Source organism: Oncorhynchus kisutch, linkage group LG8, assembly GCF_002021735.2.
Source record: "Oncorhynchus kisutch isolate 150728-3 linkage group LG8, Okis_V2, whole genome shotgun sequence".
In the NCBI taxonomy this organism is placed as follows: domain Eukaryota; kingdom Metazoa; phylum Chordata; class Actinopteri; order Salmoniformes; family Salmonidae; genus Oncorhynchus; species Oncorhynchus kisutch.
Window position 1 is genome coordinate 5,443,059 of NC_034181.2, and position 72,089 is coordinate 5,515,147.

Consider the following 72,089-nt stretch of genomic DNA (forward strand, 5'->3'; position numbering starts at 1 on the left):
TGTGTACCGGGCCAGCCGTGCTGCTCTGTTCTGGGCCAACTGTAATTTGCAGTAGTCCAGATGTGACAAAACTAGGGCCTGTAGGACCTGTTTTGTTGATGGCGATATCAAGGATGCAGAGCAGCACTTTATTACGGACAGACTTCTCCCCATCTTGGCTGCCGTTGCATCAATATGTTTGGATCATGACATACAATCCAGAGTTACAGCAAGCAGTTTAGCCTCCTTAACTTGCTCGATTTCCACATGATTTATTACTTGATTTAGTTGAGGCTTAGAGTTGATTTAATTATTTGTCCCAAATACATTGCTTTTAAATACTGTAACTAACTTATTTCTTGCCACTCATTCTAAAATGAACTGCAGCTATTTGTTAAGTGTTGCAGTGGTTTCCCTCGCTGTGGTAGCTGACGTATATCGTGTTGAGTCATCAGCATGTATAGACACACAGGCTTTATTCAGTGCCAGCGGCAGGTCATTAGTAAAGTTTTTTTTGAAAGTAAGGGGCCTAGACTGCTGCCCTGGGGAATTCCTGATTCTACCTGGATTATGTTGGAGAGGCTTCCATTAAAGAAAACCCTCTGTGTTCTGATAGACAGGTAACTCTTCGTCCACATTATAGCAGGGGATGTAAAGCCGTAACACATACGTTTTTTTCTAACAGCAGATTATGATCGATAATGTCAAAAGCTGCACTGAAGTCTAACACAATACAGATCTCACAAGGCCTCCCGAGTGGCACAGAGTCCCATACTGGTGCACAATTACACAAGTATCGTCCGGTTTATGGGAGGGTTTGGCCGTGGGCTTTACTTGGCTCATTGCGCTCTAGCGACTCCTTGTGGTGGGTCAGGTGCCTGCAAGCTGACTTCGGTCATCAGTTGAATGGTGTTTCCTCCGACTCATTGGTGCGGCTAGCTGGTGGGTGTTAAAGAAGCGTGGCTTGCCGGGTCATGTTTCGGAGGACGCATGACTCAACCTTGGCCTCTCCTGAGCCCGCTGGGGAGTTGCAACGATAAAACACAAGCTTCTAATTATGCATTTCTTTAAGCCAATCATCAGTCATTTGTGTAAGTGGTGTACATGTTGAGTACCGCTCCCTATAAGCGTGCTGAAAAGTCTGATGTTAATTTGTTTACTGTGAAATACCATTGTAGATGGTCAAACACCATTATTCCAGTTGTGAGTGTGTCCGTGTGTTTGTGTGTGTATGTAGTGTCTAGGCTATAAATGTACCGACCTGCAGGCAACCAGAGTTCAGCTCCAGTAGAAGGTAGTCTGTATGGTCGGCAGCGAGGAAGAGCAGGCCGTGGGGGCTGGAGGTACGGAAGCGAACACGCAGGGAGTTACGGTTCGACGACTCCACCGCCTTGAGCTGCACATAGCCATCACCATAGAACGAGGCTGGAGAGAGAGACAGAGAGAGAGAGAGAGAGAGAGAGACAGAGAGAGAGAGAGAGAGAGAGGGACAGAGAGAGACAGAGACAGAGACAGAGAGAGAGAGAGAGAGAGAGAGAGAGAGAGAGAGAGAGAGAGAGAGACAGACAGAGAGAGAGACAGAGACAGAGAGAGAGAGAGAGAGACAGAGAGAGAGAGAGAGACAGACAGACGGAGAGAGAGAGAGACAGAGACAGAGAGAGACAGAGAGAAAGAGGGAAATATGTCACATATGACTGAGTGAACATCGCACTGAACATTTGAAAAGGCAGTGTCTTGAGCTTTGATTGCATCCTCATTCTCAGATCAATGGGACTACAGTACAGCATCCTCATTCTCAGATCAATGGGACTACAGTAGAGCATCCTCATTCTCAGATCAATGGGACTACAGTACAGCATCCTCATTCTCAGATCAATGGGACTACAGTACAGCATCCTCATTCTCAGATCAATGGGACTACAGTAGAGCATCCTCATTCTCAGATCAATGGGACTACAGTACAGCATCCTCATTCTCAGATCAAATGGGACTACAGTACAGCATCCTCATTCTCAGATCAAATGGGACTACAGTACAGCATCCTCATTCTCAGATCAAATGGGACTACAGTACAGCATCCTCATTCTCAGATCAAATGGGACTACAGTACAGCATCCTCATTCTCAGATCAATGGGACTATAATACAGTACATCTATGTTTGATGTAGAGCTGGAATAAGAAGGAAGAAGAAAAAGAAGAACGAGACAAGCAGGAGACGGTGTTCTTCACAAACAGCAGGAAATATGTGACATTTAGAAAAACACATTTTTAGTATGCCTCGGGATCATCATTACTATCATTACAGTAGTCAGGTTCTTTTTAGTATGCCTCATGATATCGTTTCTATCATTACACAGTCATTAAACAGTCAGGATCTGATATCTGATATACAAGTACATGTGGGTAGTCCTGTCCTTAAGCTGTTCTTGTCTATTGGTGTTCTGTAGGCAGGGTAGCCTAGTGGTTAGAGCATTGGACTAGTAACCGAAAGGTTGCAAGCTGACAAGGTAAAAACCTGTAGTTTTGCCCCCTGAACAAGGCAGTCACCCCACTGTTCCTAGGCCATCATTGTAAATAAGAATTTGTTCTTAACTGACTTGCCTAGTTAAATAAAGGTGTGGACCTCAGGAAGAGTTGCTGCTGTTTCAGCTACAGCTGGTGGGGATCCTAATAAAATACAACAAAAGAAATGCATCTGTGTTGTAACTGCTAACATGAACAACAACAATACTCACACAGTATTGTAACAGAACCAGATAGTTACAGTATTGTAACAGAACCAGATAGTTACAGTATTGTAACAGAATCTGATAGTTACAGTATTGTAACAGAACCAGATAGTTACAGTATTGTAACAGAACCAGATAGTTACAGTATTGTGACAGAATCTGATAGTTACAGTATTGTGACAGAACCTGATAGTTACAGTATTGTAACAGAACCAGATAGTTACAGTATTGTGACAGAACCTGATAGTTACAGTATTGTGACAGAACCTGATAGTTACAGTATTGTGACAGAACCTGATAGTTACAGTATTGTGACAGAATCTGATAGTTACAGTATTGTGACAGAACCTGATAGTTACAGTATTGTGACAGAACCTGATAGTTACAGTATTGTGACAGAACCTGATAGTTACAGTATTGTGACAGAACCTGATAGTTACAGTATTGTGACAGAACCTGATAGTTACAGTATTGTGACAGAACCGGATAGTTACAGTATTGTGACAGAACCAGATAGTTACAGTATTGTGACAGAACCTGATAGTTACAGTATTGTGACAGAACCTGATAGTTACAGTATTGTGACAGAATCTGATAGTTACAGTATTGTGACAGAACCTGATAGTTACAGTATTGTGACAGAACCTGATAGTTACAGTATTGTGACAGAACCTGATAGTTACAGTATTGTGACAGAATCTGATAGTTACAGTATTGTGACAGAACCTGATAGTTACAGTATTGTGACAGAACCAGATAGTTACAGTATTGTAACAGAACCAGATAGTTACAGTATTGTGACAGAACCTGATAGGTACAGTATTGTGACAGAACCAGATAGTTACAGTATTGTGACAGAATCTGATAGTTACAGTATTGTGACAGAACCTGATAGTTACAGTATTGTGACAGAACCTGATAGTTACAGTATTGTGACAGAACCTGATAGTTACAGTATTGTGACAGAACCTGATAGTTACAGTATTGTGACAGAACCTGATAGTTACAGTATTGTGACAGAACCGGATAGTTACAGTATTGTGACAGAACCAGATAGTTACAGTATTGTGACAGAACCTGATAGTTACAGTATTGTGACAGAACCGGAACCTGATAGTTACAGTATTGTGACAGAACCAGATAGTTACAGTATTGTGACAGAACCAGAACCTGATAGTTACAGTATTGTGACAGAACCAGATAGTTACAGTGTTTTGACAGAACCGGAACCTGATAGTTACAGTATTGTGAAAGAACCGGAACCTGATAGTTACAGTATTGTGACAGAACCTGATAGTTACAGTATTGTGACAGAACCTGATAGTTACAGTATTGTGACAGAACCGGATAGTTACAGTATTGTGACATAACCTGATAGTTACAGTATTGTGACAGAACCAGATAGTTACAGTATTGTGACAGAACCAGATAGTTACAGTATTGTGACAGAACCTGATAGTTACAGTATTGTGACAGAACCAGATAGTTACAGTATTGTGACAGAACCAGATAGTTACAGTATTGTGACAGAACCAGAACCTGATAGTTACAGTATTGTGACAGAACCAGATAGTTACAGTGTTGTGACAGAACCGGAACCTGATAGTTACAGTATTGTGACAGAACGAGATAGTTACAGTATTGTGACAGAACCAGAGTTTCAGATCTGTTAAGGCTGTCTTGCCAAATCCTCTGGCATTGGCATGAAGCAGGAGTTGGCATGAGGCAGGAGTTGGCATGAAGCAGGAGTTGGCATGAGGCAGGAGTTGGCATGAGGCAGGAGTTGGCATGAGGCAGGAGTTGGCATGAGGCAGGAGTTGGCATGAAGCAGGAGTTGGCATGAGGCAGGAGTTGGCATGAGGCAGGAGTTGGCATGAGGCAGGAGTTGGCATGAGGCAGGAGTTGGCATGAGGCAGGAGTTGGCATGAGGCAGGAGTTGGCATGAAGCAGGAGTTGGCATGAGGCAGGAGTTGGCATGAAGCGGCATCATTTGGAGTAGCTCTGCAGTAGCTAATATTCCCCAAGAGCACCGTTCACACCAAGTCCTTCGTCAAGATGACACGTCTTGTCATGACATAACTTTTCTCACACTCTCAGTCCTTTCTTTACCCAGCCCTCTCTTTACCCCTCCTCCCCCAGTTCCCTCTCTTCACCCCTCCTCCCCCAGTTCCCTCTCTTCACCCCTCCTCCCCCAGTTCCCTCTCTTCACCCCTCCTCCCCCAGTTCCCCCTACTGTTCTGGCCCTCCTCCCCCAGTTCCCCCTACTGTTCTGGCCCTCCTCCCCCAGTTCCCCCTACTGTTCTGGCTCTCCTCCCCCAGTTCCCCCTACTGTTCTGGCCCTCCTCCCCCAGTTCCCTCTCTTCACCCCTCCTCCTCCAGTTCCCTCTCTTCACCCCTCCTCCCCCAGTTCCCTCTCTTCACCCCTCCTCCCCCAGTTCCCTCTCTTCACCCCTCCTCCCCCAGTTCCCTCTCTTCACCCCTCCTCCCCCAGTTCCCCCTACTGTTCTGGCCCTCCTCCCCCAGTTCCCCCTACTGTTCTGGCCCTCCTCCCCCAGTTCCCCCTACTGTTCTGGCCCTCCTCCCCCAGTTCCCTCTCTTCACCCCTCCTCCCCCAGTTCCCTCTCTTCACCCCTCCTCCCCCAGTTCCCCCTACTGTTCTGGCCCTCCCTTCCCTTTATTTTCAACTCTCCATTTCGCAGCTTTCCTCTTATTGAATAAAACCCTGACATTGACCTTTTTGCCTCCGTGGATTGACATTAAATTTGTCTGCCCATTCCCATAAGCTTTTGGCGATTGGTATGTAGGACATTTGGTGCAGGTAGTTAGGCCATAAGGTTTAGGCCTATGCACTATTGCCAGATAGCATAAAAGAATTAAAGACAAACCTCAACGTAGCCTCTACATGATGTCTTTTTTTACTGTATTTTATTGGCATTTATAAATGTTTTATTCAATGGAACTGGTTTGACCCGATAGGTTATCCAAGCTCGATTAGGCAACTTGTTGTCCGTGCACTTTCAGTGATCCTAAATGTGTCAACTCACAGCTTGTGTACTTAGTCAAACTCGCCGCTGTCCAAATAATTGATTCGTTCGTTACAAAACTACTGTTGTAGCACAATGTCGTATTAAACTCAGCAATTAGACCTATTAGACTAGCAGGCCATGTATAATTAGGCTGTGACCTTGGACAACCTCTTCACAGGATTGTTAGTTAGATAAATGGTCAAAAGTTAAACCATTAAATCATTAATAAAACCGGTCAATAATTTCTGAGTCATTTCTCAAGGGGTGGATAGAGTATATAGTTATTATTGCAGGCTGCACGGGATCAAACATACAGTATTTTGTAGCTAAATGTTAACAGCATGATGATACAGTATACTCAATTTGCAGTGTGGCCTTCCGGACCTATTCAAGACAAATGTGGCCTCCGGATCTAGTGAAGACTGAATGTTGTCTTTGGACCTAGAGAAGACTGAATGTTGTCTTTGGACCTAGTGAAGACTGAATGTTGTCTTTGGACCTAGTGAAGACTGAATGTTGTCTTTGGACCTAGTGAAGACTGAATGTTGTCTTTGGACCTAGTGAAGACTGAATGTTGTCTCTGTACCTAGTGAAGACTGAATGTTGTCTTTGGACCTAGTGAAGACTGAATGTTGTCTCTGGACCTAGTGAAGACTGAATGTTGTCTCCGGACCTAGTGAAGACTGAATGTTGTCTCCGGACCTAGTGAAGACTGAATGTTGTCTCTGTACCTAGTGAAGACTGAATGTTGTCTCTGGACCTAGTAAAGACTGAATGTTGTCTCTGTACCTAGTGAAGACTAAATGTTGTCTCTGTACCTAGTGAAGACTGAATGTTGTCTTTCGACCGGGCTGGGGCTAAATGCGTTTGACACCCCTTGACACCCCTTATATAATAACAACAACAACAACAACAGTAAAAGGACAAACACATGGCTTCCTCCAGACCACCTAGACCTATGACATTATCCCTCCCACCATAAGTCGGATTCTGCCTCAGACAACACATTTATAAACCTTATTCTGTTTTTCACAGTCATTTGATTGGTAACCCACGACATAAGGGCAGCGTTCCCGGAAACCGAACTCAAGAGAGTTTAGATGACTTGTTTGCCAACTATTTATAGGGTTGAGGATGTGCACTCAGTCAGCTTTTTAACATTGCACAGACTGGTGTCATCCATTACTTTATATAGGTATGGGATTTAGCAAATGCTTTTTTTTTCCAAAGCAAAGTCACATTTCTTTACTGTAGCTTGTAACAAGAAAGTGGGCCACTTCAATCTAACCTGGGAGTGTTTAGAAACATTACATGAATCTAATAACTTTGTTTATACAACTATACTGCCCACTAATGGGTTAAAACCAAGAGCAACACTTTTTTTATGGTTAGAGCGTTGGGCCAGTAACCGAAAAGGTTGCTGGATCGAATCCCCGAGCTGACGAAGGTAAAAATCTGTCGTTCTGTCCCCTGAACAAGGCTATTAACCCACTGTTCCCTGTGGCGCCGAAGACCTCTCTGATTCAGAGGGCTTGGGTTAAATGCGGAAGACACATTTCAGTTGAAGGCATTCAGTTGAAGGCATTCAGTTGTACAACTGACTGGGTATCCCCCATTTCCCTTTACTCTCAAAGTATTGCGTGTACTCCGGCACCATGTACTGTATTTGAAAAGCCATGTGTTTCGTGTATCTGTCTGGCTCTGGAGTTCTCTTGAACTTCCATCATTCACAGCTCCTCTTAAACCTATAGAGTCTTGTCATGGGATCACGACTGACCCAAATGGCGTGGCTCTGCGTTTCAGGCTACGTCTTTACTGAAAGTAGAGAATGACAACTTTTTCAATAAAAGAGATCTGTGGTTGGTTCTGAAGAACAGAAATGCCCGCATGTAGCCTACAAATGCCCAAAGAGATCATCTGTTGGACCAGACAATAGCCTGGGGTCGAGATTACCCAAGAGTTGACACGGCTAGTTATTTCTTCTTCACAAATTCTTGAACCTGAAAACCATGTTTTTATCTAAAAGCTAAGCGGGATGTCAAAGTGTATCTCATCAGAAACAGAAGCCAGCAGCCTAGCACCCTCGAATACAAGGGTTTTTAGAGGTAATATTAGACCTAAAGAGCCTGAGTTTGTTCCATAGTTCCTATTCATGTTCAGTACCTGATCTTTTATTTATTTTTACCCCTTTTTTATCTCCCCCATTTCATGGTATCCAATTGGTAGTTACAGTCTTGTCTCTTTGCTGCAACTCCCATACAGACCCGCGAGAGGCAAAGGTCGAGAGCCGCGCTTCCTCCGAAACACAACCCAACCAAGCCGCACTGCTTCTTGACACAATGCCGGCTTAACCCAGAAGCCAGACACACCAATGTGTCGGAGGAAACACTGTTACACCTGGCGATGGTGTCAGCGTGCATTGAGCCCGGTCCGCCACAGGAGTCGCTAGTGCATGATGGGACAAGGACATCCCTGCCGGCATCACTCTATGTCTGGGGAACTGGCCCATGACTGTCTGATCTACAAACAAACACTTGACTCCTTGAAGACAGGTGTCCATTTAAAGACGATCATTATGTTCATTTCCGGGGTTGTTTTTCCATTTTTGTTTGTTTTGTTCACTAACCCTTGACAAGGGGATATGATCTAGCTGGAACGAGCCGTTCTGAACAAGATGAGCCAGACTGTGCAATAGGCAGATAGATCTAAAAAATAAATAACCTCCTGTCATTTTTGTTTTTCTACAAAAGCCCATTTATGTACTTAAATGATGCTAATGATTTTTGACTCATGATAATGTATTCATTCATCACAATTATACCCCAGAACCCATATGTCACTCAAATGTAAATAAAGACGTCATTATATAGATGATTTCCATTCCATTTGCTAAATCGATTACACACAGCATAGTAAATGTTAGCTGTAATACATTTTACATAGTAGAATATTAGGGTATGGGTAATCATATGAAATGAATGATGTCACTAATTACTTTTCGGGTCCTCAATTCCAATTGGACCAGGGAGTGTGTAATCATAGGTCCTCAATTCCAATTGGACCAGGGAGTGTGTAATCATAGGTCCTCAATTCCAATTGGACCAAGGTGTATGTCCCTAAGGGTAGCACACCCTCACGCACACCCATATGCATACCCACACACATATCCACATGCATACCCACACACATATCCACACGCATACCCACACACATATCCACACGCATACCCACACACATATCCACACGCATACCCACACGCATACCCACATGCATACCCACACGCATACCCACACACATATCCACACGCATACCCACATGCATACCCACACGCATACCCACACACATAACCACACACATATCCACACTCATACCCACATGCATACCCACACGCATACCCACACACATATCCACAAGCATACCCACATGCATACCCACATGCATACCCACACGCATACCCACATGCATACCCACACACATATCCACATGCATACCCGCACGCATACCCATACACATATCCACACGCATACCCACATGCATACCCACACGCATACCCGCACGCATACCCATACATATATCCACACGCATACCCACATGCATACCCACACGCATACCCACACACATATCCACAAGCATACCCAAACGCATACCCACATGCATACCCACACGCATACCCACACACATATCCACAAGCATACCCACACGCATACCCACATGCATACCCACACGCATACCCACATGCATACCCACACACATATCCACAAGCATACCCACACGCATACCCACATGCATACCCACACGCATACCCACATGCATACCCACACACATATCCACACGCATACCCACACGCATACCCACACGCATACCCACACACATATCCACACGCATACCCACACGCATACCCATACACATATCCACACGCATACCCACACACATATCCACAAGCATACCCACACGCATACCCACATGCATACCCACATGCATACCCACACACATAACCACACACATATCCACACGCATACCCACATGCATACCCACACACATATCCACAAGCATACCCACACGCATACCCACATGCATACCCACACGCATACCCACATGCATACCCACACACAAATCCACATGCATACCCGCACGCATACCCATACACATATCCACACGCATACCCACATGTGCATCGCCATAGGGTGCATCTTGCCCAATTCTACACATTTCGACATATGGTGAAGAGAAATGTTTTAAGTTTTAAAAATGACATCTGAGTGTGACTGACTCACAAAATTAATGTGTACCCCCGGCTGGTAAATTCGACCATGATTACTACGTTTAGATAGCTGGCCACTAGAGTCATGTACCAAATGTTAGGTGACATGGGCTAATTTAGTGACTGACTATCAATGACTAACATATCAATATCAAAACCAGGGGCACAACTTTCACTGGGGACCCCCCACATTCTGAAATTGACCCAATCCCCCCCAGATGTATCATTGCATTGTAATACCAAAAATGTCAACGGCGTGCTTTAGGACCATGCGGACGCCTTCAAGTGGTCGGGTTGGCTATCTGGAGGTTTCAGACGGCTGGATTTAAGGCCGCGAGGACACCACAGAGCGCGGTGGACAGGCTGTGGGAAGGCAAAGCTTCTGAAAGGATAGCTGGACCAGCAGGGAGAGTTGAACAGAGGCAGCTGCTGTCAGATGTATATGTGTTATGCTCATTCTCCGAGTTATAAAAGCAAGCACATCAGAAACTGGCTACTCTTTAGTTGACTGATGTTGCTGGTAAGGTATTCTGCTGTTTAACATAACAGAAACAAATTCTAAACTAGCGTTTATTCCCAAGTGCTGAGCTAGTAGTGACACTGACATGTAACATTAGCTAATGTTCCATCCCCTCTCGACTGAGGTGAATGAATAAGCTAGACTAGCTATTAGCTACCACAGTCAGTTCAGCTCTAGCCTCTAGTTATCTGTCAGAAAATGATATGAGGTGGCTAGTATTACTATCTAACAGCTCGATGTATGGAAATGTTATGTAGCTTTTTTGTCCCATTTCAACAGAAGTAAATTAATTAGCTAGCTTTTGCCAGTTGATGTGCCGTTAGAGAGAGAGCTTTTATTTTTTTTATTTATTTATTTACCTTTATTTAACCAGGTAGGCCAGTTGAGAACACCTTTATTTAACCAGGTAGGCTAGTTGAGAACACCTTTATTTAACCAGGTAGGCTGGTTGAGAACACCTTTATTTAACCAGGTAGGCTAGTTGAGAACACCTTTATTTAACCAGGTAGGCCAGTTGAGAACACCTTTATTTAACCAGGTAGGCCAGTTGAGAACACCTTTATTTAACCAGGTAGGCTGGTTGAGAACACCTTTATTTAACCAGGTAGGCCAGTTGAGAACACCTTTATTTAACCAGGTAGGCCAGTTGAGAACACCTTTATTTAACCAGGTAGGCCAGTTGAGAACACCTTTATTTAACCAGGTAGGCAAGTTGAGAACACCTTTATTTAACCAGGTAGGCCAGTTGAGAACACCTTTATTTAACCAGGTAGGCCAGTTGAGAACACCTTTATTTAACCAGGTAGGCCAGTTGAGAACACCTTTATTTAACCAGGTAGGCCAGTTGAGAACACCTTTATTTAACCAGGTAGGCCAGTTGAGAACACCTTTATTTAACCAGGTAGGCCAGTTGAGAACACCTTTATTTAACCAGGTAGGCAAGTTGAGAACACCTTTATTTAACCAGGTAGGCAAGTTGAGAACACCTTTATTTAACCAGGTAGGCAAGTTGAGAACACCTTTATTTAACCAGGTAGGCCAGTTGAGAACACCTTTATTTAACCAGGTAGGCAAGTTGAGAACAAGTTCTCATTTACAATTGCGACCTGGCCAAGATAAAGCAAAGCAGTTCGACAGATAAAACGACACAGAGTTACACATGGAGTAAAAACAAACATACAGTCAATAATGCAGTATAAACAAGTCTATATACAATGTGAGCAAATGAGGTGAGAAGGGAGGTAAAGGCAAAAAAGGCCAAGATGGCAAAGTAAATACAATATAGCAAGTAAAATACTGGAATGGTAGTTTTGCAATGGAAGAATGTGCAAAGTAGAAATAAAAAAATTATGGGGTGCAAAGGAGCAAAATAAATAAATAAATTAAAATTAAATACAGTTGGGAAAGAGGTAGTTGTTTGGGCTAAATTATAGGTGGGCTATGTACAGGTGCAGTAATCTGTGAGCTGCTCTGACAGTTGGTGCTTAAAGCTAGTGAGGGAGATAAGTGTTTCCAGTTTCAGAGATTTTTGTAGTTCGTTCCAGTCATTGGCAGCAGAGAACTGGAAGGAGAGGCGGCCAAAGAAAGAATTGGTTTTGGGGGTGACTAGAGAGATATACCTGCTGGAGCGTGTGCTACAGGTGGGAGATGCTATGGTGACCAGCGAGCTGAGATAAGGGGGGACTTTACCTAGCAGTGTCTTGTAGATGACATGGAGCCAGTGGGTTTGGCGACGAGTATGAAGCGAGGGCCAGCCAACGAGAGCGTACAGGTCGCAATGGTGGGTAGTATATGGGGCTTTGGTGATAAAACGGATTGCACTGTGATAGACTGCATCCAATTTGTTGAGTAGGGTATTGGAGGCTATTTTGTAAATGACATCGCCAAAGTCGAGGATTGGTAGGATGGTCAGTTTTACAAGGGTATGTTTGGCAGCATGAGTGAAGGATGCTTTGTTGCGAAATAGGAAGCCAATTCTAGATTTAACTTTGGATTGGAGATGTTTGATATGGGTCTGGAAGGAGAGTTTACAATCTAACCAGACACCTAAGTATTTGTAGTTGTCCACGTATTCTAAGTCAGAGCCGTCCAGAGTAGTGATGTTGGACAGGCGGGTAGGTGCAGGCAGCGATCGGTTGAAGAGCATGCATTTAGTTTTACTTGCATTCAAGAGCAATTGGAGGCCACGGAAGGAGAGTTGTATGGCATTGAAGCTTGCCTGGAGGGTTGTTAACACAGTGTCCAGAGAAGGGCCGGAAGTATACAGAATGGTGTCGTCTGCGTAGAGGTGGATCAGGGACTCACCAGCAGCAAGAGCGACCTCATTGATGTATACAGAGAAGAGAGTCGGTCCAAGAATTGAACCCTGTGGCACCCCCATAGAGACTGCCAGAGGTCCGGACAGCAGACCCTCCGATTTGACACACTGAACTCTATCAGAGAAGTAGTTGGTGAACCAGGCGAGGCAATCATTTGAGAAACCAAGGCTGTCGAGTCTGCCGATGAGGATATGGTGATTGACCGAAAGTAGGTATTCTTTATAAGTCAGTATAACAATGTAATGTTATTGATTTGTCAGGTTCCCGATCTAATTCCCTACTTTTAACACTGACACAGTAAAAAAAAGACAGCTCTACAGACTTCACTGTCATGGTGCCCAGTCAGTACACAACACAATGCTCATTGTGTCCTAGCAGGATCAGATGGTGACAGGGGTCCCAGCAGAGTCAGACAGCCAGGGAAGACCAGTCTACGGAGCTCAGATGAATTCTGCAGTATATTAACAATATCAGTGAATGATACAAAGATCCTTCTTGAATTGATGGGTAGACCTACAGTAGCCACAGGACAGCAGCTAAAGCTTAAATCTACAGTCTGGGATTTGGGAATAATGGTTATTTCAATTATTGAACCATTGATTCCATACTTGGATAATATCTTGTAAAAATGAATTCTTTGTCATGCCTCATCTTATGAGGATCAGATGGTGACAGGGGTCTCAGCAGGGTCAGGCAGCCAGAGAAGACCAGTCTGTGATGGAGAGGAGGTGAATATTTGCAGATACAACACTTTATTCTCTCTGTGCAGCAAACACTGGACAAGCCAGATGCTTCAAAGATTTAAACTATTTTAAGGGAGTCTGACAAACCTCCAAAGTTGATTTCTAAACTGTATCAAGGGTTGATAGAGACTTTTCCTGATGACACAAAACATGTAAAACACAAATGTGAGGAAGACTAGGTAGAAGCTATTGATAATGATGAACGGATACAGACAGTGGCGACCAGTCCGAATGACGGGCAGAGCCCCACCTGTTTTGAGCCTCACATTTTTAGCAACAAAAAAATATATATAAATACAGATATATATAAATATTTTTGGGGGAGGTTGCCTGTTTTGCATGTTATTTTGGTATTTTGGTATTAATACTGTTACGGCTTTCTAGGTGTGGTGAAGGAGAGTCGGACCAAACTGCAGCGTGTAGATTTCGATCCATGTTTAATCAAACAAACGTAACATGAATAAACACAAAACACTACAAAACAATAAACGTAATGAAAACCCGAAACAGCCTATACTTGTGTCAACTAACAATGCGCCAGGAACAAAGACACTAAGGACAATCACCCACGACAAACTCAAAGAATATGGCTGCCTAAATATGGTTCCCAATCAGAGACAACGATAAGCACCTGCCTCTGATTGAGAACCACTCCAGACAGCCATAGACTTTGCTAGATAACCCCACTAGCTACAATCCTAAATACATACACACCAAAACCCCAAGACAAAACACACCACAAAACAAAAACTCCATGCCACACCCTGGCCTGACCCAATACATGAAGAAAAACACAAAATACTTAGACCAGGGCGTGACAAATACGTGTCACATATCATTTTGCAAACAATGTATAAAAAAAAAGATAATATAATTCAGTTAATGAAGCTGCATACACACTTGGTCTGTTTTTTGTTTTCTTGAGTAAAGCAGCTCCAAAATGCCAGTGTTTCAGCCTAGCTTAGTGCTCTCTGTGGTGGTGGGGCAAGCCAGCAGAAAATAGGAGCATTGCGCCGTGATTGACTCAGTGTTCTGTCACTCATGGGGACAGTACTTCATCAACAAGTTTAAGTCCTTAGTAAGGGAAGACATCCAATATGTCAGCCCTTTGCGTCTTGCCATAGCGTTATATTACAAGTGCCCTTCCATGAAGGCTCAAGGTCATTGGCCACAGATAAAATAACGTCAAATCGCATTATATGTACAGTAGTGTTGATTGGACTGATCATGTCAACATCTTACATTCAAAGTTAGCTAGCAAGCTAGCAGTCATCATCATGAATCAAGTCAACAATCTACTGGCAAATGCTTTTTTAATCCTTGTCATATGAAGAGAAATAATGAAGAGAAATGACAGATAAAAATGTATCGGTGTTTATCGTCCACTGGACATAAACATTACACAACAAGTTGGAAATAGCAAATTCATCAATGAGTCGGTTGGAAGGAATCAGTGGCTAACTGCAAGCATTGCAAAGCAATCACTAACTTTAGCCTGCTATTCAATGGAGTGGATGTGTGTTCCCCCCCCCCCCAGAGTTCCCACCATAAATCCAGAGAATTCCAGACTTTGATGACAAAATTTTCTCACAAAGGACCGCCGCGCCACCTTCACAAGGTGAGTCCAAAAATGTATTGTATGCTGCTGCCTAAATGATGTAATATGCCAGGGAGATATGTATACTGTAGCTAAGAAGGTAATACTAAATGTGTGTTGTGTAGTAAGCTGTTAGTAGCCCATGTGCCTCCACCTAATAATTTGGTCTATTTTCACCAACGCGGTATTGTAAACACATCGTTCGTGGCCTGGTGTGTGCTTGTTTTGCCAACTTTTTGTTGTACAGCCTTTGACAGTGCTACTGACAGTAGTGGTGGCGCTTCGCTTGCACGTGCAAATTCAGCACACACAACGTTCTATAATAGAATTGTGTCATTTGACGTGTCAAATTAAAAGCTTATTTAAGGAGTCAAATAGTGTCATATGACGTGTATCTTTTTTTGACACGCAAAGACCCAAACAGGGTTCCATGTGCCTCACCCTAACGACTTGGTCTATTTTCACCTCTTAATTTCACCTACTGTTCTAACTTGGTGGTGCACATGTAGCCTATAACCTGTTTTAGAGAAATGTAATCATTGAATATTGTAAGAGCTTTCATTGACTGTTATGCCCCCTTTATTTATCCTACAGTTCTGACTTGTTGTACAGGGAGAACACTAAGAACGGCCCATGTTCTGAATTCTGTCGCTGTACATTTCAAAAGTGCTGAACAAATAGTTATACTGACTACGTCCGTCGTCTCTCTACATCTCAATTGTCAGTAGAAACCACATTTGTTTAAGCAAGTTAGCCAGCTGGGGCAGTAGGTAGCCTAGTGGTTAGAGCATTGGACTTGTAACCAAAAGGTTGCAAGAGAATATCCCCAAGCTGACAAGGTAAAAAAAAAATCATAATAATCTGTCATTCTGCCCCTGAACAGGCAATTAACCCACTGTTCCTAGGCCGTCATTGAAAATAAGAATATGTTCTTAATTGACTTGCCTAGTTAAATAAAGATAAAATATCAGCTATGTGTTTTTTAAAGGCAGGAAATTAGGCTGAATGAACTGTTTTGCTACCAGACAAGGCTCCGCTGAAAACCAGGTGTAGCAGTGTTGGGACTCTGCTGTTGGGACTCTGGTGTTGGGACTCTGCTGTTGGGACAGCGTTTATGTAGTCCCTAACAGTTTGTGGGCACTGTTTGTCACCGTTATAGTGAAATTCATGTATTGTTTAGTGTTGTGTTGTTGCTTTGCTGGCATCCATCCCCCAAAATGTTCTGTTTGTTTGCCTCACCAAGATTTACATGCTAAAATCGTCACTGGATACTGATATGTTTGAATCCCCAGTCATGTTCATATCATCTCAGACATAAATGACTGCAGTTTGAGACCATCCATAGAACGTTCTATATGCCAGTGAAACAGAATATCATGCCCTCAGAAATGTCATTCCTCTGCTTGGAGGTGTAAAACACAACGGGACATATTTACATGTACTATAGTTTTTTTGTGAAGGCTGGCTGAATTTGTGTGTTCTTTAATCTCAATATGAATTCAACAGATTCTCCTTTCTTCCTGTTTTTGTTTGTTGTGTTTACTTATACTGTAAATGTTGATGCTGGAGACTGTTATCAGAAGAAACTGTGTAACCCAGCATTTATAGTGGCTAGGAAATGCATTGCCATTAATTGGAAGGTTGGTAATCCTCCCACAATGTCACAATGGATAGCAGAAATGTCAAGTTATGTATCACTAGATGTGATTTATTACCAGATGAAGGGTATACTGGGAAACTTTCATAAGGTCTGGAAGCCTTATATGGAATACTGTACGACAAAAGGAGTCTGTATTGAAAACATGCCCAAGTCAGGGGAGATACCTATTTAGGCAACTGCTGGGTTGCTCAGTCCTGGCCCTGGGGTTCTACCCCCACCCCCCTGGGGGGTCTGGGGGGGGGTCTGGCTGACATTTGATATAGAGGATGTCTTAATAAAGTCTGATTATTGTTGTCAGATTTGTTAGGTTATTGGTTAAAGGTGGAACACAATATTGATTATTGAATTACCTTTCATCTAGTTGAGTCTTGTCAATGACTTACATTTTTTTTTAATAATTTGCCAAGTTAAATAAATACAAATATATATATATTTTTTAACCTAGCTTGATAACTAGGGACATTTTTGCTTATTTTTTGTTGTTCTAAATAGATACGGCTATGGGTCATATTGTATTGTGTAGATTATGCAGGAAATTAGCTTGTACTAACATTGTATAGGCTAAGCAGCGAAGGCAGTGATTTCCCCGATACACCGGGAGAAACTGGTGTGCATAATAACGTTTGCCAAAACCAAAATGAATGAATTACAGTATTAAAAGCATAGACACACAAAAAAAACACACACACATACAACAGGCTACAGAATAAATAGCGAACAATCTCGCCCGCGAGATGTCCCAACTTTCAGAGATATCTTACCTCCCAGTGTTAGTTGGCTAACAAGTGACCACAACAGCGCGTAAAAACACCGTTTCTTGCTGTTTCTTATAGGGAATTCCATGTTTTCCATCCAATAATATTCTTCAAAGTGTAGTCCGGGCCGTTTATATATTTACAGATTGGTTGGTCTTGAGATTTTGGTCACGTATTATTCGACTACTTCATTCAATCATTCAGAAGTTAACCTACTCTCTCCACTTGTGTGTGTGTGTGAGAGAGAGAGCGACCGCAGTCACTCTGAGCGTTATATAGCTCTGCCCGCAGTCACTCCGGGCATTATGTGGCTCCGCCAGCAGTCACTCCGAGCATCATGTGGCTCCGCCTTGTGTGTGAGTGCACCCTCCGTATACCATCCTGCAAGATGTCTTAGCAGTGAACACAGGGCTACTTTGAAAATAAATACAACTATATATATTTTAGATTAGCTAGCCCATGAAAGATTTTTCCATCCTATCTGGTATCCTTGGGAAGTCTCTACCCCATTGAAGTTGAAATGGTCAAGGTACAATAAAATATTAGGTATGAGTTATGGTTATTAGGGTAAGGGTATGGGGTTAAGCGGAGGGACATCCCAACGATGCTGGATTGCACTGACAATAAAAGATTAGGGCTAACTCATCTGAACCTATTCTATTCCTATGTAGCAGATGCTCTTATCCAGAACGATTTACAGGAGCAATTAGGGTTAAGTGCCTTGCTCAAGGACACAGACAGATTTTTCACCTAATCGGCTCAGGGATTTGAACCACAGGGATTTGAAACAGCGACCTTTCGGTTACTGGCCCAAAGCTCTTAACTGCTAGGGTACCTGCCACACTACACATCTATAACCATGACTCCATCACCCTACACCTCTACAACCATGACTCCATCACCCTACACCTCTATAACCATGACTTCATCACACTACACCTCTATAACCATGACTCCGTCACACTACACCTCTATAACCATGACTCCATCACACTACACCTCTATAACCATGACTCCATCACACTACATATATATAACCATGACTCCATCACACTACACCTCTATAACCATGACTCCATCACACTACACCTCTATAACCATGACTCCATCACACTACACCTGTATAACATGACTCCATCACACTATACCTGTATACCATGACTCCATCACCCTACACCTCTATAACCATGACTCCATCACACTACACCTCTATAACCATAATTCCATCACACTACACCTCTATAACCATGACTCCATCACCCTACACCTCTATAACCATGACTCCATCACCCTACACCTCTATAACCATGACTCCATCACCTTACATATATATATAACCATGACTCCATCACCCTACACCTCTATAACCATGACTCCATCACCCTACACCTCTATAACCATGACTCCATCACCTTACATATATATAACCATGACTCCATCACCCTACACCTCTATAACCATGACTCCATCACACTACACCTCTATAACCATAATTCCATCACACTACACCTCTATAACCATGACTCCATCACCCTACACCTCTATAACCATGACTCCATCACCTTACATATATATATAACCATGACTCCATCACCTTACATATATATATAACCATGACTCCATCACCTTACATATATATATAACCATGACTCCATCACCTTACATATATATATAACCATGACTCCATCACCTTACATATATATATAACCATGACTCCATCACACTACATATATATATATATAACTATGACTGCATCACCCTACACCTGTATAACATGACTCCATCACCCTACACCTGTATAACATGACTCCATCACCCTACACCTGTATAACATGACTCCATCACACTACACCACTATAACATGACTCCATCACACTACACCACTATAACATGACTCCATCACCCTACACCTCTATAACATGACTCCATCACCCTACACCTCTATAACATGACTCCATCACCTTACATATATATATAACCATGACTCCATCACACTACACCTGTATAACATGACTCCATCACACAATACTACAGGTAACTGCCAAAATAATTAATCTACTTTACAAATATTCCGATCCTAACGCAAATTCTCATAAATCCATGACGTATTGCAGACGCGAATATTGAATACCTGTAAAAAATATATATATTTTTCAGAAATAAAACAGTGTGCAGAATGACAACTAACCCAGCCAATCAAACCTCAAAGTACCCCAACTAGTAGTCCTGCCTTCTAAGAATAATAACCAATGGGAACGAATCATGTGGCGTACGGCGGACATCGAATACCCTAACACCGGGCTCCTGTTGTTATAAAATCTGCAATTATGATGATGGAGAAGAGAAAAATAACTGTTTCTTTTCCGAAACCTTTAATGACAAGATAATACTTCGGATAGTGAAATAATTAGGACGAATACGAGTTCAATTGTGACGTATTTGGGAACATTTTTCGTTCTGTTTTGAGACGCTTTCCTGCCTTGATAGATGATCAATGAAGTCGGTCATTTGGGGATTCAAAACGAAACTATTTTCTTACCTTGGTTTGACATTTTACAAACACCCCCCCCCCCTTTCTATTCCTACATCAATAGGCCTAAGAAGACACATTGTAGCCTAGTACAATACCCCGTCTAAACGGTAAGTTGTTTCTAAAATAAATAAAAAAATGCTGATATATCTAACGGTGCATAACACAGATTTACATGTGGTCTGGTAGGTTACTGTATTCATTAATATGTGCCACTATTCGGTCAGTTAGTTGTGTAGCAACATAAGGGAGAGAATAGCTGATATCTTCTGAATAAAACATTGTAGTTAGCTGCAGTATTGTGTTAAACTGCATATCCATCGCGGATTAGTAAAATCATGCAGTTACGTCGACTTTACAGTAGAGGTCGCAGTAATAGCAGCTGCGAACGAAGCTAATTTCCGCATGTTTGGTCCTACGGTCAGTACTGCGTGCTACGATGTGGCGTTCATCGGACACAGACACTGTTTTAACACTACGTTTTTGACATGAAGGATTTAACATGTTACTATTGCAATGATAACAAGACCATTGAAATTATTGTGATTTTTTAAAACATTTATTCTTGTTGCCAAATACTTTATACACAAACAAAAAATCCAGAATTCTATACAAAAATTTCTAAATAATTTTGATTGAATTTAATCATCTTGTTAAGATATCATCCATAGGGAATAACATCTTCGTTAATCATTATAATGAGATTTTTTTTCTGAGTGAATGCAATTGCACTTGAATTTGTATGTATTCAGTATTTTCTAGTTTTACCTGTGTTTTGTTTTGTTAGACATGTATGATGTAAGCATGTAAATTGTTGATCATTTTGTATAATAAAATGTGAAGAAAAAAATCTAAAATTAATCAAATTAATAAAAATTAAACTAAAATAATTCTAAAATCATCAGACACAGACTGTTAACATCTTTCGTTGGCTGTCAATTCAACAAAAAGACTCCCAGACTGCCCACAGGTCCATTTATTTCTATTTCATGCACTATAATGCATTTAGCTGCTATGACAATCACAAGATAACCTACAGATAGTAGGGACGTTCAGCCTACAGCACAGACACTATGGAGGCTCTAGCCTAGAGCGCCAGGTTAAATTGTGTTTGAGAGGATTTTTAAACTCTAAATTGTTAAATGATTGAGAAGTAGATGTGATTGTTGCAATAGTTTGTGAGTGGGCAACGTACACCTGAGTGGAAAAAACATTAAGAACACCTGCTGTTTCCGTGACATAGACTGACCAGGTGAATCCCAGGTGAAAGCTATGATCCCTTATTGATGTCACTTGTTAAATCCACTTCAATCAGTGTAGATGAAGGGGAGGAGTCGGGTTAAATGATTTTTAAGCCTTGAGACAATTGAGAATGTGTGCCATTCAGAGGGTGAATGGGCAAGACAAAAGATTTAAGTGCCTTTGAACGGGGTATGGTAGTAGGTGCCAGGCGCACCGGTTTGTGTGAAGAACTGCAACACTGCTGTGTTTTTCACGCTCAACAGTTTCCTGTGTGTATCAAGAATGGTCCACCACCCAAAGGACATCCAGCCAACTTGACACAACTGTCGGAAGCATTGGAGTCAACATGGGCCAGCATCCCTGTGGAACGCTTTCGACACAGTGTAGAGTCCATGTCCCCGACGAATTGAGGATGTTCTGTTCTGGTTGCAACTCAATATTAGGAAGGTGTTCCTAGTGTTTTGTACACTCAGTATATACTATCGTGTTGAATTATTTTGGCTCCGCCTCATCCTGCTTCAGCGTCCATTATTTCAAATCAAATCAAATTTATTTCTCACATACAGATGTTTAGCAGATGTTAATGCGAGTGGTGCGAAATGCTTGTGCTTCTAGTTCCGACAATGCAGTAATAACCAACGAGTAATCTAACTAACATGTATTACATAAAGATGCAGTAGATGATATAGAGTACAGTATATACGTATACATATGAGATGAATAATGTAGGGTATGTAAACATTATATTAGGTAGCATTGTTTAAAGTGGCTAGTGATATATTTTACATCAATTCCCATCAATTCCCATTATTAAAGTGGCTGGAGTTGAGTCAGTGTGTTGGCAGCAGCCACTCAATGTTAGTGGTGGCTGTTTAACAGTCTGATGGCCTTGAGATAGAAGCTGTTTTTCAGTCTCTCGGTCCCAGCTTTGATGCACCTCGCCTTCTGGATGACAGCGGGGTGAACAGGCAGTGGCTCGGGTGCTTTTTGTCCTTGATGATCTGTATGGCCTTCCTGTGACATCGGGTGGTGTAAGTAAAGTAAATGTACAGAACGTCAACGTTTATCTCTTTATGTAGGCCTATATTGCGTTTTTTCAACCCCCTAATGTGGACAGTTTGTGTTACTGCCTTACACAAGCTTGCATTTTCACCCCATAACATTTTGTGGGAGTACACGTCCTTTTGCCCTGGGATTGGTGACGTCCTTTTGGATTGATGACGTTGGTGACGTCCTTTTGGATTGGTGACGTTGGTGACGTCCTTTTGGATTGGTGACGTCCTTTTGAATTGGTGACGCCCTTTTGGATTGGTGACGTCCTTTTGGATTGATGACGTCCTTTTGGATTGGTGACGTTGGTGACGTCCTTTTGGATTGGCGACGCCCTTTTGGATTGATGACGTCCTTTTGGATTGGTGATGTTGGTGACGCCCTTTTGGATTGGTGACGTTGGTGACGTCCTTTTGGATTGGTGACGTTAGTGACGCCCTTTTGGATTGGTGACATTGGTGATGTTGGTGACGTCCTTTTGGATTGGTGACGTCCTTTTGGATTGGTGATGTTGGTGACGTTGGTGGCGTCCTTTTGGATTGGTGACATTGGTGACGTTGGTGACGTCCTTTTGGTTTGGTGACGTTGGTGGCGTTGGTGATGTTGGTGACGTCCTTTTGGATTGGTGACGTTGGTGACGGCCTTTTGGCTTGGTGACGTTGGTGACATCCTTTTGGTTTGGTGACGTTGGTGACGTTGGTGACGTCCTTTTGGATTGGTGACGTCCTTTTGGATTGGTGACATTGATGACGTCCTTTTGGATTGGTGACGTCCTTTTGGATTGGTGACGTCCTTTTGGATTGGTGATGTTGGTGACGTCGGTGACATCCTTTTGGTTTGGTGACGTTGGTGACGTTGGTGACGTCCTTTTGGTTTGGTGACGTTGGTGATGTTGGTGACGTCCTTTTGGATTGGTGACGTCGGTGACATCCTTTTGGTTTGGTGACGTTGGTGACGTTGGTGACATCCTTTTGGTTTGGTGACGTTGGTGACGTTGGTGACGTCCTTTTGGTTTGGTGATGTTGGTGACGTCCTTTTGGTTTGGTGACTTTGGTGACGTCCTTTTGGATTGGTGACGTTAGTATAAAGGTTTATAGTCATCACCATGACATAATATTAATTGGTTGCGTACCGTTCATTTTATCACATGCTTGGGGAGCCCAGAACTTAGAATCACTTAGAATGGGGGTCTCCCTATAAAAGGCGCTTGCCACACACAAATACATTGATTTGACACTCAAACTATCACTTAAATAGCAGCCAACCGTTGTCACTGTTGATATTCTTGTCACGCCTTGGTCTTAGTATTTTGTGTTTTCTTTAATTATTTGTTCAGGCCAGGGTGTGACATGGGGTTATTGTGTTGTCGTATTGGGGGTTTTTGTAGGCATTGGGATTGTGGTTGATTAGGGGTGTGTCGAGTATAGGCTTGGCTGCCTGAGGCGGTTCTCGATCAGAGTCAGGTGCCTCTCGTTGTCTCTGATTGGGAACCGTATTTAGGTAGCCTGAGTTCGCTTTGTCTTGTGTGGGTGATTGTGCTTTCCGGTGGGCTAAAGAGACCGGGCAGGCACCGTGTTATGCTAGTGAGCGCACAGTGTCTCCAGTGCGGGTGCATAGCCCGGTACGGTTCATACCAGCCCTTCGTATTGGCCGTGCTAGAGCGGGCATCGAGCCAGGTAAGCTTAGGCAGGCTCGGTGCTCAAGAGCTCAAGAGTCTGCAATGAGCTGCCAGTCTGCAGGGAGCTGTCAGTCTGCAGGGAGCTGTCAGTCTGCAAGGAGCTGCCAGTCTGCAAGGAGCTGTCAGTCTGCAAGGAGCTGTCAGTCTGCAAGGAGCTGCCAGTCTGCAAGGAGCTGTCAGTCTGCAAGGAGCTGTCAGCCTGCATGGAGCAGTCAGAGCTGTCAGTCTGCAAGGAGCTGCCAGTCTGCAGGGAGCTGTCAGTCTGCAAGGAGCTGCCAGTCTGCAAGGAGCTGCCAGTCTGCAAGGAGCTGTCAGTCTGCAAGGAGCTGTCAGCCTGCATGGAGCAGTCAGAGCTGTCAGTCTGCAAGGAGCTGCCAGTCTGCAGGGAGCTGTCAGTCTGCAAGGAGCTGTCAGTCTGCAAGGAGCTGCCAGTCTGCAGGGTGCTGTCAGCCTGCATGGAGCAGTCAGAGCTGTCAGTCTGCATGAAGCAGCCAGAGCTGCCAGTCTGCAAGGAGCTGTCAGCCTGCATGGAGCAGTCAGAGCTGTCAGTCTGCATAGAGCAGCTAGATCCGCCAGTCAGCCATGATCTTCTAGATCTGCCAGTCAACCAGATTCTTCCAGATCAGCCTGTCAACCAGAATCTTCCAGATCTGCTAGTCAACCAGAATCTTCCAGATCTGCTAGTCAACCTGAATCTTCCAGATCCGCCAGCCAGCCAGGATCTACCGGAGCCTACTACCTACCTGAGCTTCATCTCAGTACTGGGCTTCCTCTCAGTACTGGGCTTCCTCTCAGTACTGGGCTTCCTCTCAGTACTGGGCTTCCTCTCAGTTCCGGGCTGCCCCTCAGTTCCGGGCTGCCCCTCAGTTCCGGGCTGCCCCTCAGTCCCGAGCTGCCCCTCAGTCCCGAGCTGCCCCTCAGTCCCGAGCTGTCCCTCAGTCCCGAGCTGTCCCTCAGTCCCGAGATGCCCCTCAGTCACAAGCTGCTCCTCAGTTCTGTGGGGTTCTGGGTGAGGACTATTAGGCCATGGTCGGCGGCGAGGGTGGATTATCCCAGGACGCGAAGGGGAGGAACTATGACATTTATGGAGTGGGGTCCACGTCCCGAGCCGGAGCCGCCACCATGGACAGACGCCCACCCGGACCCTCCCTATGGTTTTGAGGTGCGTCCGGGAGTCCGCACCTTGGGGGGGGGGGGGGGTTCTGTCACGCCTTGGTCTTAGTATTTTGTGTTTTCTTTAATTATTTGTTCAGGCCAGGGTGTGACATGGGGTTATTGTGTTGTCGTATTGGTTTTTTTTGTAGGCATTGGGATTGTGGTTGATTAGGGGTGTGTCGAGTGTAGGCTTGGCTGCCTGAGGCGGTTCTCGATCAGAGATAGGTGCTTCTCCTTGCCTCTGATTGGGAACCGTATTTAGGTAGCCTGAGTTCGCTTTGTATTTTGTGGGTGATTGTTCCTGTCTCTGTGTTGTGTCACCAGATAGGCTGTATTAGGTTTGTGGGTGATTGTTCCTGTCTCTGTGTAGTGTCACCAGATAGGCTGTATTAGGTTGGTGGGTGATTGTTCCTGTCTCTGTGTAGTGTTCACCAGATAGGCTGTATTAGGTTGGTGGGTGATTGTTCCTGTCTCTGTGTAGTATCACCAGATAGGCTGTATTAGGTTGGTGGGTGATTGTTCCTGTCTCTGTGTAGTGTCACCAGATAGGCTGTATTAGGTTGGTGGGTGATTGTTCCTGTCTCTGTGTAGTGTCACCAGATAGGCTGTAATTAGGTTTCACGTTCCGTTTGTTGTCTTTTGTATTTATTTAAGTTATTTCATGTATCGTCACTTTTTCTTCATTAAAGAACATGAGTAACCACCACGCTGCATTTCGGTCCGACTCTCTCTCAACAAACGAAGAACGCCGTTACAATTCTATGTTACACGGTGATTCGTTTGAGTAATAGATAAAGTGGTTGATGGCACCAGGCCTGGCTCCAGCCCCCCGGTCGCTAGGGAACAGTCCCGGACACAACTTATAAATACACATGGTGCAAGTTCCAACAAATTGTGGTTGTGACTCAGCAGTTTTTCTCTTGTTTTTTTGTTGTTGTTGTCAGTCACTGACAGTCACTCAATTAGCACATGTCAGCTAACATGTCTTAGAATGCTAAGTTAGTCTAGCCAGTTATTTAAATGTGTAGTAATCATGGCTGAATACCGACCGGGCACACAGGGTACGTTCCTAGTGGCTTTGACCTCCAGGGGTTGTTGATTTTGTTAGTCACTCTCAGATATCATTAACATGGCATAGGTTCATGGGAAAATGTGTAGAATTGCAGGACATTTTACCTACGCCCAATGCAAAAATGTGTAGATGCCAAACAGTGTCCCCCTGCCAAATAGTGTCCCCCTGCCAAATAGTGTCCCCCTGCCAAATAGTGTCCCTCTGCCAAAAAGTGCCCCTCTGCCAAAAAAGTGCCCCCCCCCCCCCGTGTCACAATGGGATTCGATGAGTTCTAGCTTCCGTTGCTAAGGCTGTTGCTAGAAAGTGTTTGTGCTCTATCATACTGGGCATGTAATACTGTATGTGAGATCCACAGATGAACCAAAAACACTAGCACTGCAAACACTCAGAACAAAGAGAATAGCAGTGCCTGGACATTGCAGTCTCCCTCCTTAAGTCCCTCTTCTGAGACTGACTGTCTGTTGAGAACAAGTGACAGCCAGAACTTCCCACCCACACACACATCACCCACCTCCTCTCTATTCCACACGCCAGAATTCAGTATTTCAGTCTGATTACCATGTGAGTGTACAAAAACAAGTGAAAATAAATGAATGACACAACTATACCAAGAAAAGAGCAAACTTGATATATTTAAGTCTTAAATATTGTCCGGTTGGTTTTCACAGCTGTTTCACAAGGTGTTCATTGTTGTAAATTGTAACGTATCCTTTGATGGTGTTTGTTAGTTCAACATTATTCATTGTTTTATCCTGGGACCTACAGTAGATACATATATATATTCAACCACAAGGGGGTGCTAATGAGCTATAAGAGATAGAACAACAATGAACCACAATAGAGGATTACTAAAATGATTTTATTTCAGTGAAGATGAGGGAAGGGCAGGTTAAAATATAAACATGTCAGTGTATGAATCCAATTGATTTGCATATGAATGGAGTGGAAATTAGCTGACTTCCTGACCTGTAAACTTCCTGATCTGTAACTTCCTGATCTGTAACTTCCTGATCTGTAACTTCCTGATCTGTAACTTCCTGATCGGTAACTTCCTGATCGGTAACTTCCTGATCGGTAACTTCCTGATCGGTAACTTCCTGATCTGTAAGGTAAATAACTTTAATGTGTCTAGTTGATGATACGTTTACTTCGCCATTTTCCATGACGTAGTAATGTTTAAGACATGGATTTAATGTTGAAATGTTAACAAGGTACACAAAAGTAGTTTGAAGTAATTCATCTTTACTAAACAAAACTAACAGCGTTCTCTTTATTTCAGCGTAATATCTAAAATAACAAACTATAATATATAATATAATATATAATATATAAAGTGTTGCCTTACACTTACATCGTTTGGTGGCCCAGCTAGCTGCCTTCTACAAACTGTCCTCTAACCAGTGATGTACACATTATTCACATTATGGCCAGATTCCGTGTGTTTGTTTGATGAGCTGTGTTAGTTTCAGCAGGACGTGCAGCCTCATCTCCCCCTCTCGTGGAATTGATTTCAGCGTGATATCGATATGAGTTGCGTTTCTCTTTCCGTTTTGCCGATCAAAATTGCATCACTGTAAAACTGTATCTCAGTGTCTTCTGCTGGTTGTTCTTTCTCCAACCATGTGTTTTGTACAGCACGTACAACCTTACCCCCCCCCCCCCCCCCCCCCTAATCGATATCAGTTATTTATTGCCAATTGTCAAAATAACAGGATTTTTTTGTATGTGTGCAGTTCATAAGGTGCTCGTTGAATAAAAAAAACAAGAGAGACGGCCGGTACTAGAGAGAGACGGCCGGGTCTAGAGAGAGACGGCCGGTACTAGAGAGAGACGGCCGGTACTATAGCAAGAGACGGCCAGTACTCTAGCGAGACGGCCGGTACTATAGCGAGACGGCTGGTACTAGAGAGAGACGGACAGGTACTAGAGAGAGACAGCCAGTACTAGAGAGAGACGGCCAGTACTAGAGAGAGACGGCCCGTACTAGAGAGAGACGGTCGGTACTAGAGAGAGACGGCCGGTACTATAGAGAGATGGCCGGTACTATGGCAAGAGACGGCCAGTACTCTAGCGAGACGGCTGGTACTATAGCGAGACGGCTGGTACTAGAGAGAGACGGCCCGTACTAGAGAGAGACGGTCGGTACTAGAGAGAGACGGCCGGTACTATAGAGAGATGGCCGGTACTATGGCAAGAGACGGCCAGTACTCTAGCGAGACGGCTGGTACTATAGCGAGACGGCTGGTACTAGAGAGAGACGGCCGGTACTATAGAGAGATGGCCGGTACTATGGCAAGAGACGGCCAGTACTATAGCGAGACGGCTGGTACTATAGCGAGACGGCTGGTACTAGAGAGAGACGGACAGGTACTAGAGAGAGACAGCCAGTACTAGAGAGAGACGGCCAGTACTCTAGCGAGACGGCTGGTACTATAGCGAGACGGCTGGTACTATGGCAAGACGGCCAGTACTATAGCGAGACGGCTGGTACTATGGCAAGACGGCCGGTACTATAGCGAGACGGCTGGTACTAGAGAGAGACGGACAGGTACTAGAGAGAGACAGCCAGTACTAGAGAGAGACGGCCAGTACTATAGCGAGACGGCTGGTACTATAGCGAGACGGCTGGTACTAGAGAGAGACGGACAGGTACTAGAGAGAGACAGCCAGTACTAGAGAGAGACGGCCAGTACTCTAGCGAGACGGCTGGTACTATAGCGAGACGGCTGGTACTATGGCAAGACGGCCAGTACTCTAGCGAGACGGCTGGTACTATAGCGAGACGGCTGGTACTATGGCAAGACGGCCAGTACTATAGCGAGACGGCTGGTACTATAGCGAGACGGCTGGTACTAGAGAGAGACGGCTGGTACTAGAGAGAGACGGCAGGTACTAGAGAGAGACGGCTGGTACTATAGCGAGACGGCTGGTACTATAGCGAGACGGCTGGTACTAGAGAGAGACGGACAGGTACTAGAGAGAGACAGCCAGTACTAGAGAGAGACAGCCAGTACTAGAGAGAGACGGCCAGTACTATAGCGAGACGGCTGGTACTATAGCGAGACGGCTGGTACTATAGCGAGACGGCTGGTACTAGAGAGAGACGGCTGGTACTATAGCGAGACGGCTGGTACTAGAGAGAGACGGCTGGTACTATAGCGAGACGGCTGGTACTATAGCGAGACGGCTGGTACTATAGCGAGACGGCTGGTACTAGAGAGAGACGGCCCGTACTATAGCGAGACGGCTGGTACTATAGCGAGACGGCTGGTACTATAGCGAGACGGCTGGTACTATAGCGAGACGGCTGGTACTATAGCGAGACGGCTGGTACTATGGCAAGACGGCCAGTACTCTAGCGAGACGGCTGGTACTATAGCGAGACGGCTGGTACTATGGCAAGACGGCCAGTACTATAGCGAGACGGCTGGTACTATAGCGAGACGGCTGGTACTATAGCGAGACGGCTGGTACTATAGCGAGACGGCTGGTACTATAGCGAGACGGCTGGTACTCTAGCGAGACGGCTGGTACTATAGAGAGACGGCTGGTACTATAGAGAGACGGCTGGTACTATAGAGAGACGGCTGGTACTATAGAGAGACGGCTGGTACTATAGAGAGACGGCTGGTACTATAGAGAGACGGCTGGTACTATAGAGAGACGGCTGGTACTATAGCGAGACGGCTGGTACTATAGCGAGACGGCTGGTACTATAGAGAGACGGCTGGTACTATAGCGAGACGGCTGGTACTATAGAGAGACGGCTGGTACTATAGAGAGACGGCTGGTACTATAGAGAGACGGCTGGTACTATAGCGAGACGGCTGGTACTATAGAGAGACGGCTGGTACTATAGAGAGACGGCTGGTACTATAGAGAGACGGCTGGTACTATAGAGAGACGGCTGGTACTATAGAGAGACGGCTGGTACTATAGCGAGACGGCTGGTACTATAGCGAGACGGCTGGTACTATAGAGAGACGGCTGGTACTAGAGAGAGACGGCTGGTACTATAGCGAGACGGCTGGTACTATAGCGAGACGGCTGGTACTATAGAGAGACGGCTGGTACTAGAGAGAGACGGCTGGTACTATAGCGAGACGGCTGGTACTATAGCGAGACGGCTGGTACTATAGAGAGACGGCTGGTACTATAGAGAGACGGCTGGTACTAGAGAGAGACGGCTGGTACTATAGAGAGACGGCCGGTACTATAGCGAGACGGCTGGTACTAGAGAGAGACGGCTGGTACTATAGCGAGACGGCTGGTACTATAGCGAGACGGCTGGTACTATAGCGAGACGGCTGGTACTATAGCGAGACGGCTGGTACTATAGCGAGACGGCTGGTACTATAGCGAGACGGCTGGTACTATAGCGAGACGGCTGGTACTATAGCGAGACGGCTGGTACTATAGCGAGACGGCTGGTACTATAGCGAGACGGCTGGTACTAGAGAGAGACGGCTGGTACTATAGCGAGACGGCTGGTACTATAGCGAGACGGCTGGTACTATAGCGAGACGGCTGGTACTATAGCGAGACGGCTGGTACTATAGCGAGACGGCTGGTACTATAGCGAGACGGCTGGTACTATAGCGAGACGGCTGGTACTATAGCGAGACGGCTGGTACTATAGCGAGACGGCTGGTACTAGAGAGAGACGGCTGGTACTAGAGAGAGACGGCTGGTACTATAGCGAGACGGCTGGTACTATAGCGAGACGGCTGGTACTAGAGAGAGACGGCTGGTACTATAGCGAGACGGCTGGTACTATAGCGAGACGGCTGGTACTATAGCGAGAGACGGCCAGTACTAGAGAGAGACGGCTGGTACTAGAGAGAGACGGCTGGTACTAGAGAGAGACGGCTGGTACTATAGCGAGACGGCTGGTACTAGAGAGAGACGGCTGGTACTAGAGAGAGACGGCTGGTACTATAGCGAGACGGCTGGTACTATAGCGAGACGGCTGGTACTATAGCGAGACGGCTGGTACTATAGCGAGACGGCTGGTACTATAGCGAGACGGCTGGTACTATAGCGAGACGGCTGGTACTAGAGAGAGACGGCTGGTACTAGAGAGAGACGGCTGGTACTATAGCGAGACGGCTGGTACTATAGCGAGACGGCTGGTACTAGAGAGAGACGGCTGGTACTATAGCGAGACGGCTGGTACTATAGCGAGACGGCTGGTACTAGAGAGAGACGGCTGGTACTATAGCGAGACGGCTGGTACTATAGCGAGACGGCTGGTACTAGAGAGAGACGGCTGGTACTATAGCGAGACGGCCCGTACTAGAGAGAGACGGCTGGTACTAGAGAGGCTACAAAAAAACAAATATAATAATAATAAGTCTCATAATTACTACTGTATTTGTAAATGGACATTTTTATATGTTTTCAATATATCACAAACAGGTTCTACATATTGGTTATTGATCGGGTCACCTTAAAACTGTGTTTTGACATTTATCAAAATAGCTTGTCAACATGAAGCAGGACAGCATCATTTTCAACTTAAAGTTTTGGTAATATAAATTGAACTTTCAATATTAATTTCCAATGGTATTGTACTTAAATCAGGGAAAAAACTGCTGAATGAGTCCTAAAACGTGCTGCGATTTATTTGTTTTGATCATATACCAGAAATCACCAAAAACGGGGTTTGCCTTCAGCTTGGTTGGCTCTGGTTCAGGGCAACTTGACCCAGAGCTAGTCCACAGATAACCTATCATAGTGGAATGGAATTTGGAATTTTGCAACTTCAGAACTCATTGCATAGTAGAACCTCGGAACAGTATTCTTTCCAGTCTCCCTCTGCTTACTGTGAAGCAGCCAGCTTTTTGTTCCACCCTAGCACTAAGACACCTGCTCCAAAGAATGAACTAATCATGGTCTTAGGTCTGGACCTTGGTTATCTGAATCATCTATGGATCAGTTGGTGTAATAGTCTAACGTTGTCTGTCCTGTTTTGCCTTCCTCTGACAGGAAACAGTCCCACAGATACAGCGTCTCAACTTGGATCACTAAATATGTGAGTACACACGCACTCAAAATAACATGTTCGCTTGTATACCAGTGCCATTCAATACGGTACATGACTATTTTCAGCAGTTTACTAACTCTTCATTAACATGTGAAGAAGGACACTCAGCATGTTTTACTTACCAGTGCCATTCAATAGCTTATCTTGATAATTTTTTATTTATTTAACCTTTATTTAACTAGGCAAGTCAGTTAAGAACAAATTCTTATTTTACAATGACGGCCAAACCCGGACGATGCTGGGCCAATTGTGCGCTGCCCTATGGGACTCCCAATCACGGCCAGATGTGATACAGCCTGGATTCGAACCAGCGACTGTAGTGACACCTCTTGCATGGAGATGCAGTGCCTTAGACCACTGCGCCACTCGGGAGCTACGAACTAGCATATTATTATGCAACAGTGATTACTAACCCCCCCTCTGTCTCTTTCTCTCTCTCCTCTCTCCTCTCTCCTCCCTCTGTCTCTCTCTCTCTCTCTCTCTCTCTCTCTCTCTCTCTCTCTCTCTCTCTCCTCTCTCCTCCCTCTGCCTCGCTCTCTCTCCTTTTCTGTCTCTCTCTCTCCTCTCTACTCGCTCTTTCCCTCTCTCTCTCTCCTTTTCTGTCTCTCTCTCATCTCAACTCCCTCTTTCCCTCTCTCTCTCTCCTTCTCTGTCTCTCTCCTCCATCTCTCTCTCTGTCCTTCTCTATCTCTCTCTCTCCTCTCTCCTCCCTCTGTAACTCTCTCTCTCCTTTTCTGTCTCTCTTTCTCCTCTCTCCTCTCTCCTCCCTCTGTCTCTCGCTATGTGTGTCTCTCTCTATGTCTCTGTCTCTCTCTCCTTCTCTCTCTCCCTCTCTCTCTCTCCTCTGTCTCTCACCCTGTGTCTGTCTCTCTCCTTCTCTCTGTTTCTCGCTCTGTCTCTCTCTCTGTGGCTCTCTCCCTCATCTCTCTCCCTCCTCTCTCTCCTCTGTCTCTTGCTCTGTGTCTCTGTCTCTCTCCTTCTCTCTGTCTCTCTCTCCCCCTCTCTCCCTCATCTCTCTCCCTCCTCTCTCTCCTCTCTGTCTCTCGCTCTGTGTCTCTGTCTCTCTCCTTCTCTCTGTCTCTCTCTCTCTCCCTCTCTCTCCCCCCCCTCTCTCCCTCCTCTCTCTCCGTGTGTTGTTCTCTAGGATTGGACTGAAGTACAACATGTCTCTACCCATGGCTGCAGGGGCGTTGTTAGTGGGCATCCCCTACTCCATCTCTCTCGTAGCCCAGTGGATGTATGGCTGGCCTAACAAGCCAGGCTATAAAAAGTACATTGAGGCTCTGAAGCCAAGGTAATTTAACAATCCAGTGCTACTATAACCTTCACTGATATATTGTCCCCTGAATGGCACCCTATTCCCTACATAGAGCACCATAACTCTATGGGCCCTGGTCAAAAGTAGTGCACTATATAGGGAATAGGGTACCATAGGGCTCTGGTCAAAAGTAGTGCACTATATAGGGAATAGGGTACCATAGGGCCCTGGTCAAAAGTAGTGCACTATATAGGGAATAGGGTACCATAGGGCCCTGGTCAAAAGTAGTGCACTATATAGGGAATAGGGACATAAACATTGTTATGAGGTTCTGATTTTTATAGTCTCTTCCCACGCCATGAGTCTGGCAAGCAGGGCTCATATTTATTTAGCGGTTCTGAGATGTACTGTGTGTGTGTGTGTGTGTGTGTGTGTGTGTGTGTGTGTGTGTGTGTGTGTGTGTGTGTGTGTGTGTGTGTGTGTGTGTGTGTGTGTGTGTGTGTGTGTGTGTGTGTGTGTGTGTGTGTGTGTCCTTCCTCTCCCCAGGAGGATATACTGTCTGACTAGAGCTGTGCTGGAGATGCTGAAATACTTCCAGTACGGAAAACTCTACTTCCAGTGGAAGTCCTGGTACAAGAATGTAGAAAACCACAAGCATTATGAAAAGGTAATGTAGAAAACCACTAGCATTATGAAACCCCCTAAAAACACCTAAAAACAAGCAAGATTTCTGGCTCTCACAGACCTGTAACTTCTTCTTTAAGAGGCTCCTCTGTCCTCCACTCGTTACCTGTATTAATGGCACCTGTTTGAACTTGTTATCAGTATAAAAGACACCTGTCCACAACCTCAAACAGTCACACTCCAAACTCAACTATGGCCAAGACCAAAGAGCTGTCAAAGGACACCAGAAACAAAATTGTAGACCTGCACCAGGCTGGGAAGACTGAATCTGCAATAGGTAAGCAGCTTGGCTTGAAGAAATCAACTGTGGAAGCAATTATTAGGAAATGAAAGACATACAAGACCACTGATAATCTCCCTCGATCTGGGGCTCCACGCAAGATCTCACCCGTGGGGTCAAAATTATCACAAGAACGGTGAGCAAAAATCCCAGAACCACACAGGGGGACCTAGTGAATGACCTGCAGAGAGCTGGGATCAAAGTAACAAAGCCTACCATCAGTAACGCACTATGCCGTGAGATTTTGAGTGAAAACATCCTTCCATCAACAAGGGCATTGAAGATGAAACGTGGCTGGGTCTTTCAGCATGACAATGATCCCAAACACACCACCCGGACAACGAAGGAGTGGCTTCGTAAGAAGCATTTCAAGGTCCTGGAGTGGCCTAGCCAGTCTCCAGATCTCAACCCCATAGAAAATCTTTTGAGGGAGTTGAAAGTCCATGTTGCCCAGCAACAGCCCCAAAACATCACTGCTTTAGAGGAGATCTGCATGGAGGAATGGGCCAAAAAAAAAAGTTGTGAAGACAGAAAACGTCATTGCCAACAAAGGGTATATAACAAAGTATTGTCACACCCTGACCATAGTTTGCTTTGTATGTTTCTATGTGTTGGTTGGTCAGGGTGTGAGCTGAGTGGGCATTCTATGTTACATGTCTAGTTTGTCTAGTTCTATGTTTGGCCTGATATGGTTCTCAATCAGAGGCAGGTGTTCGTCATTGTCTCTGATTGGGAACCATATTTAGGTAGCCTGTTTGGTGTTGGGTTTTGTGGGTGATTGTCCTTGTTCCTGTCTCTGTGTTACATTGCACCAGTATTAGCCTGTTTGGTGTTGGGTTTGGTGGGTGATTGTCCTTGTTCCTGTCTCTGTGTTACATTGCACCAGTATGAGGCTGTTGGGTTTGGTGGGTGATTGTCCTTGTTCCTGTCTCTGTGTTACATTGCACCAGTATGAGGCTGTTTGGTGGGTGATTGTCCTTGTTCCTGTCTCTGTGTTACATTGCACCAGTATGAGGCTGTTTGGTGTTGGGTTTGGTGGGTGATTGTCCTTGTTCCTGTCTCTGTGTTACATTGCACCAGGCTGTTTTGGTTTTTGTGTTACGTTTATTGTTTTGTATTTGATTCATGGTTATTTTGTTTCATTAAACATGGATCGCAATAGCCACGCCGCATTTTGGTCTGCCTCTCCCTTGCCTACAGAAAACCGTTACAAGTATTGAGATATACTTTTGTTATTGACCAAATACTTATTTTCCACCATAATTTGCAAATAAATTCATAAAAAATCCTACAATGTGATTTTTTTGGGATTTTTTTTCTCATTTTGTCTGTCATGATGGAAATTACAGGCCTCTCATCTTTTTAAGTGGGAGAACTTGCACAATTGGTGGCTGACTAAATACTTTTTTGCCCCACTGTATATAATAATAGTGAACTAGGCCTTTATTGGTCTAGTATGAGCGGAGAAAAATACTGACTGATTATTCCTTTTCCTTTCTTTGCAATATTTTACAAAACCATTTGTACCTCATTATATATGAATGTGAAAGCTCACTGCACAGTGCTCTTCTTCTCCTCCCTCTCTCCTCCTCCTCCTCCTAAAGGGAATCACGTTTGGGCGTCGTAGTAACAAGCTGGATTTGTATTATTCTCCCACGGTGGGCCAGCCCGGCAGTGGACCGGTGCCTGTGGTAGTGTTTATATACGGGGGAGCCTGGGGTTCAGGGGAGAGGTCCATATACTGTCTACTGGCCATGCAGATGGCTAAGGAGCTCAGCGCAACGGTGATCTGTCCGGACTATTGTACCTATCCAAAGGTAAGACTCCCTCCACAACCATAAAAAAAACAGCTGCAACAAGCACATAAATATTCTTTAGAAAATGTAGCGTTTCTAGTTTCAAATGTGTATATATATATTTTTTGGGGGATAGGGACAGATAGAATAGACCAAAACACCATGCAGTCCCTGTTGTATTCAGTGAGCGAGTGTTCACATTGCATTTGACCCTAATCTTCTTTCCAGGGTAATGTTTTGTGTATGGTTCAAGATATTGCGGACTGTCTCATTTGGGCGAGGGACAGCGGCCATAAATTCAACTTCGACAAAGTAAGTCTGCACATCTATCACTCCAGTGTTAATTTGCTACATTCTAATTACTTTGCTACTATTGGCCTATTTATTGCCTTACCTCCTTACTCCATTTACACACACTATATACAGATTGTTCTATTGTGTTATTGACTGTATGTTTGTTTATTCCATGTGTAACTCTGTGTTGTTGTTTGTGTCACACTGCTTTGCTTTATCTTGGCCAGGTCACAGTTGTAAATGAGAACTTGTTCTCAACTGGCCTACCTGGTTAAATAAAGGTGTTCTAAACTGGCTTACCTGGTTAAATAAAGGTGAAATTAAATTAAATAAAAATTAAAAAGTGATGCATACAGTGGTTGGAAGTCGAGGTCTACAGTTATTGGTTGATATCATAGGGGCCAATCCTTACTCCTTCTAGGTCCTTCTAGGTCCTTCTAGGTCCTTCTAGGTCCTTCTAGGTCCTTCTAGGTCCTTCTAGGTCCTTCTAGGTCCTTCTAGGTCCTTCTAGGTCCTTCTAGGTCCTTCTAGGTTCTAGATTATAATCCTCACTTCTTCTAGATTATAATCCTTACTTCTTCTAGATTATAATCCTCACTTCTTCCAGATTATAATCCTCACTTCTTCTAGATTATAATTCTCACTTCTAGATTATAATTCTCACTTCTAGATTATAATCCTCGCTTCTTCTAGATTATAATCCTTACTTCTTCTAGATTATAATCCTCACTTCTAGATGATAATTCTCACTTCTAGATGATAATTCTCACTTCTAGATTATAATCCTCACTTCTTCTAGATTATAATCCTCACTTCTTCTAGATTATAATCCTCATTTATTCTTATTCTTATTTTTTTATATATTTTTTTTACCCCAATTTCGTGGTATCCAATTGTTTAGTAGCTACTATCTTGTCTCATTGCTACAACTCTCGTACGGGAGAGACGAAGGTTGAAAGTCATGCGTCCTCCGATACACAACCCAACCAAGCCGCACTGCTTCTTAACACAGCGCCATCCAACCCGGAAGCCAGCCGCACCAATGTGTCGGAGGAAACACCGTGCACCTGGCAACCTTGGTTAGCGCGCACTGTGGCCGGCCCGCCACAGGGGTCGCTGGTGCGCAATGAGACAAGGATTTCCCTACCGGCCAAACCATCCCTAACCCGGACGACGCTAGGCCAATTGTGCGTCGCCCCACAGACCTCCCGGTCGCGGCCGGTTACGACAGAGCCTGGGCGCGAACCCATAGTCTCTGGTGGCACAGCTGGCGCTGCACTACAGCGCCCTTAACCACTGCGCCACCCAGGAGGCCTAATCCTCAATTAGGAGGAATGGGAAAAACTGTCAGTCTCTCGATGTGCAAAACTGATAGAGACATACCCCAAGCGACTTACAGCTGTAATCGCAGCAAAAGGTGGCGCTACAAAGTATTAACTTAAGGGGGCTGAATAATTTTGCACGCCCAATTTTTCTGTTTTTGATCTGTTAAAAAAGTTTGAAATATCCAATAAATGTCGTTCAACTTCATGATTGTGTCCCACTTGTTGTTGATTCTTCACAAAAAAATACAGTTTATATCTTTATGTTTGAAGCCTGAAATGTGTCAAAAGGTCGCAAAGTTCAAGGGGGCCGAATACTTTCGCAAGGCACTGTAATTCTCACTTCTAGATTATAATCCTCACTTCTTCTAGATAATTCTCACTTCTAGATTATAATCCTTACTTCTAGATTATAATCCTCACTACTTCTAGATAATTCTCACTTCTAGATTATAATCCTTACTTCTTCTAGATTATAATCCTCACTTCTTCTAGATAATTCTCACTTCTAGATTATAATCCTTACTACTTCTAGATTATAATCCTTACTTCTTCTAGATTATAATCCTCACTTCTTCTAGATTATAATCCTCACTTCTTGATTATAATTGTCACTTAGTAGTCTTGCATTGATATTAGAAAAATTTGAAATTAGTTTTTGTATTCGTCCTTTACTGAAGACTGTTCATAAATGCAATGTTGTTACTAACATTCCTGTGCTTGTTCTCTCTTTGTGCAAGGATAACATTATGTTAATAATCCCTATATATGATTTATCAAAGGCTTATAGTTATAGATCATAAATAATACATTATTAGTTCATATATATATGAATGTGTAGTAAGCATTTATAACACTTTGGTTGATATTCACCCCCCTGTGCCTACCTGTTGTCTACGTGCAGGATAACATTGTGTTAGTCGTTCATAAACTGTTAATTTTTAGAGTGTAAAGTGGGTAATGAACAGTTAACAGGTATTGATATCCACTATGTTGTCTTTTCAGGATAACATTGTGTTAATGGGCCACTCCGCTGGGGCTCACCTAGCAGCTCTAACTGTGTTGTTCATGGTCGAGGGACGAGACGAGCTCTTTATAGAAGCCAAGAAGCAGACAGAGATCACCATGGCAATCAGAGGAGTTACAGGTCAATATGTGGTTTATAGTTACAGGTCAATATGTGGTTTATAGATACAGGTCAATATGTGGTTTATAGATACAGGTCAATATGTGGTTTATAGAGTTACAGGTCAATGCGTGGTTTATAGTTACAGGTCAATATGTGGTTTATAGTTACAGGTCAATATGTGGTTTATAGTTACAGGTCAATATGTGGTTTATAGTTACAGGTCAATATGTGGTTTATATAGTTACAGGTCAATGCGTGGTTTATAGTTACAGGTCAATATGTGGTTTATATAGTTACAGGTCAATGCGTGGTTTATAGTTACAGGTCAATATGTGGTTTATATAGTTACAGGTCAATATGTGGTTTATAGTTACAGGTCAATATGTGGTTTATAGTTACAGGTCAATGCGTGGTTTATATAGTTACAGGTCAATATGTGGTTTATAGATACAGGTCAATATGTGGTTTATATAGTTACAGGTCAATGCGTGGTTTATAGATACAGGTCAATATGTGGTTTATATAGTTACAGGTCAATGCGTGGTTTATAGATACAGGTCAATATGTGGTTTATAGTTACAGGTCAATATGTGGTTTATAGATACAGGTCACTATGTAGTTTATAGTTACAGGTCAATATGTGGTTTATATAGTTACAGGTCAATGTGGTTTATAGATACAGGTCAATGTGGTTTATAGATACAGGTCAATATGTGGTTTATAGATACAGGTCAATATGTGGTTTATATAGTTACAGGTCAATATGTGGTTTATAGTTACAGGTCAATGCGTGGTTTATAGATACAGGTCAATGCGTGGTTTATAGATACAGGTCAATATGTGGTTTATATAGTTACAGGTCAATGCGTGGTTTATAGATACAGGTCAATATGTAGTTTATAGATACAGGTCAATGCGTGGTTTATAGTTACAGGTCAATATGTGGTTTATAGTTACAGGTCAATGTGGTTTATAGATACAGGTCAATATGTGGTTTATATAGTTACAGGTCAATGCGTGGTTTATAGTTACAGGTCAATGCGTGGTTTATAGTTACAGGTCAATGCGTGGTTTATAGATACAGGTCAATGTGGTTTATAGATACAGGTCAATGCGTGGTTTATAGATACAGGTCAATATGTGGTTTATAGATACAGGTCACTATGTGGTTTATAGATACAGGTCACTATGTGGTTTATAGTTACAGGTCAATATGTGGTTTATAGTTACAGGTCAATATGTGGTTTATAGTTACAGGTCAATATGTGGTTTATAGTTACAGGTCAATATGTGGTTTATATAGTTACAGGTCAATGCGTGGTTTATAGATACAGGTCAATATGTGGTTTATAGTTACAGGTCACTATGTAGTTTATAGTTACAGGTCAATGCGTGGTTTATATAGTTACAGGTCAATATGTGGTTTATAGATACAGGTCAATATGTGGTTTATAGATACAGGTCAATATGTGGTTTATAGATACAGGTCAATATGTGGTTTATAGAGTTACAGGTCAATGCGTGGTTTATAGTTACAGGTCAATATGTGGTTTATAGTTACAGGTCAATATGTGGTTTATAGTTACAGGTCAATATGTGGTTTATATAGTTACAGGTCAATGCGTGGTTTATAGTTACAGGTCAATATGTGGTTTATATAGTTACAGGTCAATGCGTGGTTTATAGTTACAGGTCAATATGTGGTTTATATAGTTACAGGTCAATATGTGGTTTATAGTTACAGGTCAATATGTGGTTTATAGTTACAGGTCAATGCGTGGTTTATATAGTTACAGGTCAATATGTGGTTTATAGATACAGGTCAATATGTGGTTTATATAGTTACAGGTCAATGCGTGGTTTATAGATACAGGTCAATATGTGGTTTATATAGTTACAGGTCAATGCGTGGTTTATAGATACAGGTCAATATGTGGTTTATAGTTACAGGTCAATATGTGGTTTATAGATACAGGTCACTATGTAGTTTATAGTTACAGGTCAATATGTGGTTTATATAGTTACAGGTCAATGTGGTTTATAGATACAGGTCAATGTGGTTTATAGATACAGGTCAATATGTGGTTTATAGATACAGGTCAATATGTGGTTTATAGATACAGGTCAATATGTGGTTTATATAGTTACAGGTCAATATGTGGTTTATAGTTACAGGTCAATGCGTGGTTTATAGATACAGGTCAATGCGTGGTTTATAGATACAGGTCAATATGTGGTTTATATAGTTACAGGTCAATGCGTGGTTTATAGATACAGGTCAATATGTAGTTTATAGATACAGGTCAATGCGTGGTTTATAGTTACAGGTCAATATGTGGTTTATAGTTACAGGTCAATGTGGTTTATAGATACAGGTCAATATGTGGTTTATATAGTTACAGGTCAATGCGTGGTTTATAGTTACAGGTCAATGCGTGGTTTATAGTTACAGGTCAATGCGTGGTTTATAGATACAGGTCAATGCGTGGTTTATAGATACAGGTCAATGCGTGGTTTATAGATACAGGTCAATATGTGGTCTATAGATACAGGTCAATATGTGGTTTATAGTTACAGGTCACTATGTGGTTTATAGTTACAGGTCAATATGTGGTTTATAGTTACAGGTCAATATGTGGTTTATAGTTACAGGTCAATATGTGGTTTATAGTTACAGGTCAATATGTGGTTTATATAGTTACAGGTCAATGCGTGGTTTATAGATACAGGTCAATATGTGGTTTATAGTTACAGGTCACTATGTAGTTTATAGTTACAGGTCAATGCGTGGTTTATATAGTTACAGGTCAATATGTGGTTTATAGATACAGGTCAATGCGTGGTTTATAGATACAGGTCAATATGTGGTTTATATAGTTACAGGTCAATGCGTGGTTTATAGATACAGGTCAATATGTGGTTTATATAGTTACAGGTCAATGCGTGGTTTATATAGTTACAGGTCAATATGTGGTTTATAGTTACAGGTCAATATGTGGTTTATAGTTACAGGTTAATATGTGGTTTATATAGTTACAGGTCAATGCGTGGTTTATAGATACAGGTCAATATGTGGTTTATATAGTTACAGGTCAATGCGTGGTTTATAGTTACAGGTCAATGTGGTTTATATAGTTACAGGTCAATGCGTGGTTTATATAGTTACAGGTCACTATGTAGTTTATAGATACAGGTCAATGTGGTTTATAGATACAGGTCAATGTGGTTTATAGATATTGTCTTAGACAATCAGACAGCTCAACATTTAACTCAGCATTGATGAGATTTTCTTGTTCTTAAGCTCAGGCTTTATTTCCAAGATCAAATGAAAAGCAGGAAGTTGTGATGTATTACATTGAATTTACATTTTAAAAAATAAAGTTCCTTAAAAATATATTGTTGTCCCCCCCTCCCCCTCCTCCTCCTCCTCCTCTACGACATGGTGTCTGTTCTCTGTTCAGGTTTGAGTGGAGTGTACAACATCGTGGACCACTATGAACATGAACAGATGAGAGCTGTGGAGTATGTCTCTACGATGCACAAAGCTATGAACGGACTGGAGAACTTCCCTTATTACTCACCAACACACCTACTGAAGAAATTCAGCGAGGCACAACTGAAAAGGTAGGATGAAGAGGCTGCAAATACTATACAGACATTGACGATAAAACTGATATGATCTCAACGGTTTCCGACGATCTTAACCCAATAAATGCACAGTTGTCCTTTGACAGCTCTTTGGTCTTGGCCATAGTGGAGTTTGGAGTGTGACTGTTTGAGGTTGTGGACAGGTGTCTTTTATACTGATAACAAGTTCAAACAGGTGCCATTAATACAGGTAACGAGTGGAGGACAGAGGAGCCTCTTAAAGAAGAAGTTACAGTTCTACAGGGCTAGTCTGTTAGTCAGCAGCTCTACTAGAATTTTGTGTGTGCGTCAACTACCAACTCATCATTTGTTCAATTCTACAGAGTTCCACCTTTCTGCTTGCTCCACGGAACCAACGACATCATAGTTCCGGTGGAATCTTCCCAGAGGTTCTCTGAGCTGCTCACGGCCCTGTCAATCAAGGTGTCCCTGTACCTCATGCCTAAAATGGACCACACCGAGATAGTCACCGATCTCATGGCGACAGACAGGCACTTCTACAAAACAGTGTACAGCTGCATCAAACAGGAGTACAGCAAGTTCATAGGCCAGGTCTGTGACTGCTGAACGAAACAACTAACACAATTCATTATTCATTCATGACGTGCCGTAATTATTTTTGTTTACATCTCTTTTTTTTCAGTTAATTATTATGATGATACCTCGAATTTACAAGATTTAGACTTTTCGACAAAAACAAAAAATTGTTTTAACTCTCTGTTTTAAATCTCAATGATGCTTTTCTGTGGTGTGTGTTTCATAATGGTTCCATGATTGTAAACAAGACTGAATTATATTTTAATACAATAATTCCTGATCTTTACACATCAGATTATTTTTCAGAGCTGATATGATTGGTCAAAAGATTAGCCGGTAGAAAGATCCGAATTGGTCTCAATTCAATTCAATTCAATTCAAGGGGCTTTATTGGCATGGGGAAACATGTGTTAACATTGCCAAAGCAAGTGAGGTAGATAATATATAAAGTGAATCTCTCTCTGTCTAAACAAAGCCCATGTGTGTCAGACCTCAAATGCACATGCCAAATAATCGTGCCAGATTTTTCACCTTTGGGACTATCCCATTGGTTCCATTGTACCAGGCCAACTAAATCAAGTATTGGATATGTATTTGACTAAGTCTGGTGCGTATAGAACACTGTATGAGATATCCCAAGGTCCAATATATTCACGGTGCTTCTGCCTCTGCATTGTTTGTTCATTGAGGGTTATAGGCTGGGTATCTGTAAAGCTATTGAGGGTTATAGGCTGGGTATCTGTAAAGCTATTGAGGGTTATAGGCTGGGTATCTGTAAAGCTATTGAGGGTTATAGGCTGAGTATCTGTAAAGCTATTGAGGGTTATAGGCTGGGTATCTGTAAAGCTATTGAGGGTTATAGGCTGGGTATCTGTAAAGCTATTGAGGGTTATAGGCTGGGTATCTGTAAAGCTATTGAGGGTTATAGGCTGGGTATCTGTAAAGCTATTGAGGGTTTTAGGCTGGGTATCTGTAATGCTCTCTGGGGTTATAGGCTGGGTATCTGTAAAGCTATTGAGGGTTATAGGATGGGTATCTGTAAAGCTATTGAGGGTTATAGGCTGGGTATCTGTAAAGCTATTGAGGGTTATAGGCTGGGTATCTGTAAAGCTATCTGGGGTTATAGGCTGGGTATCTGTAAAGCTATTGAGGGTTATAGGCTGGGTATCTGTAAAGCTATCTGGGGTTATAGGATGGGTATCTGTAAAACTATCCGGGGTTATAGGATGGGTATCTGTAAAGCTATTGAGGGTTATAGGCTGGGTCTCTGTAAAGCTATTGAGGGTTATAGGCTGGGTATCTGTAAAGCTATTGAGGGTTATAGGCTGGGTATCTGTAAAGCTATTGAGGGTTATAGGCTGGGTCTCTGTAAAGCTATTGAGGGTTATAGGCTGGGTATCTGTAAAGCTATTGAGGGTCATAGGCTGGGTCTCTGTAAAGCTATTGAGGGTTATAGGCTGGGTCTCTGTAAAGCTATTGAGGGTTATAGGCTGGGTATCTGTAAAGCTCTCTGGGGTTATAGGCTGGGTATCTGTAAAGCTATTGAGGGTTATAGGATGGGTATCTGTAAAGCTATTGAGGGTTATAGGATGGGTATCTGTAAAGCTATTGAGGGTTATAGGCTGGGTATCTGTAAAGCTATTGAGGGTTATAGGCTGGGTATCTGTAAAGCTATCTGGGGTTATAGGCTGGGTATCTGTAAAGCTATTGAGGGTCATAGGCTGGGTCTCTGTAAAGCTATTGAGGGTTATAGGCTGGGTCTCTGTAAAGCTATTGAGGGTTATAGGCTGGGTCTCTGTAAAGCACTTTGTGACAACTGCTGATGTAAAAAAAGAAAAGAAAGAGAAAGAAAGAAGGGCTTTATAAAAACACATTCGATTGATTTATAGATCCAGCTGGAACCTTTTATATAGTGTTAGTGTTAACTCCCACTCCGACAGAGTAATATGGGCTAGTATTCAGCAAAGCATTGGCAACATTCCCGTGGGGATTAAGACGCCACATCCTAAATTGCACCCTATTCCCTACATAGTGCACTACTTTTGACCAGAGCCCTATGGCACCCTATTCCCTACATAGTGCACAAATTTTGACCAGAGCCCTATGGTACCCTATTCCCAACATAGAGCTCTAGTCAAAAGTAGTGCACTATGTCACCCTATTCCCTATATAGTGCACTCCTTTTGACCAGAGCCCTATGGACAGTGCACTATATAGGGGAAAGGGTACCATTTGGGACAGAACCAAAACAGTTGAGCAGATCTATTGTATATGTTCTACTGATAATCTGTTGCATTAATATGGTCAACCAGGAGAACATTACATTTTCAGTTGTATGGTCAACCAGGAGAACATTACATTTTCAGTTGTATGGTCAACCAGGAGAACATTACATTTTCAGTTGTATGGTCAACCAGGAGAACATTACATTTTCAGTTGTATGGTCAACCAGGAGAACATTACATTTTCAGTTGTATGGTCAACCAGGAGAACATTACATTTTCAGTTGTATGGTCAACCAGGAGAACATTACATTTTCAGTTATATGGTCAACCAGGAGAACATTACATTTTCAGTTATATGGTCAACCCATTAGATGTTCTGTTTACTAAATGTTTGAGCAACTACATACTACATCTGATGAAATGTATTCATTACATTACTCTATTATCTGCTCTTAAAAGTGATGTATTGGTTTATTTAATAAAAGTCTTAAATTGTGTCTTTTCTCTTTTAATTAAATACCCAGATTCACAAAAACTTGTCCGACCTTGTTGAGTATGAAGTTTCTGAACCAAATGAACCGAATCATGAACCACAAGACCCTTTGGTATCTTAAAATCAAATCAAAGTTTATTGGTTTTGCGTACAGAGATTTGCATATGATATTGCAGGTGCTGTGAAATGCTTGTGTTTCTAGCTCCAACAGTGATACCTAGCTAAATGCTTGTTTCTAGCTCCAACAGTGCATTGATACCTAGCTAAATGCTTGTGTTTCTAGCTCCAACAGTGCAGTGATACCTAGCTAAATCATTGTGTTTCTAGCTCCAACAGTGCAGTGATACCTAGCTAAATGCTTGTGTTTCTAGCTCCAACAGTGCAGTGATACCTAGCTAAATCATTGTGTTTCTAGCTCCAACAGTGCATTGATACCTAGCTAAATGCTTGTGTTTCTAGCTCCAACAGTGCAGTGATACCTAGCTAAATCATTGTGTTTCTAGCTCCAACAGTGATACCTAGCTAAATGCTTGTGTTTCTAGCTCCAACAGTGCAGTGATACCTAGCTAAATGCTTGTGTTTCTAGCTCCAACAGTAATACCTAGCTAAATGCTTGTGTTTATAGCTCCAACAGTGATACTGAGCTAAATGCTTGTGTTTCTAGCTCCAACAGTGCAGTGATACCTAGCTAAATGCTTGTGTTTCTAGCTCCAACAGTAATACTGAGCTAAATGCTTGTGTTTCTAGCTCTAACAGTAAGACCGAGCTAAATGCTTGTGTTTTTAGCTCCAACAGTGCAGTAATACCTAGCTAAATGCTTGTGTTTCTAGCTCCAACAGTAAGACCTAGCTAAATGCTTGTGTTTTTAGCTCCAACAGTGTAGTAATACCTAGCTAAATGCTTGTGTTTCTAGCTCCAACAGTAAGACCTAGCTAAATGCTTGTGTTCCTCGCTCCAACAGTGCAGTAATACCTAGCTAAATGCTTGTGTTTCTAGCTCCAACAGTAATACCTGGCTAAATGCTTGGTTCCTCACTCCAACAGTGCAGTAATAGCTGGCTAATTGCTTGTGTTTCTAGCTCCAACAGTAAGACCTAGCTAAATGCTTGTGTTTCTAGCTCCAACAGTAATACTGAGCTAAATGCTTGTGTTTCTAGCTCCAACAGTAAGACCGAGCTGAATACTCGTGTTTCTAGCTCCAACAGTGAAGTAATACCTAGCTAAATGCTTGTGTGTTTAGCTCAAACAGTGCAGTAATACCTGGGTAAATGCTCGTGTTTTTAGCTCCAAGTGCAGTGATGCCTAGCAATAATAAAAAAATTAAAAGACAATACACGCATAAACCCCCAGCAAAAAAAGAAATGAAGAAATATGAGAACGAGCAACTTCAGAAAATTGATTATATAGATTTATAAATTCAGCAAAATTCAGTCCTCTCACTGTCAACTGCATTTATTTTCAGCAATCTTAACATGTACATATTTGTATGAACATAACAAGATTCAACAACTGAGACATAAACTGAACAAGTTTCATATACATGTGACTAACAGAAATTGAATAATGTGTCCTTGAACAAATGGGGGGGTCAAAATCAAAAGTAACAGTCAGTATCTGGTGGGGCCAACAGCTGCATTAAGTACTGCAGTGCATCTCCTCCTCATGGACTGCACCAGATTTGCCAGTTCTTGCTGTGAGATGTTACCCCAGTCTTCCACCAAGGCACCTGCAAGTTCCCGGACATTTCTGTGCCCTAGCCCTCAAAAGGAAATTCACCAGAGAGCTGACTTTTTTTAACCTTAATTTAACTAGGCCAGTCAGTTAAGAACAAATTCATATTTTACAATGACAGCCTACTGGGGAACAGTGGGTTAACTGCCTTGTTCAGGGGCAGAACAACATATTTTTGTTTACCTTGTCAGCTCGGGGACCTTTCAGTTACAGGTCCAACCCTCTAACTACTAGGCTACCCTGCCACCCCTTAAATAAAAGAGAAATAAAATAAAGTTGTCAGGCTATGTGCTTTATCCCTGACTATATCCTTGGAAATAGAGGAGCCTTCGTAGATACAATGACATAGCTAAGGAAAGTTCTAGCAATGATTCAGTGGTCTTTTTCAGATGTTACACAACTGATGTACGTGATGATGACAAATACTGGTGTAATCTGATCTAACCCATTTCCTACTGGGGCTTTTTTGTTTTTGTATTTTCATTTGATTTAGCCAATGATGCTGCTATTTATAGGGCTGGTCACTACTATGGTTAAAGTAGGGGTGGCAGGTAGCCTAGTGGGTAGAGCGTTGGACTAGTAACCGAAATGTTGCAAGATCGATATTCTGAATATAATCTACTAATCCACTCAATGTGGATGACATGTTTTTAAAACAAACATTAATGTCCCCCCCAAAAATATATATATTCTATTCTATGCTGCTATGTTGCCTGGGAAAGCCAACAATCACAACTAGAAGTGACTCAAATCTCCATTGTATGTCTTCTCAAATTCAACCACCAGGTGGGAGTATTAGCCTTCGGATTTGACCAGGATAGCTGTGATTTTGCCAGGCAGGAGGAAATAGGTCAAATTGGTTGCAGGAGGACATGGGACAAAGGAATGTGTAGTATTGGTGAAAGAAGCAGTACCCCCGGTATGTGTCTGGTGCGAGAGAGGCAGGTTGAGGTTGCCACGGTCAGAGTTGTACAGTAGGTGTTGTATGCTGAGGCAGTGAAGAAAAAGTAGAGGAAGATGGGTGAAGGACTTTTCCCAGTACAGTGTTCATTGCAGTGGCGGTCACTACTATTTAAGATGAGGAAGGATTATTGTTTTTTTCCATGAGCATGGCCTTATTTCTATTACAGCATATTGGATAACTGTCATTCATATTCCATTCGCCCAGTTCAATGTAACATCGATAAGTTTAGGCTACTACATGATACTAGAATGTTCCCTATACCCATCATGAGGTTGATACAACCTAGCCTATGAGTGAGAGTTTACAACGTAGGTGCACACAGGTCGAGAGAAAATGTTAAGGTAATAGACAGTGACACATTCAATACCGCCTTGCACACTCTTGTCTGCACCTAGCCGATCTAGGGTGTAATAATTAGTCCCAACAGTTGCAAACGAGAGTTTCTATTGGACAAATTCAGGTATGTTTATCCCCATTCCGTTCTATTTGCTTCCGTTTAAGAAACGTTTCTCAACAGAATCTGCGAAATGAATACACCCCTGATCACACGAAAACACAGTTCACTTTCACAGCAGCCAAGTTGTATTCCTTCTCGCATCTATGCACTCTCCTCCTCTCACCTTTTCAATGAACAATACATCAGCTGTATGTGACCAGGAGAAAAAACCTTTCCAAGCCAAACCGTTACACACAGCCAACATCGTTGTCACCATATTAGATAATGTATAGTCATAGTCAACATAGCTAATAGAACTAACACATTAGTAAACCCACTACAATCATGCAGTAAGCAGTTTAGCGGTTACACCGGTGGGCCCCGGTGGCAATAAATTGGTAAAAACCTAAAGCATACCTTGACTTGGAAGAGTTCCAGTGTTAGCCAGCTAGCTAGCCAGTTAGCTAACATAGCATTCCTCTGTTTGAGCGGGTGTTTGAGAAGGCTAAACTAGCTAGCTAAGTTAGCTAGCTAGCCAGCTAGCTAACATAGCATTCCTCTGTTTGAGCAGTGTGTTTGAGAAGGCTAAACTAGCTAGCTAAGTTAATGAAACTGAGAAAAAAATTACAATATCACTTGTCCTTCATTTTTTAAGAAATGTATGTGTTCAAAACAGTTCAACTATTGTCTTTCTCTCTCTTTGAGTCAACTACTCACCAAATGTTATGCACTGCAGTGCTAGCTAGCTGTAGCTTAAGCTTTCAGTACAAGCTTCATTCTCTGATACTTTGATTGGGTGGACAACATGTCAGTTAATGCTGCAAGAGCTCTGATAAGTTGGAGGACGTCCTCCGGAAGTTGTCACAATTACTGTGTACGTCTATGGAAGGGGCTGAGAACCATGAGCCTCCTAGGTTTTGAATTGAAGTCAATGTACCCAGAGGAGGACGGAAACTATCTGTCCTCCGTTTACACCATGGTGCCACCCTACAGAGTGCTGTTGAGGCTACTGTAGACCTTCATTGCAAAACAGTTTGTTTTAATCAATTATTTTGTGAAGTGTTAATATATTTAGTATAGTTTTACCTAAAAAGGAAACTTTTAAAATGTTTAAAAATTTTTATGAAATTCACTGAGGAGGATGGTCTTTCCCTTCCTCCTCTGAGGAGCCTCCACTGGTTCATTGCCATGTTATCAGCTGTGGAATGGAACATAAGTCACAGAAAATAGGTATTGCGTTGGCAGCTGCAGAGAAGTACTTCAAAATTGTGGAATGGGGGTGGTGGTGGGTTTTGTAGGGTAATCTTTTCCTTTTCCCATTTTTGTACCACAAAGTATAATGGATTTATACTCCAGTCCAGTTGGTGGCCGTAATGCACCATTATTAACATTGGATGCCAAATGTGTTAAACCCCACTGAAGAAGAATTAACTTTGGAACCAATGACATATATATATATATATAAAATAAACCCCTTGTTCGCTGATGCTATGTATTGGCCATTATGAGACTTTGAAGCTACCAGGCGGCCATATTGTCTCTCCCCATTAGGAGCAGTCCTCCATAGGAATGAATGGAATTCAGTTAAATATTTCAAGAACACAATTACATGTACTTAAGTATTTTGTAACTGTAGTGTGGACAGTGTGGACAGTAACATTAGTACTATCTACTTTGTATATATATATATATTTTTTTAAATGTAACTCACATAATATAATTTAGTAGTATGAATTATTAAGGTGTCTGTTATATAATAAACGTGTCAAAAAACGAATGTAGAAAATACATGCATCCAAAATATTGTATACCAGTGAGGAGTGCAAGATGGCTGAGCGGTGGCGTCAATACAGCGCCCCCTGTCAGTCATCCAGTGTTTTATACACAGCGTTTGGTTGGGAAGAGTCGAGACGGAGGAGGTTGTGTTGTTTGGATGTGGAAGCAGGATTAAAGATGGCGACCAGCAGAAGAAGCAGGATCTATAGCCACTTTGGGATTATGGCATCATTGGTTCTATTTGGATAAAAAAATATATATATAATATATTGATACTATTACATATTTATTCTCTATATTTTGCCTGGAGTTATTCCAATATCGTTTACTGGTAAGTTCGACGACCGATATTCAATTACATTTTCTACGTTATAGCTCATAAAAACCTAACCTCTAGCTAGCTTAAATGCTAGGTCGGAATCATCAAATCAAATGCTGGTTTGTGGGTTTGCTCTAGCTAATCCGCTAGACACATTTTTTTGTACACTTTTTTTTTGTAACTATCCGCAATTCATTCTTATTTCTTTTATGAAAAGATTGGGGGAGGGAGGAAAATAGAAGAACCCAACATTTCTCCACACTTTTCAATTTTGTTCTTTAAGATTTGAATACAACCATCTGGCTTTTTTGTTTTTGTTAATACAACCACTTGCTTTCCCGACGACTGCATTGTGGTTGTGAACAAATACTACGTTCGTAAAATAGACCTAGCTAGCTAGTCAACTAGAGGTTTAACAAGCTAACTAACTAAGCTAATGTTGTGTTGACAATCAGCTAACCATTTTTTTACATTAGACAAGACGGAAGGAGAATAAGCATTGCACTGACAGTCTGCATTATGGAAAACTTGACAATTGCAACCCATACGTGTGTGATTTATAGGTAGCTACCAACCATGACATAGGATGGCCCAATAGACTAAAGGAGCCTAACGTTACTCCTGTTGTAGTCCAAGGACCTGTTCTGTTTAGAGGCGAAGTGGCCCTGGCAGCCAAGTACTCCCATCTAATCGTACATCGATTATTATATATATATTTTTAAGTGGTTCTAATCAAATCAAATGTATTTATAAAGCCTCTTCTTACATCAGCTGATGTCTCAAAGTGCTTATACAGAAACCCAGCCTAACCCCCCCCCCCCCCCCCCAAAAAAAACAGCAAGCAATGCAGGTGTAGAAGCACGTTCTAGAAACATAAAGCCATTTTATACTTTCATATCACTGGCTTGTGATGTTAGTTTGATACCGGACCTCCGGAGGCATTGCGTCGAAATCAGGAAGCAGTGAGCTGCTGATGCATGTATGGATTTATCTGATCTACGTCATCAGTGACGTCAGATGCTTCGTCGTGGTTTCAGGTGCTTTCACCTGAACAGATCTCTACTGAACATCTTACTTACAAATATAGTTAGAATTTTGTACAGAAAGTTTAACCTGATCGGTAGTTTAGCAGGTAGAGTATGGAATTATTGGAACAAGTCAAATTCGTGAGGGTATGAGGTCGATTCCAGTTTGAAGACATACTATTTAGTTCCCAAAGTGTGGTTTATTTTCTGTTTTAAATAATTTTGTTTTATTTGGTATAGTAGCCTAAATAATGCCATAGATTTTGTTTTTGAAAAAATAGTAGCCTAAACTAGAAGGTATAAAGAAGCATGATGCGAACCTCGTATTTCAACTGATTATAGGCTACTAAAGCCAATGACTTACCGCTGCGCCACAGAGTTTTGAAGAAAACACGGGGATAAAAGAAATATATATTTATTGCTGACCAGCAGATGTCACTAATGTGCATTTATAAACAGATAATGAAGCTTCGAGTAAATTAGCATGTTTTTCGTGAAAGAGCCGAGGCTTTCAGAAAGCCTTGGTTTCCAGTCACTACATATCACATAAAAAAAAAAAATTCACAGATGCAAAATATACACATACTGAACGCTGTTTTAACGCAGTTGCGGCCGACAGTATTTTTCAGTGACAACATGTTTGTGGCGTCCGTCTTCCGTTTACACACAAGTATTAGGAGACGCAGATGGATAATTTAGCACAGGTAGTCGATTTGTCTTCTGTCTGTTTTCTTTAAACAAGCGCTGTTACATGGAAATATGGCCGTGTGGGAACCCTAACCTTATTTAGCTTCTATGAATGAGGCAGTGTGTAGCTAGCTGGCTATATGCCGGTCAGATAGCTCGCTGGTTATTGGTAGTTAGCTAGCTATATCCGGTAAGATAGCTCGCTGGTTATGGGTAGTTAGCTAGCTATATGCCGGTCAGATAGCTCGCTGGTTATGGGTAGCTAGCTAGCTATATGCCGGTCAGATAGCTCGCTGGTTATGGGTAGCTAGCTATATGCCGGTCAGATAGCTCGCTGGTTATGGGTAGCTAGCTAGCTATATGCCGGTCAGATAGCTCGCTGGTTATGGGTAGCTAGCTAGCTATATGCCGGTCAGATAGCTCGCTGGTTATGGGTGGGTAGCTAGCTATATGCCGGTCAGATAGCTCGCTGGTTATGGGTAGCTAGCTAGCTATATGCCGGTCAGATAGCTCGCTGGTTATGGGTAGCTAGCTAGCTATATGCCGGTCAGATAGCTCGCTGGTTATGGGTAGCTAGCTAGCTATATGCCGGTCAGATAGCTCGCTGGTTATGGGTAGCTAGCTAGCTATATGCCGGTCAGATAGCTCGCTGGTTATGGGTAGCTAGCTAGCTATATGCCGGTCAGATAGCTCGCTGGTTATGGGTAGCTAGCTAGCTATATGCCGGTCAGATAGTTCGCTGGTTATGGGTGGCTAGCTAGCTTACTAGCTTTTAGTTGTTTTGATTTATTGCATTATTTGTCTAAACTCTGATTTGCTATGTTACTTCAAATCATGTGCACTGTCCCCTGAACTGCAAACCCCCAAAGGTGAATCTGAGTTTAGCCAAGGTGGTGATGCATGCCATTGTTCATGGTTTCGTATGACATAGATCCGTATGACATAGATTAAAATATCTATTTGAAATTAAGACGGGACGGATTTCCCGAGTGGCGCAGTGGTCTAATGCAGTGCTTGAGGCGTCACTACAGACCTGGGTTCGATCCCAGGCTGTGTCACAACCGGCCGTGACCAGGAGTCCCATAGGGTGGCGCACAATTGGCCCAGCGTTGTCTAGGTTAGGGGAAGGTGTGGCCAGGAGCCTTTACTTGGCTCATCGCGCTCTAGTGTCTCCTTGGTTGGCTAGGCTAGGGTTGGCTATGGTTGGCTAGGCTATGGTTGGCTAGGCTAGGGTTGGCTATGGTTGGCTAGGCTAGGGTTGGCTATGGTTGGCTAGGCTAGGGTTGGCTATGGTTGGCTAGGCTATGGTTGGCTAGGCTAGGGTTGGCTATGGTTGGCTAGGCTAGGGTTGGCTATGGTTGGCTAGGCTATGGTTGGCTAGGCTAGGGTTGGCTAGGCTAGGGTTGGCTATGGTTGGCTAGGCTAGGGTTGGCTATGGTTGGCTAGGCTAGGGTTGGCTATGGTTGGCTAGGCTATGGTTGGCTAGGCTATGGTTGGCTAGGCTAGGGTTGGCTATGGTTGGCTAGGCTAGGGTTGGCTATGGTTGGCTAGGCTATGGTTGGCTAGGCTATGGTTGGCTAGGCTAGGGTTGGCTAGGCTAGGGTTGGCTATGGTTGGCTAGGCTAGGGTTGGCTATGGTTGGCTAGGCTAGGGTTGGCTAGGCTAGGGTTGGCTATGGTTGGCTAGGCTAGGGTTGGCTATGGTTGGCTAGGCTAGGGTTGGCTATGATTGGCTAGGCTATGGTTGGCTAGGCTAGGGTTGGCTATGGTTGGCTAGGGTAGGTTACTTTGAATCAAGGCAAGACATGCTTTAAAAAAATTACAAAATGTCCAAGTTTGAAACAATTATGTTTATGGTTAAATAGTTTTAAAAATGCTGACAGCCTCCTCTCAGATTGAAGGTGGGTGGGGGTGTACAACAGGCAGTGTCCGTGACGGACACCCCATTCTGAACAAATCGAGCCTTTAGACGTTAAACGTTAATTACCCTTCATTATATTCGTCAAACATGACTGGCGTTTAGCCTATATTGACGTAGTTAAGTTTAATTCAAGTTTGGCTCCATTTTATGGCGCCTCCCTCATGTCAACATTGGACATGAAGCTGTAGCCAATATGCACGTCAGCTTTTTGATTTTAAGTACATGACAAAAGTTGGCCTGTCTGATCCAATTGTGATTGGAGTAATTATTTAATATTTTGATTATTATAAAAAAAAATTTTTTTTGTTTACTTGTCCCGGTCAAGAGAACAATCTGAGTTAATGTCGAGCCCTGCATCATCATCATAGCTAACATACATCATCGATAACAGACAGTGCCTTCAGAAAGTATTCATACCCCTTGTCTTATTCCACATTTTGTTGTTACAGTCTGAATAATAAAAAATAAAAAATAAACACTTCACACCCACCTACACACAATACCCCACAATGACAGTGATGTTATTTATTGAAAAGGAAATGCAGAAATATCTCATTTACATAAGTAGTCAACCCCCCCATTGCAATGACACTCCAAATTAAACACAGGTGGTGTTGATGATGACTCCTTGCTGTCCCCAGTCCACCTGGCCATGCTGCTGCTCCAGTTTCAACTTCCACCTGACTGTGCTGCTGCTCCAGTTTCAACTGTTCTGCCTTATTATTATTTGACCATGCTGGTCATTTATGAACATTTGAACATCTTGGCCATGCTCTGTTATAATCTCCACCCGGCACAGCCAGAAGAGGACTGGCCACCCCACATAGCCTGGTTCCTCTCTAGGTTTCTTCCTAGGTATTGGCCTTTCTAGGGAGTTTTTCCTAGCCACCGTGCTTCTACACCTGCATTGCTTGCTGTTTGGGGTTTTAGGCTGGGTTTCTGTACAGCACTTTGAGATATCAGCTGATGTACGAAGGGCTATATAAATAAATTTGATTTGATTTTTGATTTGATTTGATTTGAGGTGCATTGAATTTTCACCTGTGACCCAATTCAATTGTTTGGACATGATTTAAAAAGAAACACACTCGTCTATATAAGGTCCCACAATTGACAGTTCATGTCAGAGCAGAAACTATAGCATGAAGTCCAAGGAACTGTCTGTAGAGTTCTGAGATAGAATTGTTAATGAGGCAGGTAACTAGGGATGGGTAATAAAAACTAGTTCTAGAATGTTGAATGAGTTTAAGAATGTTGAAAGAGTACACTGGCCTCCAACATTAGGAAATTAAAGATATATGGAACTACCCAGACTGCCTAGAGCTGGCTGTCCCGACCAAACTTTGCAACCGAGAAAGAAGGACCTTGGTCAGAACTACCACTGACCACTGTGACAGAACTATAGAGTTCCTTGGCTAAGATGGGACAACCTGCCAGAAGGACAACAGTCTCTCAGGCACTTCAGTGTTCTGGGATTTATGAGAGGGTGGCCCAGACGGAAGCCACTCCTGAGAAAAAGGCACATGGCCGCACGCCCTAGAGAAGGCAAAAAAAGGCACGTGAAATACATCTGGCAAAAGATTCTGAGGAGACAAAAATGAACTCTTTGGCCTGACTGCAAAGTGCTATCTGGAGAAAACCAGGCACGGCTCATGACCTGTCTAACACCATCCCTACCGTAAAGCATGGTGTCAGCATCATGCTATGGGGATGCTTTTCAGCGGCAGGGACTGGGAGACTGGTAAAGGATAGAGGGGGAACAATGAATGGAGCCAAATACAGTCAAATCCTTGATCAGAACCTGCTTCAGAGTGCAAACGACATTACACTTCCGACGTTACAATGACACCAAGCATACAGCCAAAGCAATGCTGGAATGTCTTCAGAACAAGAATGTGAAAGTCCTTGAGTGGCCCAGCCGAAGCTCAGACTTATATCCCATTGAAAATCTCTGGAAAGACTTTGAAGGTTGCTGTTCACCGCCGCTCCCCATCTAACTTAAACAGAGCTGGAGATAAATATGCCTGAAAGAATGGGTCCGAAATTCCCATAATCCAGCTGTGCACAGCTGATACAGACGTGTTTTACTCTTTTTTTATTTAACTAGACAAGTCAATTAAGAACAAATGATTATTTAGAATGACAGCCTACCGGGGGAACAGTGGGGTTAACTGCCTTTGTTCAGGGATGGAACAACAGATTTTTACCTTGCAAGCTCAGGGGATTCGATCCAGCAACCTTTCGGTTACTGGCCCAACGCTCTAACCACTAGGCTTACCCGCCCCGCCGCCCCAGACATAATACCCAAGATGACTCAAAGCTGTTATTGCCACTAAAGGTGCTTCTACAAAGTATTGACAAAGGGGTGTGTGAGAGATTTCTGTATTTCATTTTCAATAAATTAGCAAAAATGTCTAAAACATGTTTTAACTTGGTCACTATGGGTTATTGTGTATAGATGGGTGAGAAATGAATGAAATACTTTCTGAAGGCACCATGCATCATCGTCAGATAAACATATCATCGTAGATAAATCAGGAATGTCTGTTTCTAGCTTAGCTACAGATTGTAACGTTAAGTTAGGTCCAAGAGATTTTCACCCAAGTCAGATTAATGGTGTTCGAGGTTTCATGATGCTTGTATCTAAACCAAAGTAGATACGCGTCAATACGAGGTCCTAAACCTAGGATGAAAGAGCGTCCATGTGTCTTTTTGGTTAATATAGTGAAAATGTTTGCCTTGGGGTAAGTTGAGCCAATGGCAATGGGGTAAGTTGAGCCAATGGCAATGGGGTAAGTTGAGCCAATGGCAATGGGGTAAGTTGAGCCAATGGCAATGGGGTAAGTTGAGCCAATGGCAATGGGGTAAGTTGAGCCAATGGCAATGGGGTAAGTTGAGCCAATGGCAATGGGGTAAGTTGAGCCAATGGCAATGGGGTAAGTTGAGCCAATGGCAATGGGGTAAGTTGAGCCAATGGCAATGGGGTAAGTTGAGCCAATGGCAATGGGGTAAGTTGAGCCAATGGCAGTGGGGTAAGTTGAGCCATTGGCAGTGGGGTAAGTTGAGCCATTGGCAGTGGGGTAAGTTGAGCCATTGGCAATGGGGTAAGTTGAGCCAATGGCAATGGGGTAAGTGAACCAATTATTAGACTGACAGTTCACCTGACACAAGACTGAACCCAAACAAACATTACAATGTTGATTTTTTTTTTTATGTGCATTTTAAATTGCCACATTTTGTTGATAATGAAATCTGAAAATACTCTGGATACATTCAGTAACATGTTGAGAATATTCCTGGAAAATGTGGGGTAGGTGCAACATAAGACCAACGAATGACAAGGGTTTGAGTGAGAGGACTAACTGGTGTCTCCATGTGGCCACACCTCTCCAGAGTGCACAGTTCCTAAGCAATTTCATTGCACTTGTAGGACTCAAAGAAGAGGAACTAGAGCAAACACACTTGTAGTTGTTTCGTTTGGAACACAACCCTAAGTAAAATGCAAGATTAACTTCAAGCACATTTTGGAGTGCTGCCGTTTCACAATGTTTCTTGAAGTTGGTATTTCATTTGAAGATGTTGCCATATATGGTCCACACACGGCATCGGGGCTTTGTGTAAGAAAGCCCCACAAACAAATCAGGTTGCACTGCACACAGTTTCCACGGGCCTTGTTTTGTGTGCACCTGCCGCAGGTGTCGCACAATCTCTCTGAAGTGGTTGTGTGTCATGGTCTCTCTGAAGTGGTTGCGTGACATGGTCTCTCTGAAGTGGTTGTGTGTCATGGTCTCTCGGAAGTGGTTGTGTGTCATGGTCTCTCTAAAGTGGCTGCGTGTCATGGTCTCTCTAAAGTGGCTGCGTGACATGGTCTCTCTAAAGTGGTTGTGTGACATGGTCTCTCTGAAGTGGTTGCGTGACATGGTCTCTCTGAAGTGGTTGCGTGTCATGGTCTCTCTAAAGTGGTTGCGTGACATGGTCTCTCTGAAGTGGTTGCGTGTCATGGTCTCTCTGAAGTGGTTGTGTGTCATGGTCTCTCTGAAGTGGTTGTGTGTCATGGTCTCTCTGAAGTGGTTGCGTGTCATGGTCTCTCTAAAGTGGTTGCGTGACATGGTCTCTCTGAAGTGGTTGCGTGTCATGGTCTCTGAAGTGGTTGCGTGTCATGGTCTCTCTGAAGTGGTTGCTTGACGTGTCACGGTCTCTGAAGTGGTTGCGTTGTGTGACATGGTCTCTCTGAAGTGGTTGCGTTGTGTGACATGGTCTCTCTGAAGTGGTTGCGTTGTGTGACATGGTCTCTCTGAAGTGGTTGCGTGTCATGGTCTCTCTGAAGTGGTTGCTTGACGTGTCACGGTCTCTGAAGTGGTTGCGTTGTGTGACATGGTCTCTCTGAAGTGGTTGCGTTGCATGACATGGTCTCTCTGAAGTGGTTGCGTGTCATGGTCTCTCTGAAGTGGTTGCGTGTCATGGTCTCTCTGAAGTGGTTGCGTGTCATGGTCTCTCTGAAGTGGTTGTGTGACATGGTCTCTCTGAAGTAGTTGCGTGTCATGGTCTCTCTGAAGTGGTTGTGTGACATGGTCTCTCTGAAGTAGTTGCGTGTCATGGTCTCTCTGAAGTGGTTGGGTGTCATGGTCTCTCTGAAGTGGTTGCGTTGCATGTCATGGGCTCTCTGAAGTGGTTGCGTTGCGTGTCATGGTCTCTCTGAAGTGGTTGCGTGGCGTGTCATGGTCTCTCTGAAGTGGTTGCGTTGCGTGTCATGGTCTCTCTGAAGTGGTTGCGTTGCGTGTCATGGTCTCTCTGAAGTGGTTGCGTGGCGTGTCATGGTCTCTCTGAAGTGGTTGCGTTGCGTGTCATGGTCTCTCTGAAGTGGTTGCGTTGCGTGTCATGGTCTCTCTGAAGTGGTTGCGTGGCGTGACATGGTCTCTCTGAAGTGGCTGCGTGACATGGTCTCTCTGAAGTGGTTGTGTGGCATGGTCTCTCTGAAGTGGTTGCGTGTCATGGTCTCTCTGAAGTGGTTGCGTGTCATGGTTTCTCTGAAGTGGTTGTGTGTCATGGTCTCTCTGAAGTGGTTGTGTGGCATGGTCTCTCTGAAGTGGTTGCGTTGTGTGACATGGTCTCTCTAAAGTGGTTGCGTTGCGTGTCATGGTCTCTCTGAAGCGGTTGCGTGTCATGGTCTCTCTGAAGCGGTTGCGTGTCATGGTCTCTCTGAAGCGGTTGTGTGACATGGTCTCTCTGAAGTAGTTGCGTGTCATGGTCTCTCTGAAGTGGTTGTGTGACATGGTCTCTCTGAAGTAGTTGCGTGTCATGGTCTCTCTGAAGTGGTTGGGTGTCATGGTCTCTCTGAAGTGGTTGCGTTGCATGTCATGGGCTCTCTGAAGTGGTTGCGTTGCGTGTCATGGTCTCTCTGAAGTGGTTGCGTGGCGTGTCATGGTCTCTCTGAAGTGGTTGCGTTGCGTGTCATGGTCTCTCTGAAGTGGTTGCGTTGCGTGTCATGGTCTCTCTGAAGTGGTTGCGTGGCGTGTCATGGTCTCTCTGAAGTGGTTGCGTTGCGTGTCATGGTCTCTCTGAAGTGGTTGCGTTGCGTGTCATGGTCTCTCTGAAGTGGTTGCGTGGCGTGTCATGGTCTCTCTGAAGTGGCTGCGTGACATGGTCTCTCTGAAGTGGTTGTGTGGCATGGTCTCTCTGAAGTGGTTGCGTGTCATGGTCTCTGAAGTGGTTGCGTGTCATGGTTTCTCTGAAGTGGTTGTGTGTCATGGTCTCTCTGAAGTGGTTGCGTGGCATGGTCTCTCTGAAGTGGTTGCGTTGTCTGACATGGTCTCTCTAAAGTGGTTACGTTGCGTGTCATGGTCTCTCTGAAGCGGTTGCGTGTCATGGTCTCTCTGAAGCGGTTGCGTGTCATGGTCTCTCTGAAGCGGTTGCGTGTCATGGTCTCTCTGAAGTGGTTGTGTGTCATGGTCTCTCTGAAGTGGTTGCGTGGCGTGTCATGGTCTCTCTGAAGTGGCTGCGTGACATGGTCTCTCTGAAGTGGTTGTGTGGCATGGTCTCTCTGAAGTGGTTGCGTGTCATGGTCTCTCTGAAGTGGTTGCGTGTCATGGTTTCTCTGAAGTGGTTGTGTGTCATGGTCTCTCTGAAGTGGTTGTGTGGCATGGTCTCTCTGAAGTGGTTGCGTTGTGTGACATGGTCTCTCTAAAGTGGTTGCGTTGCGTGTCATGGTCTCTCTGAAGCGGTTGCGTGTCATGGTCTCTCTGAAGTGGTTGCGTGTCATGGTCTCTCTGAAGTGGTTGTGTGTCATGGTCTCTCTGAAGTGGTTGTGTGGCATGGTCTCTCTGACGTGGTTGCGTTGTGTGACATGGTCTCTCTAAAGTGGTTGCGTTGCGTGTCATGGTCTCTCTGAAGCGGTTGCGTGTCATGGTCTCTCTGAAAAGTCCACCCCATACCTATCAGACCAGAATGACTCCACATTAGGACTGTTACGCTGACTGTATTACCCCCACACAGGCGGTCACGAGTCATGGAGGCAGTCAAATTCCACGTGACCGTTTAGTCACGGTAATTATGCTTCTCCAAGCTCTGATGCTGCTGATGGTCATTAGTAGCCGACCAAACTTGCTAACTACCTGGTATTCAGCACTCTATTGTCCTTCTAATCACTCTGACATCAATGCAAATGTGTTTGAAAAATCGAATTAAACACTTAATGAGAGCCCATGAGCTCATTTTGCGCAACATTTTTATAAGCTATGCAATTGCGAGGGAAAACAGAAAATGGCCTCTAATAAAAAGAGGATGATCCCATCAGCTGCGCTTATTATGTGAAGAAATAGTTTAATATATTCCATAGTTTATGTTAAACACATGGGCTGTTGCGTCAGCCACATTGCGTTAAAAAGAGTGTTTTTGATGCTAGTGGTTGTATTAATTTGGGATCTATCGCATCCCACAACTGTCCCAGACTGTTTTGGGATATTTATTTCTCCCACAGAATAGAATCGGTCAACTTTTGTACCATGGGGGAATAGTAGATGTATGTATAAAAAAAATCTAAACGTATAGCCCAACGTTTGTAGACGCTAAAGTTACATTAATAACTCTAAATTAAGCATATAGGAGTACCTGGGTCTGTGTTAACCGCTCAACACAGAATAGCCACGTGCGCACTCCCTCGACTCGAATATCCTTTCTATATTATTCAGTTTTGTTTAATTGTGTTCTTCATACTATAAAATAATGACACTGAATTCTAAGCAAACCTTGTCTGCTAAATGAATTAGTGTAGCCCACAGCCATATGGCATAGCCAGATCAGGACCTAACATAAGGACAACTCAAGAGTATGTTCTTCTGAAATTAACAACATTTTCTTCGTATCATGCTTCTTTAGACCTGTAAATAAATAAAATCATGGATTTATTGTGAAGGTGTAGGATATATTACATGGATTTATTAGACTTTTATAAAAAAAAGCCAGGAGATGCTAAATGTGTTTTCTGTCAATTAACGGCCAATTACCGTGAGACTGACCAGTTATTTGCTTGACATTACCGGCTGATGAAACGAAGGTCGAAAGTCATGCGTCCTCCGAAACAACCCAACCAAACCGCACTGCTTCTTTAACACAGCGCTCATCCAACCCGGAAGCCAGCCGCACCAATGTGTCGGAGGAAACACTGTGCACCTGGCGTCCTTGGTTAGCGCGCACTGAGCCCGGCCCGCCACAGGAGTCGCTGGTGTACGCGATGAGACAAGGATTTCCCTACCGGCCCTAGACCACTGCGCCACCTGGGAGGCCCAAAACTGTTTTGAGTTTATCCATAGACATGTACTGTTTCACTTCCTGTTGTGAGGAACAGTACAATCTCTGATATGTTGTAACATCTACATGTCACATTAACTCATCATTAATTTCTACCCAAACTGTGCCATCCCTCCCAGACTCCTGTCTCACCGAGGCAGTTGGGAGCACCGTCTCAGTTGGCTGTGTTCTGGGTTTTTCTGCGTCGAGGCTCAGGCAATCGGGAGGGGGGCATTTTAGAATCGGAATGAAGACTCTTCATCAGCAACGTCGATTTTAAAGCTCGATATTCGATCCTCCATCCGACTCCCAACTCATCTAAATTCTGCAGCATTTGCAATGCTGTCAGTGCGTTCATTCGTTTGTTTTTGGCTTGCCATTGTGAACTACACACATAGTATGTTGTACTCAATGTCTGATTTGACTCTGAGGGGAATTTATATGCCATTTCCAGGCTTTTATAATAAAATAACTAGACTGCCCACAATACCCACCATTTTTCATCATCATTGCACTATTGTTCTAAGTAAAGTCATCCTCTTCACTCAGATGAATGACATTTGATTATGTTACTATTTATTTGTATTTGTTGATTTTATTATTTATTATTTTATTTATTATTGTTATATATATATTTTTTTGTTGCTTAGTAATGCTGGCGTGTGACTGGTCTTGTGTTGAATGCATGGACAGCATAGATATTTTTTTGGGGGGAAAAAAATGAAATTTGAAAATAGTGCTGCACCTCTTGAATTTTGAGAGTTATTTGGCAAAGATAAGTGTCATAGAAACTGCAGAATATTCTGATACTATATAGAAATCAATGTTTTACGTGACTCTGAAGGAGGATTTGATAAGTTGATGATCCTTTCCCTGCATCTGTAAATTACAAGATGATAGGCCTAACATTGTCACTCATCAGATTGTCAATTTAACCTTGTCTGTAGGCTAACTCTTATGTATGAAATTAGTTTAGGTGTAGTTTTGATGGGCCGGGCTGTGCAGGTTGACTGAGTTTAGGTGTAGTTTCGATGGACCGGGCTGTGCAGGTTGACTGGGTTTAGGTGTAGTTTGCATGGGCCGGGCTGTGCAGGTTGACTGGGTTTAGGTGTAGTTTGGATGGGCCGGGCTGTGCAGGTTGACAGGGTTTAGGTGTAGTTTGCATGGGCCGGGCTGTGCAGGTTGACTGGGTTTAGGTGTAGTTTGGATGGGCCGGGCTGTGCAGGTTGACTGGGTTTAGGTGTAGTTTGCATGGGCCGGGCTGTGCAGGTTGACTGGGTTTAGGTGTAGTTTGGATGGGCCGGGCTGTGCAGGTTGACAGGGTTTAGGTGTAGTTTCGATGGGCCGGTCTGTGCAGGTTGACTGAGTTTAGGTGTAGTTTCGATGGGCCGGGCTGTGCAGGTTGACTGGGTTTAGGTGTAGTTTCGATGGACCGGGCTGTGCAGGTTGACTGGGTTTAGGTGTAGTTTTGATGGGCCGGGCTGTGCAGGTTGACTAGCATCATTTGTTTCCCGCTCTCATCAACTTGGATCGACTCATGGATATGTTTTGCATTATTCTAAAGGCAACACACAGCGTGTTTTCATTTACCTTAAAAATATATTTGATTCGAAATATAGTTAAACAGTCCTGTAACAGCTTCTTTTGTACAAAGGTAAACATAAAAGAGAACGGTATCAACCCGCGAAATTGTCAAATTGTTAATATAATAGCGCCAATGCTGATAAACACAAACTCATCGTAACTCTATTGATGCTCTAAATGAAATCAAACCTCTTCACCCTCGTCATTCAGTTAGTCCTAATTTTAAATTTGATTGTGAAGTAACTTACACAATTATTGGCCATTCCATCCATTTGTCATTCATTCAGTGGGCTGGCGTTGTTTGCTTCCATGGATAAGAGTCAAGGAGATGTTTTGCATTATTCTAAATCAAATCATATCTTACTAGTCACATATTTTGCAGATGTTATTGTGGGTGTAGCGAAATGCTTGAGCCAACCGTGCAGTAGTATCTAACAAAGTATTCAGACCCTTTGCTATGAGACTCAAAATGGAGCTCACGTGCATCCTGTTTCCATTGATCATCCCTGATGTTTTTACAACTTGATTGGACATGATTTGTCTATATAAGGTCCCACAGTGGACTGTGCATGTCAGAGCATGAACCAAGCCATGAGGTTCGAAGGAATTGTCTGTAGAGCTCCGAGATAGGATTGTGTCGAGACACAGATCTGGGGAAGGGTACTTCAAAATTTCTGCAGCATTGAAGGTCCCCAAGAACACAAGTAGCCTCCATTCTTAAATAGAAGAAGTTTGGAACCACCAAACTTCCACCAAACTGAGCAATCGGAGGAGAAGGGCCTTGGTCAGGGAGGTGACCAAGAACCCGATGGTCACTGACAGAGCTCCAGAGTTCCTCTATGGAGATGGGAGAACCTTCCAGAAGGGCAACCATCTATGTAGCACTCCACCAATCAGGCCTTTATTGTAGAGTGGCCAGATGGAAGCCACTCCTCAGTAAAAGGCACATGACAGTCCGCTTGGAGTTTGCCAAAAGGCACCTAAAGGTCTCTCAGACCATGAGAAACAAGATTCTCTGGACTGATGAAACCAAGATTGAACTCTTTGGCCTGAATGCCAAGCGTCACATCTGTAGGAAACCTGGCACCATCCCTACGGTGAAGCATGGTGGTGGCAGCATCATGTTGTGGGGTTGTTTTTCAGTGACAGGGACTTGGAGAATAGTCAGGATTGGGGGAAAGATGAACGGAGGAAAGTTGGAGACCTGCTCCAGAGCGCTCAGGACCTTAGACTGGGGGCGAAGGTTCACCTTCCAACAGGACAGCGACCCTAAGCACACAGCAAAAACAACGCAGCTGTGTCTTCAGGACATGTCTGAATGACCTTGAGTATCCCAGTCAGAGCCCGGACTTGAACCAGATCAAACATCTCTGGAGAAAATAGCTGTGCATCGACACTCCCCATCCAACCTGACAGAGCTTGAGAGGATCTGCAGAGAAGAATGGGAGAAACTCCGCAGATACAGGTGTGCCAAGCTTGTAGCGTCATATCCAGGAAGACTTGAGGCTGTAATCGCTGCCAAATGTGCTTTAACAAAGTACTGAGTAAAGGGTTTGAAATGTGGAAAAAAAACTGTTTTTGCTTTGTCATTATAGGGTATTATGTGTCGTTTGATGAGGAGAAAAAACGATTTAATCCATTTTGCTAATGTTAGCCCTACTAGCCTGCTAATGTTAGCCCTACTAGCCTGCTAATGTTAGCCCTACTAGCCTGCTAATGTTAGCCCTACTAGCCTGCTAATGTTAGCCCTACTAGCCTGCTAATGCTAGCCCTACTAGCCTGCTAATGTTAGCCCTACTAGCCTGCTAATGTTAGCCCTACTAGCCTGCTAATGTTAGCCCTACTAGCCTGCTAATGTTAGCCCTACTAGCCTGCTAATGTTAGCCCTACTAGCCTGCTAATGTTAGCCCTACTAGCCTGATAATGTTAGCCCTACTAGCCTGCTAATGTTAGCCCTACTAGCCTGCTAACGGGGAGAGACTATAAGGACACCGCTGACGCTTAAACCGACTAGCAAAACCCTTAAACGTGATCTAGTCCCTTACCAAGCTACAGAATGAGACATGATCTAGGCCCCTACCAAGCTACAGTAGACATGATCTAGGCCCCTACCAAGCTACAGTAGACATGATCTAGGCCCCTACCAAGCTACAGTAGACATGATCTAGTCCCTTACCAAGCTACCATAATGAGACATGATCTAGTCCCCTACCAAGCTACCGTAATGAGACACGATCTAGTCCCCTACCAAGCTACAGTAGACATGATCTTGTGCCCTACCAAGCTACCGCAATGAGACATAATCTAGTCCCCTACCAAGATACAATAATGAGACATGATCTAGTCCCTTACCAAGCTACCGTAATGAGACATGATCTAGTCCCCTACCAAGCTACAGTAATGAGACGTGATCTAGTCCCTTACCAAGCTACAGAATGAGACATGATCTAGGCCCCTACCAAGCTACAGTAGACATGATCTACTCCCCTACCAAGATACAGTAGACATGATCTAGCCTCCTACCAAGCTACAGTAGACATGATCTAGTCCACTACCAAGCTACAGTAGACATGATCTAGCCCCCTACCAAGCTACAGTAGACAAGATCTAGCCCCCTATCAAGCTACCGTAATGAGACATGATCTACTCCCCTACCAAGCTACAGTAGACAAGATCTAGCCCCCTACCAAGCTACCGTAATGAGACATGATCTAGTCCCCTACCAAGCTACTGTAATGAGACATGATCTAGTCCCCTACCAAGCTACAGTAATGAGACATGATCTAGTCCCCCTACCAAGCTACCGTAATGAGACATGATCTAGTCCCCCTACCAAGCTACAGTAGACATGATCTAGTCCCCTACTAAGCTACAGTAGACATGATCTAGTCCCCTACCAAGCTACAGTAGACATGATCTAGCCCCCTACCAAGCTACAGTAGACAGGATCTAGCCCCCTATCAAGCTACCGTAATGAGACATGATCTACTACCCTACCAAGCTACAGTAGACAAGATCTAGTCCCTTACCAAGCTACCGTAATGAGACATGATCTAGTCCCTTACCAAGCTACAGTAGACATGATCTAGTCCCCTACCAAGATACATTAGACATGATCTAGCCTCCTACCAAGCTACAGTAGACATGATCTAGTCTCCTACTAAGCTACAGTAGACATGATCTAGTCCCCTACCAAGCTACAGTAGACATGATCTAGCCCCCTACCAAGCTACAGTAGACATGATCTAGTCCCCTATCAAGCTACAGTAGACATGATCTAGTCCCCTACCAAGCTACAGTAGACATGATCTACTCCCCTACCAAGCTACAGTAGACATGATCTAGTCCCTTACCAAGCTACCGTAATGAGACATGATCTAGCCCCCTACCAAGCTACAGTAGACATCATCTAGCCCCCTACCAAGCTACAGTAATGAGAAAATCTAATTTGCTAAATGATTAATGTTGCCTGGCTGGTGGCTGCTCGAGGTAGGTAGCTCCTAGGCAATGGTATATTCCTGTCCTTGTGTGTGTGAGGGAAGTTGAACCCCCCCCCCACAGCCCCCAGATGGTATGTTCCTGTTCGTCTCCCCACCAGCCCCTTTACCCCACCCGCAGTTAGCAGTTATTTCTCCCCTGTTCTCAAGCCCAGATGGTATCTTCCCATCCTGTTGAGAGAGACTGACCCTCCACCACCCCCATTTCTAACCCTTAGGTGGTATGCTCCACCAATTGCTGTACCTCACCATGGGTAGGCCTAGCAGTTATATCTGCTGTTCTCAAGCCCAGATGGTATCTTCCTGTCCTGAATGCCCCCCCCCACCCCAACCTCAAGATGGTGTGTTCTGTCCTGTTGTGATGGTGCCTCCCCCTTCCTGCCACCCTCCCCCTACCCCGTAGTACCCACTCCACCCGCGTGGTCTGTTGTGAGGCAGGTGACAGGGAGGGGGGAGGGGGATCAGCTGTGCCAGTCCCTGAAGGCCACACCACACTGACTGCCTGCCTGTACGCTGGCACACACAGTTCCAGGCACTGCCAACACAGAGATAGAGCTGTGCCTCCAGCCTACCCTCGTCACCAAGTCTACTGAGCCACTCTGGATACCACTGATGTCTTAGTAACCGGATGGCAAACAACCAAATGCAGATCAACATTATCCTTCGTCTTCTCTATCGAACATGAAGCCCTTTGCTCGGGGCTAAGAGGAGAGGGGATTTTCCTTGTCTTGGTTTTTGTGGAAATGGAGGGGTATTAATTCTGCGTCTCTGTGTCTGTCGTGAGGTGACATCTTGAGATGCTGACAGGACACCTGGAGAAGAACAGCAGGTATGGAAACATAAAAAGGGGCTCGGTTGGTGGACGGTGGTGGTGATGAGGCTTGTCTCCACGGTGACCGGGGTTTTTTTGTTTTTACTGTTCAGTGAGAGCTTATCGGACACGCACAGCGGATTGATTTGTGGCAACGATCGACGTGAAATGGCTTCTTCTTCTGTGCTGTGTCGATGGAACACCGAGGAGGGATTGTCAAGAGACAATCTGTGCAAGTAGTGTGGGACCATCAGGGTGGTTTGGATACACCCGTTTGTTTTGTTTTGTTAGTTTTAGTGTAGCCTATAAATTGCTATGATCCAAAACTAAATAATAGCTGATTTTTCATTCTTAAGATACATATTTAGTAGACTTTTAAAACAACACACACAACTCTTATTTGTCATTGTGCCCTAAGCTTGTGTAATGCCCCACATTGACAAGGGCTGAAGAGAGCTTACATTTGTAGCTTCTGGAAATTGCATAAAAACATTAGGCTCATTTATACCTCAGGCCTTTTCTTCTCAGAGAAAGGAAGACTTTCTGTTTACTAAATTAAAGCAGATTTTAGAGGCAGATGACTTTGCTCAAGACATGGGTAGAAGATGTATGGTCCACGGACAGTAGGATATGGGTAGAAGATGTATGGTCCACGTACAGTAGGATATGGGTAGAGGATGTATGGTCCCGTACAGTAGGATATGGGTAGAGGATGTATGGTCCCGTACAGTAGGATATGGGTAGAGGATGTATGGTCCACGTACAGTAGGATATGGGTAGAGGATGTATGGTCCACGGACAGTAGGATATGGGTAGAGGATGTACGGTCTTCATCTTATGGACTTTATACAATAGCCTGTCTTTAGTTTGTTACCCAATTGAACAGACTAGGAACAATCACAGACCTGAAATATTTCCCCTAAATGATTTCGTCTTTCATTTGTCAGACGATTCCAGTCGTCCACAACTCTAAAATGTAATGCAGGGTCCACGCATTTTGAAATGACAAAATTATATTTAGTCCATCATAAAGGTTATTGACATTCATCGTAGTCCGCTTTCATCAATTTCAAGATTTACTGATCGAAACGTGTGTTTCTGTGTGTGTCTGTGTGTGTCTGTGTGTGTCTGTGTGTGTCTGTGTCTGTGTGAGCGCTGGGCTGGGAGCCTGAGGTAAATGATGTGTAAACTCGCTGATATAAAAATGATTATGATGGAGGTGGGTCTGGATGTGGTGTGTCAGGCCTTGTTGACTGAGGTCGTAATAGAAAGGATGAAACACTCTTGACATCTCTGTGTCTCTCAGGGTCGTGTCTTGACTTGCTTGGCATGAGATGTGGGCTACTTCCTGTACGTTCTGGCTCTTACCTCAGGCTGTAGAGAGGGCTCTAGATGGGAGTTTTAGCGTGGACATTGCCAACTCCGATAATGGCAAAGATACAAAGATTAGTCCTCATTCTATCTCTGTCTCACTGCCTCAGACTGTTGTTGTGACTCGAACTATGTTTTTGTTGTTGTTGTGACTCGGACTATTTTTGTTTTTGTTTCGACTCGGGCTATGTTGTTGTTGCTGCTGTTGTGACTCAGGCTATATTGTTGTTGTGACTCGGGCTATGTTGTTGTTGTCACTTGCTATGTTGCTGCTGTTGCGACTCGGGCTGTGTTGTTGTTGTTGTGACTCGGGCTATGTTGTTGTTGTCACTTGCTATGTTGCTGCTGTTGCGACTCGGGCTGTGTTGTTGTTGTTGTGACTCGGGCTATGTTGTTGTTGTGACTCGGGCTATGTTGTTGTTGTTGCAACTCGGGCTATGTTGTTGCTGTTGTTGCGACTCAGGCTGTGTTGTTGTTGTTGTTGTGACTCGGGCTATGCTGTTGCTGTTGTGACTCGGGCTATGTTGTTGCTGCTGTTGTGACTCGGGCTGTGTTGTTGCTGCTGTTGCGACTCGGGCTGTGTTGTTGCTGCTGTTGCGACTCGGGCTGTGTTGTTGCTGCGACTCGGGCTGTGTTGTTGCTTTTGCGACTCGGTCTGTGTTGTTGCTGCGACTCGGGCTGTGTTGTTGCTGTTGTGACTCGGGCTGTGTTGTTGCGACTCGGGCTGTGTTGTTGTTGTTGCTTTTGCGACTCGGGCTGTGTTGTTGCTGTTGCGACTCGGGCGACGTTGTTGTTGTGACTCGCACTATCTATGTAGGCTAGTAGGTGAAGACCCAATAGCAGTTAGTGGTTTTTATATATTTTTTGGCCTCTGCTGGGACATGCATTTGAGATTGCCCCATGTACACCTAAACCAGGCCTATGCCAAACCTTTGCGGTTTCCAGGACCCAGACCAACCTGCTGGATTTAAAATTGTGTTTTCATGAGGAGTGTATAATGACTATCATGTTACTGAATCTGACCAGCTGTACAGTGGGGGGAAAAGCTCCATTGTTGACACTTGCTTCATCGAAAATTATGTATTTATCATAACATGTTTAGGAATTAACAGATTTTTGTCAGCAGTTCTAGTTGTTTTTTTTCTTAGTGGATTTTCCAGGCTCCTCCACCATCCCCTGACTAGCCTGTCCTGTCACAGCAGAGCCGTGTTACTGTGGTTACGGCACAGAGGCGCCGTCCCAAATGCCACCCTATTCCCTAGTGCACTGGTCAAAAGTAGTGCGCTATATAGGAAATAGGGTACCATTACTGCACACTGCATAGGGAATAGGGTCCTATTTGTGACGGAGCCAGAGGAAGCCACACAGTCCCTTTTTGAAGAGTTGTTAGGCCTAGGTCTCAAATGGCACCCAAGGGCTCTGGTCAAAAAGTAGTCCACTACATAGGGAATAGGGTGCCATAGGGCCCTGGTCAAAAGTAGTGCACTACATAGGGAATGGGGTGCCATAGGGCCCTGGTCAAAAGTAGTGCACTACATAGGGAATAGGGTGCCATAGGGCCCTGGTCAAAAGTAGTGCACTACATAGGGAATGGGGTGCCATAGGGCCCTGGTCAAAAGTAGTGCACTACATAGGGAATAGGGTGCCATAGGGCACTGGTCAAAAGTAGTGCACTACATAGGGAATAGGGTGCCATAGGGCTCTGGTCAAAAGTAGTGCACTACATAGGGAATAGGGTGCCATTTGAGACACAATAATATTTTACCCTGGACAATGCTTTCACTTTATCTTACAGGAGTTTGTGCTAACTGCTCTTTGAGGGGTTTGTTGAAGCTGGCGTCCCTCTAGGAGAATGTCTTGGAATAGACTGAAGCTGGCGTCCCTCTAGGAGAATGTCTTGGAATAGACTGAAGCTGGCGTCCCTCTAGGAGAATGCCTTGGAAAAGACTGAAGCTGGCGTCCCTCTAGGAGAATGCCTTGGAAAAGACTGAAGCTGGCGTCCCTCTAGGAGAATGCCTTGGAAAAGACTGAAGCTGGCGTCCCTCTAGGAGAATGCCTTGGAAAAGACTGAAGCTGGCGTCCCTTTAGGAGAATGCCTTGGAAAAGACTGAAGCTGGCGTCCCTCTAGGAGAATGCCTTGGAAAAGACTGAAGCTG

General features: G+C 43.6%; 2 protein-coding genes across 3 annotated transcripts in view; both read left to right on the forward strand.

Annotated features, from left to right (window-relative positions):
- Window positions 1-15,170: 15,170 nt before the first annotated feature.
- On the forward strand, window positions 15,171-46,032 carry LOC109881520 (probable isoprenylcysteine alpha-carbonyl methylesterase ICMEL1). Of its 2 annotated transcripts, none has more exons than XM_031829580.1 (9): window positions 15,171-15,195; window positions 32,305-32,350; window positions 33,507-33,656; window positions 34,167-34,287; window positions 36,189-36,401; window positions 36,609-36,692; window positions 39,002-39,143; window positions 42,587-42,749; window positions 43,097-46,032. In XM_031829580.1, coding segments are annotated over exons 2-9 (1,119 nt in total). In that variant the 5' UTR covers window positions 15,171-15,195; window positions 32,305-32,348; the 3' UTR covers window positions 43,341-46,032. The 2 variants fall into 2 exon arrangements, with proteins under 2 accessions (XP_031685440.1, XP_031685439.1); XM_031829579.1 differs by lacking the exon at window positions 15,171-15,195 and adding an exon at window positions 19,847-20,229.
- Window positions 46,033-68,208: 22,176 nt separating this feature from the next.
- wdfy3 (WD repeat and FYVE domain containing 3) overlaps window positions 68,209-72,089 on the forward strand; it is a 217,582-nt gene continuing 213,701 nt past the window's right edge. Inside the window, 1 exon segment of the mRNA XM_031829582.1 lies at window positions 68,209-68,580. Coding sequence (XP_031685442.1) covers window positions 68,549-68,580 — 32 coding nt within the window. The 5' untranslated portion in view covers window positions 68,209-68,548.

Coding starts and splice junctions, on each gene's coding strand:
- LOC109881520 (XM_031829580.1), top strand. Junction 34,288..36,188: donor ACCACAAGCATTATGAAAAG/GTAATGTAGAAA, acceptor CTCCTCCTAAAG/GGAATCACGTTTGGGCGTCG. Junction 36,402..36,608: donor ACTATTGTACCTATCCAAAG/GTAAGACTCCCT, acceptor TCTTCTTTCCAG/GGTAATGTTTTGTGTATGGT.